Below are 72,089 nucleotides of genomic sequence, written 5' to 3' on the forward strand. Positions count from 1 at the left end.
GGATTGACCAATCACATTGATGACAGATCGATCATGCTCTCCACGTGACTGGTCGCATTGGTCCTGAACTCGAGATTTACTGCGCGCGACTTCAGGTTTCAGATCTGATTTCGCTCGATTAAGAGTTATAATGATGCAAAAACATGCCCAACAGTTGATAATACAAATCTAAACGATAATACCAAGATTAATGAAGCAAAATCAAGCCTTGTGAACACATATATACTTATAGATACAAACTTATATACATTTATATATGTATACATACACTTACTTATAGATTCAAAATCACCATTACATATACATAGGTTTAGATCTAAAATTATAGATGTACAATTATATCTATTGATCTGAAAACATAGATACACATATACACATATATAATCAAATTCCATACTTGTACATCTTTGTCTAATTATGTAATAATCTTCAATTATTAACCCTAAAGTTTTGCAAATGTGAAGAGTTTATATGTAACAACCCAAATCCGGTGGATCTGAATTACTAATCGAGTCCTTACCTGGACCAGAGGACATTCAAGGGTACTGTAGTCATTTCAGGTAATTATAATAATTCTAGGATCCAAAAAGGAATTTCGGTCATTTAGCATAGTTAAACCCAAAAAATTAGTCATTTACTAGGGCCATTTAATAATTAGGGTGTAGTTCAGGGGTAAACATGTAATTATACTAAAGTTTGTGGTCAATATGCGAATGCTAGCTCATCTAACTTGTTCCATGATTTCATCTAACCGATTAGATGGCTTAGTCTAAAAAACATGCACATCTGGGGACCCATCTAACCCCTACATTGCCCCTCCCAACTGACCAGTTACATAGGAGCATCTTACTGGTCAGATGTCCATCTAACCGGTTAGATTGCCCAATTGACCGATAGATAGCCCCATCTAACAAGTTAGATGATGCCCATAAATGGAATGATAGATTTGATCACTTTCCAAACCTGTTCAAATGCTAACTAAAGTGTATAACCATCAACTATAATTTCATAAACATCATCTAACTCAAAAACATTGCATGAAATCATCAAAAAAAGTCATTGATACATTATTTGAAAGTAGGAAACCTATACGAATCATTTACATACATACCCAAAAGAATTATTCTTGTCCAAAAGAATAAGTTTACAAAATAATAAGGCCTCCATGTCTATGATTACAAAGACTTCTCATGAAGCTAACAAAAGAATGGTGTTATATACATATGATCATTATTTACACAATTCTATAACAAAAGCTATCAAAATAGTCATTCAGACTACGCCTAAACTTGAGGGGATATGTTGTCTACAACCTCCTTGCCATGTCCCAAAAATGTTAGAGAAAGGGGTGAGCACAGCGGCTCAGTAGAAAATGCCTAAAGCATTGGATTTGGACTCCCTTAAGTCAACAAACATGAATAGGATAAGAAAAGTTGGGATCATAAAAAACTATATAGGCAACATAATCCTTTCAAAATGACATTTAATACAACTAATTTGTGTACATGAAAGAAACAATGACATGATATGCAATACCATGCCGACCTTAATCCCAATTCAACACAACTCGCACCGAAAAATCGCTAACCGACTTTACCAAGGCGAGATTGATTAGCTATCCCTGGCCTAAAATTCGACGACCATGTAAAGCCTAGTAATCAATGTTACACGTCCAAAACCGGCATACACTCCCTCTAAATCTAGTTAGCCCCAGACTCGCGATATCCAGTTTCTTTCACGAAAACCATTTTTCACAACCTTTCCCGAACCCAACACATATACCACAATTTAGCCTCAACTCTTGTACCCTGTCCATACCATGAATGAGTTCATGCATCATTAAAATCAACATTAACATGCTTTGCAATTTTATCAACTTAACCAAACTTGCCTATTATCATTATCAATCCATTTCATCAATGTATACATATATATTCTCATGAAAACAAATTATTCACATAAGTATGCTCTTTAACACAATTAGTACCCAAATGTACACATATGTAACCCACATCATCACAACAACATTTACACTTAAAGATTAACAACTAAGACATGTTTAACACCCCTACCTCAAGAGATGCAACCCAAGCTCCTAGATCCCAAACTCAAAATTCACCAATGGTAGCAAGAGCGGTGTCAAAACGTAGCCCTTGACTAGCTCCATAAGTGTAATGACCCGGTCATTTTCCTTCCTTTCCTTTTTCTCCATTTTTACGGATTAATTTTTTTCGTTGAAATTCTCCTTCACGTAACCTTAATTTTCATGCTCGGAGTTGGTTTTTGACTCCCCGTGCTTGTATTCTTATTGGTTTCCTTGAAAGGCACAACTTTACCTTTGGAGGAAAGTTCGTTGGTCGTTTCTTTTTCCCGCAGGGGTGTGGATGCACACTTTCTTTGGAAACTTATTGTTTTTGGGGTTTTAGTGTAATTACGTAAAGTAATTATTTTTCGTCTTAGGGATCATTTTAAAATTTAATTTGGAAGATATTTTCAAAAAGGACCTTTTTGTAATTTCTGAAAAGTATGACAAGTGTCATACTCTCATTGGTCCACTTGTTGACATTTGTGTGGGGATACTTTGTTGCCTTGGATCATGACATGTGGAGGGTGGAGATTGAACCACTTGTTGGCTTAGGATTGGTGCACTTGTTGGCTTAAATGGTTGACAAGTGTAGGCTTTAGATTAAGCCTAGGAAGGAGCCATTGAATAGTGACAAGTGTAGGCTCACAATTTAGTCTTGCAAATTACTTTTGGGCCACTTTGGGATTATGGTTTTAAAGAGGGGTTTTTGTGCAATTGACCATAGATGTGTGTGTTGACCATGGTGTAGGAACACATAGTGAGTGGATGATTTCTATTTCCTCCACTCACCCATTTTCACATTATGTCATTTTTTTTCTCAACAAAAACCCTAGCCTCCATGGATGGAGCTTGAAGCCTTAGGCCTGGACCTTAATTTTTGAGGGCTTTCCACTCACCTTAGACCATGAAGCTTGGAACACTATTTGTTCCCCTCATCCTCCTCTTCATAACCTTTGAAGGGTTTGTCAGTTTGTGTTAATTTGCCTTGAATTCTAGAGAGACTCTTCTCTAGTGAGGTAGGGGGTGTTATAATTTATATTTAAGTTGTATTAATTGTTTTATGAACTTATACAACTTGTATGCATGCTTTGTATAAATCCTAGAATTTAATTCTATTATTTTCTTGGATAGCATTTAATTCTAATGGATGTGTGCGGCTTAGAATTGAATTGTGGCATGCTAGGAAATTAAGTCTTGATATGTTGAGTAGCATATATTAAAATTGGAGCATTTGAATAAGAATGGTAAAACTTATTTAATATTTACCTTTTATGAAAGTTTAATTCACATAGTTGAAACAAGCATTAAATCAACTTGTAATGTGATATTAAAATGGGCCTTGGTATGTTCTCTAACCTATGTTAAATTGAGAGCATTTGGATAAGTTTAGAAATCTAGAGATTTTGAATTAAATGAATTAATTAAAATCTAATAAATGCTTTCATTAGTTTGATTAAGTTTTTAACTTGATAATGGTAGTGACTTGGGGTTGTTTTAGAAAATCTAGAGATTTAATTACCATATTTCAATTAAACTCTATTTTGTTATCTCATAATCCAATTTAGTTTTTGAGTTGGTTTGTGTAGTGACCATACCATGTTGTTTAACATATTTAAATTAGGGATTGTTTGGATGAGATTACATTTTTGATATTGAAATGAAATTGTTATAGTGTGTAACTAATCGCACACTGAAGATTCAACATTGTGAATGTCATTGTAGACTTGAACTCTAGGACATTGTTTGTGTGGATTCAACCTTGCATGTGCATGTAAATTGATTTCTAGATGTTGTTTGAGATGTATAAGTTTGGTTTAACTTATTGATTTTGGGGTATAAGTTTTGAAATTATTGATTTTGGAAAGCTTGTAAGGACATATTTCACGTGATGGCTAGGGTTTGGCTTTAGTACGGAGACAAGAGTCTTCTAAGTCATAAGTACGCACTAGGTGGTACCTTGTAGGTCGTAATTGCCCAGAATAACTTATGCATGTGTGCACTAGGTAGTGCCTTGTGGGTCATAATTACCCGGAAACACTTGCTTGGTCTAGTGATCGCATGTCCTAGTCTTTCCATGCTTGATTTCGCATTCCATTCCAAGTTGTTAATCATGGATTACTTGTAACTTGTGAATTGGTGCTTGCCTTGTGCATTTAGATCTTATTTAGTATACTTGAGACTGTTACTTACTTCATGTATTTTGATCTCATGTAGTATACTTGGAAATGTATATTTGTTTCGTGCATGTTGATCTTATGTAGTATACTTGGAACTGTATACTTGCTTTGTGTATTTTGACCTTATTTAGTATACTTGGACTAGTGTACTTGTTTGTGTATTCGAGCCTCTTTTAATGTACTTGAGCTAGTATACTTATTCCGTGTACGTAGGTTTCATTTAGTATACTTATGCTATGTATACTTGTTTTATGTACAACTCATCTTGTTTAGTATACTTGTGTATATATACTCGATTCACGAGCTTTCCATATTAATTGTATACTTGTGTAGGTGTGCTTAGATATTGTATGACTTATCTTAATATAGTTTAGTATACTTGGAGATGTATGCTTGATATTGCTTACCTTGTTTAGCATGACTTAGTGTACTTGTAATTGTATGCTGATATGTAGTATAACATGTTTTAACATTGTTTAGCATATTTGGAGATGTATGCTTATATGTTGTATAACATGTTTTAATTTTGCTTAGTATACTTGCGCATGTATACTTGTATGTCGTTCTTCATTTCAATTGCATGAGTAGCTTAGGATGCTCCCTGAGTCTCATCTTGACATAGACGTTAGGTGGCATGGCCCTTTTTGAATTGTTTCAAGTTAATGTAAAAATCTGAAAGAAATAGAGTCGATGCATGCTCATTCCCTACGAGTAAACTTGTTTACTCACCCCGAAGTTACTGGGGGTTTTGATCAGGTACATTGACTTGGCTCGTGATGTTCATCATTGCTTGGATGATTGTAGACTTGAAGGTTTTAATTCTTGTAAAGGTTGGCTTGAAATGCCACTTATAGCCCTTATGTCAAAATGTGTATATTTGATTCCATTTATGTAATGTGTACATAAGTACACCTTTTGTTTTATATTTGACATGTATAAGATGAGGCCGGAGACCAATGACATGTATATTGTATTCTATGTAACTTTTGACTTCAGGAAATATTATGAAAATATTGAAAAATGACAAGTTATTGTTTCACCATGTTTGCATCGGGTGTGAGAATTCCATTTTTATTCTTTCATAGGGTCTCATTAATCATGTATGAACTGTGGCCAAGGGCCAAATGGTAATTTCCAATCATTTGTTAATTTTGGTTTTCAAAATTTTCATTTCAAGTTCATTTTTTTGCCTTTTTGGCCGTTGGGGGGTCGAATTTTGCATCGGCGGTATTTTTAAGCCATGAATCATTGTAGCACATCCTAATAGGTAAGTTACGTCTGCGTGCATGGTCGTTTCTGGGAAAAACTCCTTCCTTGATGAAATGAGCCTCCTATGGGCTTATTTTGCATTTTCTTTTGCAAAAACTGTGCATAAAGGCATTTTGGGGTTTTCACTTGAAAAATAAAGTTTTCTTTTGGCATAATTGGCTAGAAAACATGATTTTAAAGGGGGTTTCTTCTTTGTGTTTTTTTCAAAAAGGCCCAGAAAGTCCTCAAAATTGCATTTTAAGTTAGCATTTCAGGTGTAGCCTACAGCAGAACGAGCGCTCCAAGGGGCGTACTAGCGCTCCAATTATGGACAGAAATCTCAGGGCTAATTATGAGTACTCCAAGGCCTTGGACGAGCACTCACAGTACTGTTCATGTATGTGTGTGTGTGTGTCTTGGTTCAGCACAGCACGTCCAACTTCAAGTTATTGTATCTCCTTTGTTTTAACTCCGAATTGGTCCGTTCTTGAGTCTAAATTGACCGCGTCGAAATAAGCTTTCCAGTGGTATGAATTTTAGCTTCAGATTATTCTTTTACCTCAAGGTATTCATGTTTTAGTGAAGTGGTGTCGGGATTTGGTTCGAACCGGGATAAGGTTCATTTAGGATTTCACTTCCTTTGGCCTTGGGACTTCATGTGAAGTTATGAAAGGATGTATTTGGATGTTTTTGATCTCATTTAACTTGTTGGAAGTCAAATTCCTTCCTCTTAGGGTAGAATGACCGTTTTACCCTTGGTCCTCCTTTTGGAAGGGTTTTGATACCCTTGCCTCGTTTTGCTTCCATTGAGCCTTGAAACTCCTCGAAGGGTCATTCTTGTGTCTTAGGGATGACGTACATCTCTAAGAACTTGTTTTGTTTTGCTTCCGCATTTTGGATCCGTTTCGGGTCATAACAGGACACACACTGGGTTGAAAAATCCAGGGTCGTCACAATAAGATTGCTTACTATGGTATGGGCCAAAACCTACCCAAACATGAGTGATCTTTGAGCGAATGAAGAAATCTAAAGGGAGAAAGAAGGATAAAGAAAGAGAGAGAGAATACCAAGAGACGGAGAGAAAGTGAATGGTATCGAATGAGTCAAGTCTTGGCTTCTAGCATCATCCTTGGTTAAAGTCAAGGTCTCCTCCTTTATCTTCACCAAATACCCAAAATAAACCCCAACCTCACTAAAACTACATCATGTCATACAATATCACTCCCTACTAAACCACACACACACACACACACACACACACACACACACACACACACACACATATATATATGAACACATCAATGATAAATTAAATAAATAAGGTAAAATCTATAGACCTACATGATGCACAAATCGAGGTATGAAAAATAAATAAAATTAAGATACCAAAAAATATGGGATATTATATTATAAATTCTAAGGGGATGAGTAGAGTAGTAACTTGCCTTAAGTTTTCGTAACAAAAATGATGTTGCAAGCCCTCTGATCTTCTTCTCCAACTCTGGTAGCTCTAGATTAGTTGTTTTATCTTCTCCCTATTTGCCTCTCAATTCTCTCTCTCTCTCTCTCTTGATTATACATATGATACTAACCCTAATAATAATGATCCTAAATAAATAAATATATATATAAGTATAATCATAAAATAAAATAAAATACATATAATATACTACGTGGGCTTTAATATACTATATGGGCTTTAATTCCAATACAACCCAACAAGGCCCTCCAAATAAGCTAAACCTAAATCGTATTGTCCAACGATACTAAAACCAAACCAATTGAAAAATTAACATAAATAAAATAGTAAATAAAATAAATAATTGCAACATAATAACAAGTAAATACACCTTAAGCACATAAGTCACATAATCAAACAAATAAACAAATAATTTGCACATAATTAAAATAAACAAGCCAATTAATCAACAATAATAATTAAATACAAATGAAACAAAGAAATTGTGTAGAATGTTGCTATATAGTTGTCTATTTATGTTATTTGTGATATTGTGAGCAAATTGGATATATTTATGCATATACGTTACTTCTATATGTTTCATAAAATGCATGCAGGAGGTCTTTAGGGTTATTATGACATTGGATGGCATTAAGTTCGGGTTATCATGTATGGGTCATGGTGTGAGTGCCACATGGCCATGGGTGCATTGTGGTGATCATTTATTTAGCATGAATGCATGAGTTGCGTAAGCATAACATCCATAGCATAATTGTTTGGATATCATTATTGATTCAAATAAGGGGGCTCGGTGCCCAAGGGTTGTTAACTTTTATGTACATTGGTCAATGGGTTGTGAAGGTGCACCATTTTATATTCATGTCTTGGAATTTGATTCCGACATGTGGCATTTGACATTTTGCATCATGACATTCATATGAGTGAGTTGTGTCATGATCGCATTCATGGAGTTGAGTTGAGTTCATGATTTTTGGAATTATATGAATTTCATTATTATTGTGATTATGTGGTAGCTATTATTTGATCATGTGCTAAACGTGCTACATGACTTGGTTATGTGCCTTATTTGAGTTGAGTCAGACTATCATGCAACGATAATTAGAGTTAGGGTGTATGACCACTCATTGTCATGAAACCTAGAATTAGGTAACATGGCATTTCATTCTTGCGATGCCGAGCATTCTTGCATGTCCTTGGGGATCCAATGGACTTAGTTTATTTTGTAGTATATCATCCTACTAGGCCTTAGTGCTTACCCTCGTTGATTATACATTTATCAAAAATAGATTAGCTAAGGAGGAGCATTAGCTTGAACGCTCAAATTAGCTCATTTTGTGGACTTGGAATCTACCTTTGTGCTATGCTTAGTATTTTGGACTTATGTTTAATTTGTGACTACCTTATATAGCTTACTTTGGATAAATGTAATGAGGCCTCATGACTATTATCTAAATGTAAGTTTGATATTCCGTGATCATGTTATTTCTATCGCGTTATATGTCTTCTTTTGGTGTTCTTTTACCATTCTTAATGTATGCCACATATTGGGGATGAATACTAGTATGATAGGTTGTAAGGGTGCTCTATCGGCATCATTTTTAGACTTAGGAATGCACAAGCTTAATTTTGGAGCATTTGTAACCCATATAATTGGTTTAGGTTAAGTCTATGGCTATAGCACCTTGAAGAGGACCATTTTTTAGCCCTCAGGGTGTTTCGGCCGGCTGGTGATATAAGCCGGTCGACTGACAGTGCATTTTTTAGCTTGGACAGAGACCGCCCCTATTTTCACCATCATTTCGACCGGCTAGCACATAGCTTCAGCCAACCAAAATGCCTCTTTCGGTTGGCCGACCCCGCAGGTCAGTCGATCGAACCTACCCATCGTCAGGTCCCTTGTGTTGGACTTCCTTGAGTCCATTTCATGACCACATTGGGTTAGTCTAGGCCCTATTGTCGTTGTTGACTCATAGACTTCATTAGTTGACCACTTTTCACTGGTTTCCGGTCAGATTTGGGTTTAACTCATTCATGCACTGGGTCCTTTAGATTCGGGGCAAGACAATATAACCAAAGATGTTCCATTTGGAACGGCCAATCACAACAAGAATCCCCAAGTACTTTTCTTGTATTCCCTCTTCTCTAATCCCCAAAATATCACATAACTTACACTTCAACTCATTAAATGCATTTTTTTGAAAGTAACATTGATGATTTAGTGAAATAATTTGTTGTCCTATAGCACACTCATATCTTTGAAAGACTATTTTAAGAAATTGATATTTATTATATGGATCTCTTATGCCACATAATTTTATGGTTCTATCAGCTTAGCTCAGAAGTGAGTCTAACTGAAGAGGTCACAACTAAGACTCTAGCCAGTGCCAATCAAGAATGTAATGGTTATGATCTTGAGATATGACTAAGAGGGGGGGGGGGGGGGGGTGAATAGGTTTGTTCCCACTTTTTGTTTATATTATGACTTCAATATAAATTCTATCAAACTTATTTAATCTCTTTTGAATGCGAATAGTATTATATCAAGGATATTTTAATTCAAATATAAGTTGATGAATTTGTTAGACTTTGTATTCAATTACTTTTTAAAGCACAAGACCCTTAAATAAATAAATTAGTACTAAACAAATAAACTATTTGTTAAAAAAATAAATAAATTTGATTTATTAAACAAATAAATAAATAATCAACCAGCCCCTAGTTGAATTTGGCCAACAAAACAGTGATGTGATAAATATGATTAATTTTTTTTATTCCTTAAGCACATGCATGTGATGATTTAATCAAGATAAACATTCAAGCACACACCATTCATATAGTAGTATATAAGCAATTAATAAGTGCAGTAAAGTAAATAAGAATAGAGACTTGCACACCAAATTTACGAGGAAAAACTTACCCAATGGTAAATAAAAAAGCCTCGGGACTTGGCATAGCCTAGAAAATCACTATAAAGAAATAGATTACAACTATTTCAGTTCAATCACTATGAACACTATTTAACCTCTAGACTCAGCAAAATACCAAACCATCAATGCTCATTCACCCTGTCATTAACTACTTCCACCTGTTTCGTCCGATACCGTACTACAACACTCTAAAAGATCTCAGTGCATCCTCTAGCCAATCCATCTAACTTCTACATGATCCCATTGATCCACATCAATCCCACTATACATAAATTCTTTACCTTAGACTCATTCTGTCAACCACTCTGTCCACTACTTGTTTTTTATTTGATTTGGCTTTATGAATTTGCACTTCTTGGCCTTGTGTTGATGTTGAACTTTCAGCTCATACCACAACAATATTATCAACACAATAAATACATCATAATCACCATATCTAATGTAGAGTATATGATATGTATGATTGAAGCAAAAACAAAATAACACAAGATATATGGTGTAGATTATATATCAAGTGTGGTGTCATCAACTCACATAAGAAATATCTCTCACACAGATTCTATTATGGATATGCACAAGTAGGACTCTCACACAAAGCACTTGTGATAAATAAAAGAATGTTTTTGGCAGTGTTAGGCAATCTAGGACTGTATGTCACTTGTAGCACACCAAGTCTAAATTTTAGACTTTGTATAATATAGAGAAACATTACTTGTTCCCCACTTAAATGTCTTGGTCTCCAAGTAGACTTGTTTTCCAAGTCGTTTACTAGATACTAAATACAAAATAAAATACTCCGGATAATGTTATATTGATGATTTGGGTTCTATCAGTTTAGCTCAAAAGTTAGTCTAACTGAAGAGGTCTCAACTAAGACTGTAACTCAACTAAGACTGTAACCAGTCATAATCAAGAACACAACGGGCACGATCTTGAGATATGACCTAAAAGGGCGTGAATAAGTCAGTTCCCACTTTCGCTTAAGTTTTGACTTAACTCATAAATCACACAACCTTATTTTCCCTTTTGAATGAGGAAGATAATATACCAGTGATATATTAATTCAAGTATAAGTTGGTGATCATAAATAACTTTTATATTCAATTACTTGTTAAGTGACAGACCCTTAAACAAATAAATCAGAAATAAACAAATTATTTATTTAACCAAATAAATAAATCTGATTTAATTAACCAAATAAATAAACCATTCAACCAGCCCTTAGTTGATTTATATTTTGCCAAGTAATCAATTAGTAATATGCTAAATCTGGTTTAATTACTTTTATCCTTTAAGCATACATATGTGATGATTTAATTATGATAAACATTCAAGCACATACCATTCATATAACAATAAGTAAACAATTAATAAGTGCTGTAAAGAAAATAAAGATAGAAACTTCCACACCAAATTTACGATGAAAAACCTACCCTAACGATAAATAAAAAAATCTCGAGACTTGGCACGGCTAAGAAAATCACTATGAAGTTACAACTAGTCCAGTTCACTCACTATAAACACCAGCTAACCTCCAAACTTAGCAATATACCAAACCTTTAATGCTCGTTCACCCTGCCATTAATTACTCCCACTTGTTTCATCCAATGCTATACTAAAGCACTCCAGAAAGTCTCCAAGATATCCTCCATCCAATCCATCTAACCGCTACATGATCCCTTTAATCCACATTAATCCCATCATGCTCAACTTCTTCACTTCGGACTCGTTCCATCAACCAATCTGTCCACCATTATTTTTGGTTTGATTTAGCTTTGTGAATTAGCACTTGTTGGCCTTATGTTGATATTGAACTTTCAACTCATACCAAAACAATATTTATCAACGCAATGAATACATCATAGTCACCATATCTAATGCAGGGTGTTTGATATGTATGATGATAAGCGCCAAATATTGCATATTCAAGCACCCTTATTTGCATTAGTTAAGTCCATTATTTGATTATTTTACATATATTATCTTCATTTGCATGTTTTTATATATTTTCAGGATTGTTTCCCAAAAAGGAATAAAAATGATGTTTTGATGAGTTCTTGAATATCAAAGTGTGCAATGCAGAAGTTTACAGCCTGGCAACAGTGGAGTACTACTTTGCTCATCAGTTTTGACCCAACAAACTTGAAAAACTGGACTTCCATTAAAACATGGTATACTTATAGCTTTGAATTAGCTTTCCAAATCATCAAATGGTTCTTCATTTAGAGTTTAGAGCAGAGAGTTATGGCCTTTTAACCAAAGGTGCGCAGAACAGCCTGGCAGCAGTGAAGTTCGACTTTGGTCTTCATTTTCGACCCAGCAAACTTGAGAACTGGACTTCCATTAAAACATGATGTACTTAGAGATTTGAGTTAGCTTTACAAATCATTAAACGTTTCATCATTTGGAGTTCAGAACAGGGAGTTATGGCCGTTTTACCAAAGGTACGTAGAGTTGAGGAACACCCGCGGGCGCCCGCCAAGAACCCACGGGCGCCCGCCAAAAGAGGTGGAATACTCGTCAAGCCGCGGGCGCCCGCCCTATGCCTGCAGGCACCCGCCGATCTACGGACAAGAAGGCATGGGCTTCACTTTTCTTCACCAAATGTTTTCCCCTTAATTAGGGGATTGCTCTACAATGGTCTAGGAACTTTAGGACCACAAATTTGGGATAGATAGGAGGCTAAGGTTGATATAATAGAGGGGGGATGGATGGTAAAAGATCATCTCTAATTTTTTGTAAGGTTCTAGAGAGAGAAAGGAGTGTTCTTGAGAGCTTGGCTTGTGGGTGGCTCTTAAGCACGAAAATAGAGGGTGTTTTCATCTCTTCTCCTTCTTCTCTTGCATCCATGAGCAACTAACTCTCTATCCTAGGGAGGTGATGAAGCCATTCTTTGTAAGCATGCTATAATCTTGTTTTGATTTGGGGAATGAAGTTTTTATGTAATCTTTTCATATTCTAAAGACTTGGGGAATGAAGTGTTTATGTAATCTTTTCATATTTTAGAGACTTACACATGTTGTAAATGTTCTTCAATTCAATAAATGAATGTGTTAAATGTATTATCTTGTCTTAGATTGTATGTTTTCATGATTATAGGACTTACATCTCCTTAGTGAGAATGGAGATGAGAATATGAAATGGTTTTAATGGCATGTTGTATGGAAGATTTGATAGTCCATACCTTAGTGTCTCCCTTTTGATGGATTATTCTTAGCTTTTGACTTCATGTGCACTTATCACACAAATTGAGGACTTTGATGGTTCATAGCTTAGGAAGGATATTTCATGCTATACCTTAGTTTAGATAGATGAATTATACCAACCTTTGATGGATTATACTTAATTCTTGAATGTGTGAAATTTTTGAAGATATTGTAGTTGTCTTGCATTCCTACATATTATGGTTACATGTATATTTTGTCCCCCCAAGTTATTTGCAAGCAAGCATGTTTACATAGTTGATGGTGAATTCACTTCCCTAGACCTCTCTTTCTAGATTTTTTTCCTTTTAAATTCCTTGCATTTATTGCTTTAAGCACATTTCAATTCTAGAGACTAAGTGACAAACCAACAAAACTCTATATCCCACTTTCATCAAACTAAAAGTGATTTTAAACACCTTAGTTGCCATAAGCCAGTAGTCCTAGTGGTTCGACCTACCCGACCAATAGCCCTATTTTACAATGATTTGTGCTATTGTAAAAAGGGTTGATTTATAATTGTAATCGATCCGTCGATCAATTTTTGGCGCCGTTGCCGGAGATTGCAAACGGTTTTGTGACCGAGGTCTTAAAGATTACCGATTGTTTGATTGTGAATATTTTGTTTTGTGTATAGTTTTTGTTTTTGTGTTTTTGTGTTTTGTGTGTTGTTGTGTGTTCCTAGGAACTGAAAACTCGCCAAGGAGAAGCTGAAAATAAAAAATCTGAAGGACTCCGGGTAAGTATTTGATGTTCTAGTTTTACATTCATTTTTGTGTTGTATATATTTTGTGCGAATTTACCTTAACGTATCTAAACAAGTGGTTGAATTAGTCCTAGATGGAGGATAATTATCTTCCAACTCAATTCTACACACCACATGAGTTTTGTGCATATTGCTCTAGTCATACATATCATACAAGAGATTGTCCTCCACCGGGACAATTCTCAGATTTTTATCTAGAGCAACCAACTGAAATTTTTTTTGAACCGGGTAATGATCCATACTTCAATGGTTATGACTCGGGTTGGGGAGATCATCAAAACTTCTTGTGGCATGACATGGGAAATTCAGCCCCACAATCTTATAGGCAACATTTTCAAGCCAATTTTCAACCCAATAATCATTATTTCCAAGCCTCTTCTTTTTTTCCACCATCTCAATTGGATGAGTTTATTGCTGCCAACAAACAAATGTTAGAGTCTATCAACAAGCAAATGATGGATTCCAACAAGCAAATGTTGGATGACACTGTTAACATGCAATCCACCACCTATTCTCATTTCCAATCTAGAGTTGAGTTAGATGACCAAATAGCCCAAATTCAACAAATGGTTAACGCTCTAAATCATAAAAAGGAAGAAGAATTTCCCATTGAACTTGTGGCCAATCCAAAAGAAAATTCTATGAATGATGAGATTACTCCTAGTAACTTTTATCATGAGAATGATCAAATGGTTACGACATGTGAAAATGAAGAAATGGTGGTTGAAGATCAAGTTATTGCCACATAAAAAATTGAAGAATTTGTGGTTCAAAATGAGGAAAATAATGATGAAGAGATTGTCTCCCCTAATCCAAAACAGCCCCTAAATAGTCCTTTGCTTGATACACCTCCTTTAATGGAGGATCCTCTAAAAGTTTGCTTAGCTCATTTCAATTGTGAGGGTTTTGATGTTGACAATTCTATTTGGGAGGTAAACTATTTGCTTGATATTCCTTCGCCCATTCACTCTCTTCCTTGGGCAACATCAAATGTATCTCTTTCTTGGGAGCTTGCATCTCCTCCCATTCCCTCACCTGAGTTATCTCAAACTGTTGAGCCCGAACCGCCGGATAAGTGTGAGGAGGATGTTGGAAGTTTGAAGGATAATTTTTTTAGCATTCCCGTGCTCAATATCACCTTTCACAAACCTTTTCTTGATGTGCTCTCACTTGATCCTCTTGTCCATAATCCAAAACAGCCCCTAAATAATCCAAAGTTCTTCATTGAGGAAGAAGAGTGGGTTGAGGTCTTTCTGTTACCTCTTTTCAAATTTGATCTTCAAGCTTTTTTTCCTCCACTTTTAAAAAAAAATTTCTTATTTGGGGAAGCATAACTCTCTAGAGAGACTTGGTGTAAGGTAAACCCTACTTTGAGATTCATCTAGTTATCGACGTTAAATTTAGCACTCCTAGGAAGCAATTCTTTCAATTCCAAAGCTTCCCTCTTCCAAAGTTGCCTTAGCCAAGACTTTTCCGGAAATTAGCTAAGTTTAGCCAAAATGTGACCTCTTCCGGAATTGTCTCGAACGGCATTCCATAAGTCATATTCAGTTTTCTTAGTCATTTTAAGGTCTCAGTACCATTTGCGGAATTCTTCAAGGTCATTCCGGCAACTTTCTCGTCTAATCCAAAAATCACGGGACATTCGGCCTCTACAATATCGTTTTTGCATTTGAGATCCGAATCCCGTTCCGCAGCTTCTACATGGTATCTAGGGTCCATCAGAGCTTAAATTTAATATTAGAGACACCTTCGATCCTAGCTCGGCTTTTGTAGGCCAAAAATTTACTGAAAAAGGCAACTTTTACATAGCCATTTTGGACAATGGCCCCTTGCGCATCCGCGGGCGCCCGCCGCCCGTCACACTTCCTTTAAAATGGGCTGGCAAGCCCATTTTAAACATTATAAACTCTCCCTCCCAACCTCATTTCGACCCCAACCTCTCCATTGCTTTTTTTCCCCCTCATTTTCCCTTTCCTACCTTATTTTCATTACCAACCCTTCTCTCCATCATCCTTACTTCTTCCATCTTCCATTTCATTCCATCATTCACTCATTTTGGACCAAGCAAGGGGTTTTTGGTTCCTCTATTGTTGGTAAGTTCTCTTCTTTCTCTTTCTCTAAATTTTTAATCAATGGAGGACGGGATTATATGTGTGGAAGATTTGTAATTGTTTGGGAGTTGTAAATTACATTTGCACGGCCAAAATTTTTGGGTTTTCTCATCTCTAATCAACCTTTGGCCCTCTTCCTTTTTGTCTTGCACACCAGGTGTTCGACGAATTGCCCAAGACAACTTCATCTTTCTAAATGGCACCACTTTTGGCATTAACTTGTGGCTGATTTTGTTGTGTGCGGATTTGTGTTTTATGTGGATTTTATCTTTCAATAAAATTCATCTTTGTGTTATTAATTCTGTTTTAGATTTTCTTAAGAGACCTATGTTTTTACATATATATATTAGTTGTGTTTTGACAGGTCTTCATGTCCAAGTTTGGGGGAAGATCATTTTGGCATTTCTTCATGGGATTGCATGTGGCTCCAATGCTAGAATTGCCTCACTCACTTGGTATTATTGTTCCTTTTACCCCTTATGCTCTTTATTTATACATCGTTGTCTTCACACTTTGAGGACAATGTGCCATTCAAGTTTGGGGGTATTGTGTATTGTAGAGTGTTTGCATTTGCTATTTTGTTCAAATAGATTGGTAGAAAACTGAAAATTTTTAAATAAAATGGAAGCAATGATTTTGTAGTCGTGGAACTTGTTGGAGATTGAAGCATGTATTGAATACTTTGTGTATAGAGGTAAATGATAGTAATGAAATGAGGAAAATCTGAAATGACCATGTGGATTCAAAATGGTTTGTATAAATGCTTCAATTATATTATTTTTGAGTATCACTCTCTTCTATGCTTCACACTTCACATATGCACACCGGAAACTTAATTGTGAGGCATGCAACCCGATGTACCTTGACCATAACTTAGTTGATTTGAATTGATGACCCTAATGAATGAATACCTTTGGCATGTTGAAATTTAAAAAAAAAAAAAAAAAAAATGAAGTTGAATAATGATAATGACTAGTTTAAGTTCGTAGCCTTGCGAACTCGAGTTATTAAGCCTTAGGAGTGTCTTTGCACTTAGCACCCTAAATTCATCTGGTTTGGGAGTTGCTGGCCTAACACTTGCTACATGGGTTAGTTAGAAAGCTTAAGGGACTTAGGCATTGCATGGTCATTCACGAAATAAAAATAAATAAATATGGTTCGTTGGAGTTCGTAGCCTTGCTGACTCGAGTTATTAAGCCCTAGGAGTGTCTTTACACTTAGCACCCTAAAGCCACCTGGTTTAGGAGTTGCTGGCCTAACACTTGCTACAGGGGTCGGTTAGAAAGCTTAAGGGACTTCGGCATTGCACGACCATAATATGTATTTAAAAAAAAAAAAAAAAAAAAGCAACAAAAGTTGTGTTTTGAATAAAATCATGCCTTAGAGACCTCATTTAAAAGGAAATTCAATGAATTGAAAACTTGTGTTCTTGAAATTGGAACAAGAGGGTAAAAGCTGCATATTGGGAATCCGGTTCACTTTAAATGAAGCTAAAGATGATTTCTATTATAGATATGACAATTGAAGTATTTATATAGACTATGATGTTAATATTTGAGAGTTGAAAGATGATTAGCCATTTTGTTCTATCAATGATTCATATACACAAGGTAGTCTTCATAATGATTCCATCTCTAATGTTCTCTATGTTACAAGTTTGCAAATGAGCTTTGTGCATCTTCATGCACCATGTTTGATATTTGTGGGTAACATTCCTGTTAAACCCTCACGAGACTTCACTTGTCCTCTAGGGACGCCTAGGGGTTTAAAAGGCTTGTTGCATATGCTAAATGCAACCATCGCTCTCACGAAAGAGGAGATTTGTTGTCATTTCATTAAGTGTTTTCATTCTAGTTTTGCTAAGGGACTAGCAAAATGTAAGTTTGGGGGTGTAATAAGCGCCGAATATTGCATATTCAAGTGCCCTTATTTGCATTAGTTAAGTCCATTATTTGATTATTTTATATAGATTATCTTCATTTGCATGTTTTTATATATTTTCAGGTTTGTTTCCCAAAAAGGAATAAAAATGATGTTTTAATGAGTTCTTGAATATCAAAGTGTGCAATGCTGAAGTTTACAGCCTGTCAGCAGTGGAGTTCTACTTTTCTCGTCATTTTTGACCCAACAACCTTGAAAACTGGACTTCCATTAAAATATGGAATACTTAAAGCTTTGAATTATCTTTCCAAATCATCAAACGGTTCTTCATTTGGAGTTCGGAGCAGAGAGTTAGGGCCTTTTAACCAAAGGTGCGTAGAACAGCCTGGCAACAGTGAAGTTCGACTTTGCTCTTCCTTTTAGACCCAGAAAACTTGAGAAATGGACTTCCATTAAAACATGACATAATTAGAAATTTGAGTCAGCTTTCCAAATCATCAAACGGTTTGTCATTTGGAGTTTGGAGTAGGGAGTTATGGCCATTTTAACAAAGGTGCGCAGAGCTGAGGAACACCCGCGGGCGCCCGCCAAAAGGGGCAAAATGCTCGTCAAGCCGCGGGCACCCGTCTTACTCCTGCAGGCGCCCGTCGATCTGTGGACAAGAAGGAATGGGCTTCACTTTTCTTCACCAAATGTTATCCCCTTAATTAGGGGATTGCTCTACAATGGTCTAGGGACTTTAGGACCACAAATTTGGGGTAGATAGGAGGCTAAGGTTGATATAATAGAGGGGGGATAGATGGTAAAAGATCATCTCTCATTTTTTGTAAGATTCTAGAAAGAGAAAGGAGTGTTCTTGAGAGCTTGGCTTGTGGGTGGCTCCTAAGCACGAAAATGGAGGGGGTTTTCATCTCTTCTCCTTCTTCTCTTGGATCCATGAGCAACTAACTCCCTATCCTAGGGAGGTGATGTAGCCATTCTTTGTAAGCATGCTATAATCTTGTTTTGATTTGGGGAATGAAGTTTTTATGTAATCTTTTCATATTCTAGAGACTTGGGGAATGAAGTGTTTATGTAATCTTTTCATATTTTAGAGACTTACACATGTTGTAAATGTTCTTCAATTCAATAAATGAATGTGTTAAATGTATTATCTTGTCTTAGATTGTATGTTTTCATGATTATAGGACTTACATCTCCTTAGTGAGAATGGAGATAAGAATATGAAATGATTTTAATGGCATGTTGTATGGAAGATTTGATAGTCCATAGCCTAGGGTCTCCCTTTTGATGGATTATTCTTAACTTTTGACTTCATGTGCACTTATCACACAAATTGAGGACTTTGATGGTTCATAGCTTAGAAAGGATATTTCATGCTATACCTTAGTTTAGATAGATGAATTATACTAACCTTTGATGGATTATACTTAATTCTTGAATGTGTAAACTTCTTGGAGATATTGTAGTTGTCTTGCATTCCTACATATTATGGTTACATGTATATTTTGTCCCCCCAAGTTATTTGCAAGCAAGTATGTTTATATAGTTGATGGTGAATTCATTTCCCTAGACCTCTCTTTCTAGATTTCTTCTTCTTAAATTCCTTGTATTTATTGCTTGAAGCACATTTCAGTTCTAGTGACTAAGTGACAAACCAACAAAACTCTATATCACACTTTCATCAAACAAAAAGTGATTTTAAACACCTTGGTTGCCATAAGCTAGCAGTCCCAGTGGTTCGACCTACCCGACCAATAGCCCTATTTTACAATGATTTGTGTTATTGCAAAAAAGGTTGATTTATAATTGTAATCGATCCGTCAATCATATGATTGATGCAAAAACAAAATATTACAAGATATATAAGGTGTGTGTATATATATAGAGTGTGGTGCCCTCAACTAACATAAGAAATATCTCTCACATAGACTTTCTTATAGATAGACACAAGTAGAACTCTCACACAAAACACTCATGGATAAATAAACAAAGAAAAGAATGATTTTCACAGTAGTAAGCACTCTGGGCTGTATAGTGCATACCAAATCTGAATTTCAGACACAGTATATCTAGATTATAATACCTTTTCCCCACTCAAATAATGTGGTCTCCAAGTAAGCTTGTTTTTCAAGTTGTAAATTAGATACCACTAAAAAGACAATATAAAATTATATTTATATTTATATAAGAAAAGATAATTCTAGAAGAATATATATCATGTAAAGTTTATATGTATCTTTTCTTCTGAAAACATTTTAAACTTGACCAACTTAAAATATTAAGCAATTAAAAATGATCAAGTAAACCCAATATAGAAATTAAGTTTTATACTTAAAATATTTTTGTCGATCAAACTATTTGAGCCTTCTATCGATCAAGATATGCTTAAGTACGGTCGATGTCATTGGCGTAATCTGTCGATCAAAATTGTGAAGGTGTCGATAGATCGAGAAGTGCTGAGTTCAATCGAGACAACAATTATTTGTTATTTTCGATTTCATTGACCAGTGGCCAACTTAAAATAATTATGACATGTATTAAGCAAAGAAAAACGAACAAGAAGGTTCTGAAACTTTATTTTCTTGATGCATACTCATATATAGTATCTAAGGAAACTTAAAACTATATCAAAATAGCGTATATGCAATCTTTCAGAAAATATTCATTTGATGCTTAAGTATGTACTAAAATATCAATATGGAAAGTATTAGTACTTTTAGCAAATTGGTCTTAAGCAATATTGACCTTCTATATATCTATGGGAAATATATATATATATAAAAATATATATCATGTATATATATTTAGTAGAAAGCTCTAGAAACTTAAACTAATGTAATATATATATATATATTTATCATGAAAATTATTTTTTCTAATATATACATATATATATATATATATATATATATATATATATATAAAATACCATAGGAATTACCATGCACCTAAAAGCATATGATCATAAATAATATGTATGCATGAACCTAAATGGTGATAGATGAAATCCAAGTGTGATTTTTACCTTTGAAGTTCATATGATAAGTGTTCAAATGTGATGCATTTTAGTACCTAAGTTTGGGTATTTTAGTCCATTCATCTATCTTACTTTCCCATTTTAGTTCTAATTTGTATTTTTGTCTACTTCAGGTTAATAAGGTTCAAACAGGCTAAAAAAAGCCTAATAGCTCCTTTTTGGAGTCAAGAAGAAAATTCAAAAAAAGTCAAAAAAACTGCACTGGACAGTCTTCGATCGATCGAAGGAAGTCCCGATCGATCGAAGAGATCTATAATCGATCGAAAAGAAGGCGGTGCCAGCTCAGTGGATAAGGTCGCCAGTTGTCAAAAATATCTTTACCACATCATCTTAGATCGATCGAAGCCCCTGCTAGCAGTGAGCTGTTTAATTCTCGAGCGTGCTCGAACTCCACCAACTTTTGTAGCTACGAGTTTGCACCAATCAAAGGCCTATTTTCTAATTTGTTGCCTACTCAAAAAGGCTTATATTTAAATGTAATTGAACCAATTGGTTAAGGTTCCAAGTTTTGTTACAATTTTTACAAAACTCTTGTTCAAGCTTTAGACATAGTTTTAGATATTTTCTCTCTATACATTAGGGTTTTTGGAGAGCAAAGCAAGAGGAAGAAGATGGTGCCTACAATGAAGAAAGCCCTTAAGAGTTGGATGACAACAACCATGAGTGGCTAGATCCTTCTCTTGGGGCTAGAGATAGCCCCTAGGCTTGCTTCCTAAACTTAGTATTTTGTAGTTTTTAGGGATTTATGTTATAAATAATGTTTTGACCATGATTATATATTGATCTTGAGTTCTTACATGATTTGTATGGATTAATTTTTCCAATTGATCTTTGATTTCTGTTCATATGTCTATGTATGTTAGAATGAATGGTCATGTGCTTACACTAGATTTTATGAGTTTAATGCATGTCTATGTGTGTTGGAATTATAAATTTAGTGATAGTCAAGGCATGGTGTTGAATTGATTACTCTTGTGGTTTATTTGATGGATTGTGGTACCTCCTTACCTTAGTTAGTTTAATTTCCTTCTCATTAGCATAGTTGTAGTGTAGTTGCTTTAAATTCCTGGATAGGTAGACAATCCATTCTTGTTGTTTGATGATCCATGCTTATGAGTGTAAGTAGTACATTTCTGTAAATTTTTGTGTGTGTATTAATTGTGGGTTTATTGAATGGTTAATGGCTTAATTTGATAGGTTGTGCTACTCACTAGATTGATTAGACAATTTATGTTTAATTTGCCATCCATGCTTAGTATTTCAATTAATGGCACACACACTTGTTTTGTAACATGAAATCCTCCTAAATTAACAAATGCTAAATGTTTAGTGAAGTGAAGCTTAGTGGTAAACTCTATGCCCCAAGACTCCTCTCTTATTCTCTATACCTTAATCTTTAGATTGTTCTTAATTTGCATGTTTATAATTGAATCATTAGCTTAATTCAACCAACCAAACCTCTCTTTGATCATTCGACCTACTAATCCAATTTTGATTCTGTAGTATCTTGCAAATCCCTTAGGACGATCCCTACTTACTCTTGCTACGTTAGTAGTAGTGGTTTCTATAAATTTAAATTTGACCGAAAAGGCTTTCTTTGTACCACTCTCACATTCACTACATTTTGGCAAAGCATAGCGACGGCTCGTGTCACCATACTTGAGAGAATTTACATCTTTACCCTTGTACTTGATCTTTGAACTATTCTGCCCCCTCATTGTAGAACTTTGGACAATTTTTCCCTTGCAATGGTTCTTGAACTAACTTATAGTAGAACTTTGGAATATTTTTCCCTTGCATTGGTTCTTGGATTATTTTTCCCTCTGAGGTAGAACTTTGGACCATCTTACCTTTGTAGTAGTTCTTAAACTTGTTTTGCCCTTTGAAGAAGAACTTTGATCGAATTGCCCTTTGTAGTAGTTCTTTGACTGATTTACCCTTTGTTAAAGATCTTAGACCTAATTGCCCTTTTGATATTACTTTTTTCAAGCAATCTTGTTTTCCCACTCAATTCATCCCCTGATTCTATTTCTATCTCATTCACTAATCATATAATCATTAAATTACAATAGTGGGTTATGTTCTACAAAATTTGCCAATAACAATATCAGAATTGCTAAATTTCTAACATATACTATATAAGAAAAGATAATTATAGAAGAATATATATATATATATATATATATATATATATATCATGTATACATATCTTTTCTTTTGAAAAACATTTTAGACTTGACCTATTAAATCATTAGAAAAAGATCAAACTACTTAAGCCTTCGATTGATCGAGGTATGCATTAGTTCGATCGATGTCATCGGCTTTCTCAGTCAATCGAAGTTGGGATGGTATTGATCGATCAAGAAGTGTTGGGTTTGATCGAGACAACTACAACTTTTCTCGACTTCCTCGTTAAGTGATCGAATTAAAATAATTATACATGTGTTATACTTAAAATATTTATGTCGATCTAACTATTTAAGCCTTCGATCAATCGAGATATGCTTAAGTTTGGTCAATGTCATTGGCATAGTTTGTCGATCGAAGTTGTAAAGGTGTTCGATCGATCGAGAAGTGTTGGGTTCAATCAAGACAGCAATAACTTGCTATTTTTGAATTCATTGACTAGTGACCGACTTAAAATAATTATGCACGTGTATTACGCATAAAAAAATGTGCAAGAAGGTTCTAAAAATATATTTTCTTGATGCATACTCGTATATAGTGTCTAAGGTAACTTAGAACTTAACAAAATAGTGTATATGCAATCTTTCAGAAAATATTTCCTTAATGCTGAAGAATATGCTAAAATATCAATATGGAAAGTATTAGCATTCTTAGCAAAACTAATCTTAAGCAATATTTACCTTCTATATATTTTAAGAAAAGTATATATGTAAATATATATCACGTATATATTTAATAAAAAGCTCTAGAAACTTAATCTAAATATAATATTTTTTTATCATGAAAATCATTTTTCTAATATATATATATATATATATATATATATATATAAATAAAAGACCATAGGAATTACTATGCACCTAATAGCATATGATCATGAATAATTTATATGCATGAACCTAAATGGCGATAGATGAAATTCAAGTGTGATTATTACCTTTGAAGCTAACACTTGGGTTACATCATTAACCCTTTGAAATTGATTTTCGGACTATTTTGTCCCTCGTAGTAGAACTCTGGACTATTTGACCCGTTTGATGGTTCTTGAACTATTTCACCATTTGAGGTAGAAATTTGACCATTTTGCCCTTTTAGTAATTCTTTGGACCATTTTGCCCTTGAAGAAGAACTTTAATTGAATTGTCCTTTGTAGTAGTTCTTTGATTGATTTGCCCTTTGTAGAAGATCTTGGACCTTGTTACCCTTTTGATGTAGTTTTCTTCAAGCAACTTGTCTTCACACTTAAATCATCTAAACTATTCTATTTCCATTTCACTCATTAATCATTATAATCATTAAATTACAAGAGTGAGTTTTGTAATACGAAATTTGCCAATTACAATATTAGAATTGCTAAATTCCTTACAATCTTCCCCTTTGGCATTTTTGTGACAAAACAAAAAGAAATAGAAAATATACATTAAAATACTATTCAATACGAAATTTGCCAATTACAATATTAGAATTGCTAAATTCCTTACAATCTTCCCCCTTAATGCAGTCTTCTCACTCTTTACTTATAAGGAATGTGACGAGAATAATATTGAACAAGAGAAATGTCAAATAAATTATATATACTAATTATATATATATAATATGGTATGAAATCTTATATCTAAAACATATATGAATTAAATCGGAGATCTAGTGAAAGTTTTCACTATGGGTCAAATCGAAGATTACAAATTTTCAGCCCCTCTCTCTGTTTCTGTACAAATTTCAGAGACTTTCTCTTACACCACTCCAAACCCTAAGCGCCATTATATATTGGGCTACAAGAGACTAATTAGGGTTCACGACCCATGAGCAAAAGATGGGGCAAAAATTGTTCATTGAGTCGTCGGGTTATAAGCAAGTCGCAACGCGACCCGGCACTAAATTCGGGCCACAATATCACACTAACCAATCCGAATTAAAAATCCAAGTAATATGAACATTTTAGGGTTCATTACAATATTATGAATATTTCAAAAAATAAACAAAAACATAAATAAAGAAAAAAATAAAGATAGCTAAGACTTATCACTCTCAGTATCACTTTCTTCATCAAGCACCGGTTGTCCTATGTCGGATTGATTTGATTCCAATTGAATTCGATAAATATTTCTTGTCCGTTATTGATATCAAGTGGTGGTCATATTATTATGATTTGTGATGCATTGGTTCATGGCATCAAAACAGTTACGCACATCACCAGCAAATTGGCGAAACAACTAATCAACCGAAATATCCTCAGCATACACATATCATTGTGGATGTGGTAGTGCTTGTGCTATTAGAGGAGGAATGACATCCTAAGCTTCTTCTATATGAGCTTATTACTCTTGTGGACGACGAATTCTGAATGTTCTCTTCTTAATTCCTCAGACATATGTTAAAGTACTTTAGAGATGGTTGCATTTCCAATTTTCTTGATTTAAGGAACTTCCTCCATATTTTTGTCAAAATCTGTAATACCCCTAATTTTAAAAGTATAGTCTCGGTATTTATTTATTTATTTTAATTACATTTTTAATTGTTTAATTGATTATTTAGCTAATTGCTTAGGTGTTTAATTGATGTAAGTGTTACTTGTTTAATTGCCTATTTGTCTATGTGTTATTTGAATTAATTATTAGAATGAATTGAATTGCTTGTATTTGTGTGATGTGATCTATGTGACTTAATTGTGTATTGGTTTGTAATTATGTGGTAATGAAATGTTTCAATTGGTTATGTTGTTTATTTAATTTTATTTAAATTAAAAGACGTAGATTTGGATAGTAGTAATGAACCAAATAAATGGGTCACATGGACTACTTGGATGGACCAAATGGGTAAGGATTATGACCCATGAGTATTAGTATATATATATATATATTTAGATCTGTATATATATATGGAGGTTATTATTATCATTACTATTATTTTATTAATAATAATAAGGAGGATTCAGTTATATATATATATATATATATATATATATAATTATATTTATATTTATAAATGGATATACGTATATGTAGATACATGATATTATATGGTAGTATTATTATTACTATATTAGTTATATTATTTAATTTCTTTTTCCTTAAGGTAGACTTAGGGTTAAATTATGATTAGGGTTATATGTTATGTATAAATACAATAGTATAGGTCTGTGGGAGGCTATATTTTATATTACGTGAAATTTAATATATAGAGAAGGAGAGGAAACAGAGAGAGACAGAAAGAAAGAGAACAGAGAGGGGAAAAGAGAGGTGCGGCCAAAGGAGGAAAGTCGGACCTGAGGAGGAAATAATAGAAGTTGTTTGTAGTTGTTATCCAGTTCAGCAGAGGATGACAGCAACCAGAGGCTGCTGGCGTTGAGGGATTTGCCGGAGAAGGAAAAGTTGGGTTTTAATTCAAAACCCTTAAAGCAAGTTTTACTTCTATCTCCTTCCCTTTGGTCTGTGTTCTATACATGCCTAGTTAATTCCAAGGGTTAATCAGATAATAAATTAACCATATATGCATGCTTAGACTGAATTAAAACGAAAAATATATGTTTATATGGGTTTGTACGTATTATTTGCTGATCTTGAAATTTATTGTATGAAACTTAGTTTTAATTCGTGTTTAGGATGTGTATGAACTTTATAAGTTTATTAGGATCATCTGGGACTTAGAACAGAAGGTTAGGAATCTTAAGGAAGATGATCAGAATGATTAGAGGACCCTAAAGATGAAGAAGATTGAGGGTAGAAGGAGTAGAGATGGCTCCAGTTAGAGTAGAAGTAGCTCCACTCCAAGTGGAGACGGCTCCATTGGAAGTGAAGGCGGCTCTATTGTGGGCAGAACATGCTCCATTGAAAAAGGAACATTCTCCCTTGCTGGGAATTTGTAGAAATGAGTTTTAAGGTTCTGTTTTGGTAAATTGGGATATTCCAGTGCTATGTAGGTCGATTTGGATGATTTAAATGACTACGATGGACATGTTAAATACCCGGAATGCATAAATTATACAAATATGCTAAAGTTAGAACAATATGAAATTTTAATTAAATTTGTATGTTGTTAATGATTAAGGAGGATTTAATTGCTTAGTATTATTTTAGCAATGTAAATGGATGTTATATAACTTTAATCATGTATCAGCAGCATAATATACTCAGTTAATTATTTGATTTTTATTATGTTTGTTTCTGGATTAATTGTGTCTTATTTTATTTATTTCATCAATTATTGGATTTTATGGATGATTTAATTTCTTAATATTATTTAGCAATTTAAATGGATGTATTTTTGTATTAAACTAGTTTAATCAATTAATTGGATTTGAATAGTTTAATTACGTCCTGGAGGTTAAAACAATCTATTTGAGATGCATGTTAATTTGTTATATTGAATGCATGCTACTTAGAGTTGTTATTTTACTTAAGTATTTGCAAGGATGATATATGTGATTTTTATCATATTATTTTGGATTAATTGATGCACTGTTTTATTTATTGCATCATGTGTTGGATTGTGTGGTTTAATGCACCGGTATGGGATGGTGGCATTCTAGGGATGGATTAACCAAAGAAGTTAAGTCTTACCTATTTTTGTATAAGGGAATGGATTAACTAAAATGTTATGTCCTCCTTATATTCAAGTCAAGTCAACTGAACAAGTTGAATGACTTATAGAGGATTACTTATAGAGGATTAATGTTAGAGGATTACTTTTTATTGGATAGGATAGTTACTGGATTATATATATATATATGATTATATTGTCATGATATGAGTTTGAGTATCAGGATCATGGTTAGGGTGCGTATATTGCCTAGGATGGATAACTAGATATAATAGACATCTGGGTGCCCTGGTAGGTTTAGGTATTTATGCCCACTTTATGTACGATTTGCATGTTGTCTTCTATTCAGGTTGAGACAAACCTATAGTCCAATGAACATCATATAGTGTGTATCTATATATATATATGAACTACTAGCTATTGTTGGATTTACTAAGATGTATACGTATATCGAATCTCTACTTAGACTGTAGTAGAGTAGAACTTGTTTGTGGGCCTAACCCACCATTATTTTTCGGGTATTCATCAGGAGTAGGGATTGTTCGTGCTGAACAGGGATCATCTACTTCATTCTTCCAGATTGTCTATATAGGAGTTTTCTGATGATTCAGTATCTAGTTGTAGATAGTTATTTACTATTGATTTTTGGTTTGAGATTTTCTAGGGGTCCACACAGTATGGATTCCTAAGTTGTATTATTGGAGGATTAATTGTATCAGAATAATTTATTATTTAATGAAATTTTATTCTGAGGTTTCAATTAATAGATTATCATTTTAGTTTTCTTTTAGAAATTTATTTATTTATTTTTTATCTATTTTGTACTCTGTGTTCGATTATTACCGATTTATTTTTCATATGCTCGGGTATTCGGGCGTGGGCCTAGCCAACCCGTATCCGGAAATCCAGAAGTATCACAAAATCCCTTTGAACAAAGCTTTGAATCAAGGCAATTATAATCCGTGGGAATGGTAACTTCCTTCATTTTCTTGGTTCCAACCCAACATTAACCATTTGTCTTACAATAGTGCTTGAAAAATTGATAAGAGTTCGTTTAAAGATGTAATACAACATATTAGCTCTTATTTTATCAAGCTCAACATGATCTTTAAGGATAAAATTGTATTCCAAGACTTTATATAAAATCTGGAAGTTTGGTAAGAGGTATTTAGCATTGATGAGTGCTCAAATGTGACGCATTTTAGCATTTAAGCGAGGGTATTTTAGTCCATTCATCTATCTTTATTTTTCCGTTTTAGTACTTATTTGTATTTTTCTCTATTTTAGGTCAATAAGGTTCAAACGGGCTAAAATTGGTTAATTATAACTTTTTTGGAGTCAAGCATTAAGCTGCGGGATTAGATATTTTAAGGGTTTATTTTCTGACTTGTTCACTACTCCAAGGACCCTGTATTTGAAGGAAATTGAACCATTTTGTAATCTATCTTTTGTCTTCAATTTATTTCATTGTAATTTTATTTTCTCTCTCTAGAAAAGTTAGAGATTAGGGTTAGAAGAAAAGAGAAGTGTGGAGGCACCAAGAACATATCTCAAGATTTATATACTCTCCCTAGAATTTAACAAATAAGAAGAGGAAGAAGATGGAGCCATGTTTGGGGATTGCCCTTCAGGGTTCCAAGATCACACCCACCTCCTCCATGATTGGCTAGACATCTCCTTGGGGCTTGGATGAGCCCCAAGTTTGTAATCTAAACCTCTATTTCTTTCATACATTTTGAGAAATTTATCTTGTGATTAATGTTTTAGCCTTGTGTATAAAATGAATCTTGGGTTCTCTTTTGATTTCTATTGATTAATTCTTTCTATTGATTCTGACGAGACCACTTGTATATGCCAAAATAATGTAGTGAATGTGCAGTTCAATAAAAGCCTTTTAGGTCAAGTTTAAATTTATAAAATCTACTACCACCACTACTACTAACGTAGCAGTAGTGAGTAGGGATCGTCCCAAGGGATTATACGTGTTGAAATTTAACTTCGACTCTAGTGGATCACAAGATTGCAAAGGAGAGATTGATTGTTTGATTAGACTAAAATTCAATTAATTAAAATGCAAATAAAATAAACTAAGTTGAGTTAGGGATTTAAGAGATGAGAAGTGGGGTCTTGGGGTGTATTGGAATCCCCACCAATCTCGTTCACAAAACCACACACTTTCAACTAATTTGGGGAAAACATTCTTGTGAACAAAATGCAACTACCAATTGCAATATTAAGAATGGACCATCAAATTAAAGAATGAATCGTCTACCTAACCGACAAATAAACTAAGTGTAGCACAACCCATCAATTCTAAGTATGACCCATCAAGCTAGTCACAATTATAGCACACATCAATCTAGAGAATCATAAAATTTGCAATAATAAGTCATGGAATATCAAATCAAGTAAAAATTGTCTATCTACCTACAAGCATGAATTAAATTATAGAACAGCCCATCAAGCATAAGAATAATCCATCAAATTAATTGACAAATCCATTCAATGAATACCATGCATAGCCATCACTAGATTCTTAATTAATCACACATAGACATGCAACCAACATAGAGAAACTAGTGTAGATATCAATTCCCAAATAATCACATAAGATAACATGTAATCACAAAGAGAATCAATAGGAAGAATTAAACCATATGAATCATGTAAGACATAATTCCTAATTTAATCACACATAGACATATAAATAAATTGGAGAATTAATAGGAAGAATTAAACCATAGAAATCATAGAAATATACCAAGATTCATTTTATTCACAAGGCTATAGCACTAATCACGAGATAAATTCCGTAAAAAGTCAAGAGAAAGGGTTTAATTTACAAGCTTGGGGGATCCAAACCCCAAGAGAAGTAGAAGCTCAGAGTGGCATGTGGCTCTTCAGATCCACCGCATGACGACGCGAAACAAGTCTCTTCCCAACTGATCATAAAGAAGCACTATCAATCTATGCAATATTAGCGATATTGTGCGATTAGGGCCTGCTGTTTCAAGGGACCGAGATACCATGGAGGAGGGCCAGTCCTCCTCCCCTTCATTGCCGGCAAGTCCTCTAGGCCGGAATCCATCCCCTACTAGACCTACTTACAATAGCTTTTTTTATGAAACTCATGCAACTTTTAAGAATCTAACATATCACAAAGAATACAGAGGGGTTAAAGTTTCTATTACTGAAGCGGATGTAGTTAAAGAAGTCACTTTTCAGAAATCCTCTGTGGTTGGCTACGTGATGGGTAAGAAGCCTTATTATCCATATTTCAAATCCTTTGTGGCCAAATATTGGTCGAAAGGCTTCACGTTGGTGTATTTAAAGGATGGGTTTTTCCTGGTTCTATTCAAGAATGATTCAGATGTCCCTAAGGTGCTGTCTAGGATCCATACGTTTGAGGGATGACCCATTATCATGAAAAGATGGAACAAAAATGTAAAATTGCAAAAAGAAATTCTAGAAACAGTTTCAATGTGGTTACGTATCTATGACTTACCGATGCATTGCCGGAACGAAGATTTTGTTCCAAAGGTTTACTCCTTCTTTGCAAAGCCAATCTACATGGATGATCCAAATTCACACAGAGATAAAGGTCAGTTCGTAAGGGTAATGGTGGAAGTTGAAGTCAAAGAAGTTCTTCCAGACTCCATGGTTATAGATGTTCATGGCATTAATTGTCACGTCGCATTTGAGTATGAATGAAAACCTGTAGTGCGTAAACTGTGTCAATGAGTTGATCACAGTGAAGAGAGATGTCCCCTTAAGGTCACACAACACAAGGCCAAACCAAAGAAAGTTGTGGATTGCTGGGTAATTAAGCATAAAGGGAAGATGATTGAAGATAAGGATGTTGACCAAGTGCTTGTTGATTTTCCTGTGAGAAGGGTTCAAAAAGAAGTCGCAGTGCCTACTTCAAATTCTTTTGCTCTTTTGGAGGATAATGAGGGTATTAATGTTGTGGAGACTCCAGTTGAGGTGGTGAACAAAGAAAAGTAGATAGAAGATGAGGTTACTGCTCTTCTGGAGGAGATTAAGACTCCTAATGATGTGGACACTCCAGTGGAGGTGGTGGAAAAAGGATATACAATTGAACCCGAGGAGGTTGTTATTTTGGAGGACAATGAAGATACTAATGGTGTGGAGGATTTAGTAGAGGTGATGGATGTGGTAAACCCTATGAATCTTGTAGGGCAAGTTAAAACTAATGTTACAGATGTTATTGGGACTGATAATGTGATAGATACAGTTATAATAGAAGATTTATCAATAGATGAGGATACGCAGGTTCCGGATGCTCCAAAATCTTAATTGGGTAAACACTCTGGTGAAGGGTACTCTAAGTCTATCCAAGTGAGTCCAAAGGAACAAGAGAGTTCTAGAGTGGGAAAGCAATCTAAACAAAGAAATAAGCCTGTGATACCCCCCTCAGACAGAATCACAAGAAAAATGCAAGCTGGTAGTGCCTCACTACCTAACTCTCAATGATGTTAGGAGCTTAGAATGTGAGAGGTCTAAATAGGCCTCCCATGAAGAAGGAAGTCAAATAGTGGATTTTAGATAATAAATTTATGTTTACTGTCCTTGTGGAAACAAGAGTAAAAGAGGGTAAAACACCCAACATACAGAATAAGAAATGCCCTCAATGGAGTTGGTTAGTTAACTACAAGTCTAGCTATTTGGTAAAGATTTGGATTGGTTGGAATAGAGCTTTATTTAATGTGGATCTGATTCAAGAAACTTCTCAAGCTATGTTTGTTAAAGTAAAACATATTATTTCTGGCAGAAGTATATATATTACTGGGGTCTATGCTGCTAATAGAGTTAAAGATAGAAGAGAATTATGGCAAACTCTCAAGCTTCATGTTGAAATTACTTCAGGTCCTTGGATTGCTTTAGGGGACTGGAATATCATCAAATGCAGTCATGAAAAGAAAGGAGGTCTTCAAGTCCCTCAATCTAGACTTGATGAATTCAATAGTTTGATTTATGATATTAGAATGGAAGATATTCCTATAAATAATGGTGAGTGGTCTTAGAGTAACAAACAAAATAAGAATTCAAGGATAAATGCTAAGTTGGACAGAGTGCTTGTGAATTCAGCTTGGTTGCAACAGTTCAATGATTCCAAGGTATCTCTTACCCCTGCTTCCTTGTCTGATCACTGTGGTATTGTAATTCAATAGTTTTTTGACTGCTCAAACAGTCCAAAACCTTTTAAATTTCTCAAGATTTGGTGTTTACAATAAAAAGTGGAGAATATTATTGGCAAAACATGGGAGATTCTAGTTACAGGTAGCCCTTTGCACATTCTTCAGAAAAAATTAAGAGCTGTGAAAGCTGCCGTAAAGGAATGGAATAAGGATAGAGGTACAGTTTCTGAAAGCATTCAAGTGGCAAGAGCAGAATTACATTCAGTTCAAATGGAGCTGTTACAAGGGCCTGAAACTCCAGACTGTATAGCTAGAGAGAGATTTTTAACTGGAAAATTGCAAAATGCTCTTGATCTTGAAGAAATCTACTGGGCTCAAAAGTCTCGGGTCAAATGGCTGCAAGAGGGGGATAAGTGCACTGCTTTTTTCCACAATGTGGTTAGACAACGGCAATGTTCAAATGCCATTACACAACTGTAAAATGTCACTGTTACAAGGGCCTGAAACTCCAGACTGTATAGCTAGAGAGAGATTTTTAACTGGAAAATTGCAAAATGCTCTTGATCTTGAAGAAATCTACTGGGCTCAAAAGTCTCGGGTCAAATGGCTGCAAGAGGGGGATAAGTGCACTGCTTTTTTCCACAATGTGGTTAGACAACGGCAATGTTCAAATGCCATTACACAACTGTAAAATGTCACTGGTGATACATCCTCTGATCCAAAAATTATCAAAGACTGGTTCGTTCAGTTTTATGAAGATTTGTATAAGAAGCATGGAGAAGTGGATGTCGAGCTGAGGGCCCCTAAAAAGGTTCTAAATGAAAAAGATAATCAAAGCTTGGATTGTGCTATTTCAAAAGAGGAAATAAAGAGGGTTGTCATGCATTTTCATCCAGACAAAGCTCCCGACCTTGATGGTTTTCCAGCAAGATTTTATCAACACTTTTGGAGAGTTATTGGTCAAGATGTTATAAATGCTGTCAGTCATTTCGTCACTAAGAGTACCCTTCCTCAAGGTATCAATTCAACATTTCTTACCCTTATTCCTAAGGCTAATCATGGTGATAATATTGCCAATTACAGACCAATTGCCCTATGTAACCTTGTTTATAAAATCATATCCAAGATTTTAGCAAATAGATTAAGCAGTGTCCTGCCTAATATCATTGGTCCTGAGCAAGTTGCTTTTATCAAAGGTAGGAAGCTGCATGATAATATACTCCTTGTTTCAGACTTAATCAAAGGGTTTGGTAAAAAACATGGTGATCTAACCATTGTTTTGAAGGTTGATTTGCAAAAAGCTTTTGATTCTGTTGATTGGGACTTTCTTCAGAGAGTGTTACGCTGGCATGGTTTTTCTGATAAATGGATCAAATGGATTTCTGTTTGTACCACTTCTCCAAAATTTTCAATTTTGTGTAATGGAGTTCCTGCCGGCTACTTTTCTGCTTCGAGAGGCATTAGACAAGGGTGCCCTTTATCCCCTTTGTTATTTTCTTTTGTCACAGAATTCTTTAGTAATTTGATAGAGAATGCTATTGCAGAGGGTAGAATTAAAGTTTCAAAAGCTGTATCACAGGGAAACTTAAAGATCTCTCATGCTTTCTACGCTGATGACTTATTAATGGTGGTTAAAACAGATATTCCAACTATTAAGGCTATTGATGTAGTGTTCAAACAATTTACCAAGGCTACTGATCTGCAAGTAAATAAGGAGAAAAACACTGTTATCTTCTCTAAGTCAGTGAGAGGTAGAAGAAATATTTCGAATATCTTGAAGTTTTAGACAGAAAATTTTCCTTTCAAGTATCTTGGGTTGCCTTTATCAAATAATAATTTAAGAGCAGGGGGTTTCAGCATGCTTTTAGATAAGATCAATGGGAGACTTAGTCACTGGAATACTATTAATCTTTCTATTGCAGGTAGAATTGAATTATTGAGATCTGTACTTTACTCTTACCTTTATCATTGGGTTTTTGGTTTTAAAATCGCTTGGGAGGTCAAGATTAGTTTAGAAAGGAAATTAAAAAACTTCTTGTGGAGTGGAAAACAAGATGTTAAAAAGATGTCTCAAGTTAAATGGAGCCAAGTGACTCTTCCAATCTCAGAAGGTGGTTTCAATCTTTGAAAAGTTTAAGATATTGATGTGGCTGCAAAAATGACCTTATGTTGGGACTTTGTTCAGAAGAAGGATAAACTTTGGATCAAATGGCTGAATGCAACGTACCTTCATAATGTTTTTTTTTTGGAATGTAGTTCCAAAATTACAGATTCTCCTATATGGAAACAATTGTTAGGGGTAAGACAACTGATTTTACAAAATATTGAGTTTAAGATTGATGATGGGATGAAATTTAAGTTACTTACTAACCCTTGGTGTGATACTCAAACTTTAATCCAATGTTTTGGGGCTACTGTGCTCAGACAGATTGACAGACAGACTTCATTGGCTGAGCTTATTGTTAATGGTAAATGGGAAAAGCCTGTATATTTTCCTGAGAGAGTTTTTAGTGTTATTCAAAGGTTAAAAATCATTCCTGGTTCAGACATTATTGGGTGGAAGGATGGTGGTTTCTCATTGAAAGCTGCTTAGGATAAGTGTAGACATTCAAATACTCAAGTGAGCTGGTCTGATTTATGTTGGAAGTACTACAGACCCCGAGTTACTGTGGTGGTTTGCATCATTTTACACAACAAGAATTTATCCTTGGTAAATTTGCAGAAAAGAGGTATTACCTTAGCTGCTATCTATCACAATTATATAAAGAATGTGGATTCAAATGACCACTTCTTCTGTTCTTGCCCCTGCGCTACTGAGGTCTGGCATGAGATTTTTCTCTGCTAATATTGTTTATCTAGGTTGTAATTCAGTGTTGCAATTTGTGGAGTGGTTCAGGTTGCAAAGTACCATGAATTCTACTAAATCTCAAGTGTTGAGTGCAATTTTTCAACTGCCATTTGGAAAATTTGGGCAATTAGAAATGAAGCTTTGCACAAAGGAAGTCAAGATCAAGCTTCACATGTTACACAAGTTATTGTATTGGAGGTTTTGTCATACCTCGAGCTGGGACTAGAAGACTTAATTCTAATTTTTAATTGCTGATGTTTGCTCTGGTCCAGATTATTGGTTACTGGAATTCACTGTAGTCATTTTGCTATGGTCTGGTTTTTCAGAATTTCTTTCTCAAGGATGGCTTTTGCTTTTATTTTCATTTTAAGAAAGCTTTGGTTTTCTTTCTGATTTTCCTAGTTAGGATTTCGATTTTATTTTTTGCTGTGGATGGACTTGTTGTCCATTCTTCTGTTTCTCTTAGAGGTTTATCCTCCCTTTTGTAATTGTACTATTGTACTTCTTTTTATAAATTTAAAAAATATCCCATTCAGGAAAGAAAAAAAAAATCCAAACCCCAAGGAGAAGCCTAGCCAATCATGGAAGAGGTGGGTGTGATCTTGGAACCCTCAAGGGCAATCCCCAAACATGGCTCTATCTTCTTCCTCTTCTTCTTTGTTGAATTCTAGAGAGAAAGAGTGTATAGATCTTGAGATGTGTTCTTGGTGCCTCCACTCTTCTCTTTTCTTCTAACCCTAATCTCTAACTTTTCTAGACAGAAAAATAAAATTACAATGAAAATAATATTGAAGACAAAAAGATATTAGATAGATTACAAAATGGTTCAATTCCCCCTTTATAAAAGGTCCTTTCTTAGTCACTAAGTCAGAAATACAGCCCCAAAAATATATAATCCCGCAACTATGTGGTAGGTGGAGTTCGGGCGCGCAGCAATAAAACAGCTCGCTGCCAGCACATTTTTGATCGATCGAAGAAATCTTCGATCTATCGAAACTTCGATCAATCCAAAATATCTTCGATCCATCCAAATTTTCAACATTTTTGACACCTTTTCAGATTTTTCTGAAATCTTCTAGGAACTTTCATTTGACTCCAAAAAGGTTGTAATAGACCATTTTTAGCCTGTTTGAACCTTATTAACCAGAAATAGACAAAAACACAAATAAGTACTAAAACGGAAAAATAAAGTAGATGAATGGACTAAAATACCCTGGCTTAGGTGCTAAAATGCATCACATTTGAGCACTCATCAGATTCTCTATTTTAATTACATGTTGTCTTATGTGTGATTATTTAGGAATTGATCTCTACACTAGATTCTCTATGTTGGTTACATGTCTATAGGTGATTAATTAAGGATTTAGTGATGGCTAACCATACTTGATTTGATATTCCATGGCTTATTATTGCAAATTTCATGATTCTCTAGATTAATGTGTGCTACAATTGTGACTAGTTTGATGGGTCATGCTTAGAATTGATGGGTTGTGCTACACTTAGTTTATTTATCGGTTAGGTAGACAATTCATACTTAAATTTAATGGTCCATGCTTAATATTGCAATTGGTAGTCGCATTTTATTCATAAGAAGGTTTTCCCCAAATTAGTTGAAAGTGTGTGGTTTGGTGAACAAGCTTAGTGGCAATTCCAATGGACCCCAAGACCTCACTTCTCATCTCTTAAATCCCTAACTCAACTTAGTTTATTTTAATTGCATTTTAATTTCCTTGCATCTTAGTTTAATCAACCAATCTCTCTTTGCAATCAATTGGTACATTAGAGTCGAAATTAAATTCCAACACGTATAATCCCTGCGGACGATCCCTACTCGCTAAGCTTTATTAGTTATAGTAGTGTTGGTTTTTATAAATGTAAATTTGACTTTTAAAGGTTTCCGAAACCACATTCATATTTTGACCTTGCAAAGCGACCTTTCACATTAAAAAGTCAGTTTTCTATTACATAGAAAGGGGCTCGTCAAATTTTAGCGCCGTTGCCGGGGATTAACGGTTTTGTTGGAATTAGACTAGATAATAGTGTTCATTTGATTGCTTCTATTTTCTATTGTACATTCATTTCTCATTCTTGATATTATTTGTTCAATTAGGTACTTGACTACAAGAAAGGCAAACTTTGGAACTTGAAGCAATCATTGAAGCTTAAAGCTAACATTAAAATTTGAAATTGCTTAAGGACCTTTGTAAGAAATTCTTGGAACTCTTGTATTTTAATTGTGCACTTCTTTGCATGCTTGTGATAACCCTTGTTGAGGATAATTTCATTGCATTAATTTATGTCCAAGCATCGGTCCGTGTGGAGGCCAATATTTTCTTGCATTTAGATTTTAATTGTGAGTGGAGGAATTGTTTGATCCAAGTTTAGGGGAAAATTACATTCCTTCACCTTATACTCCTCTATCATATTTTAATCCTTATGAAATTGAATCCAATTCATTTCATGCATCATCTTATTATGGACTTAATCACTCTTTTAATCCTTCTTATGACTATTACCCTCCCCCACCATTTTATGAAGAACCACCTCCATCACCTTATTCACCCGAGTTTTAAGAAAAAGTGTTAACTCTACTTGATAGGCCTAATTCACAAACTCAAGATATTAATTCTCATTCTCAAATCTTAGCCATGCTTGAAACTCAAGTTGAGCAAATTGCAAGTACTCTTTCTCGTCAAGAGGAGGAGGAAGAGGCAAATGAAAAAATGGTAAGAACTTCAATTTATATAGATGAGGATGATGAGAGTGAAGAGGAGGATGAAACAAGTGAGCTAATGCCTAGCACTCTATCTTGTATAGAGGAAGAAGTGGCAAGTAAGTCAATGGCTAATCCAATAAAGCACAACATGATTAATGAGGACTTTCTTGTTTTGATCATGATTTTATCTCGGCCTTTAATACTTTAGAAAGTGAGGAGATGTTAACCACTATAGAGGTAGGAGAGGAGGAGGAGGAACTTGTTGAAGAGGTCCTTCCTTCTATTATCTCCAAAGACCCTCTTGAGACATGCCTTTTTAAAATGTATAAAAATTGTAGTTTTGACCTTGAAAGCTCCAAAAATGAAGTGAACACTCTAATGGACTCCTTAGCTAACTTGGAAGGTGAGGAGATGGTGATTATTGAGAAAAAAAAAAGCGATGAAGAGAGTGCAATTCCTATTAATCCAGTTGAGTTTTTGAAAGACTTTGCTTTGCCAAGTGTAAGGCCGCTCATTATTGATTTTATTTTCAAGGCCGTGGATCAAAAGAAGTAAATTGCATCTTTCATAATTTCTTTTCAAGTCATTCTTTTGGAGGATGTGTATATTGTTGTAAGTGAGGCATTAAATGAGAAAATGAAAAAGAGGATCAATAAGGATGTTTCATATCCGGTTTTTGATTCGTTCGACTAGTGAGTCAACCCAACGTCTTGCTAGAGACGTTAAACACTAGCGTTCGTAGAGTTTTCAACTCTATACCTCTCCCATTTCTTTTTATTTTTCACTTCTTGCGGCGTCTAGATATGTTCCATTGCACTTCATTGTCAAAAATCAGGTTTTTAGACCATATTCATGCATAGCCTTAGAAAAATTTATGCCTTTGAAAAATTTTCAAAATTCTGCATTTTGTGCCCAGGCAGCGCCCAGTTCGATCGATCGAAGACTTTCTCGATTGATCAACACTTATTCCGATCGATCAAAAATGGTCTCAATCGATCAAAAATAATTTTGATCGATCGGAATTGCGTCAGAAATTTTTGTTCTCAGGGCATCATTCTACAAGCTTTTCGATCTATCGAACACCCCTTCGATCGAGCACTATTCATAAAAAATAATAATAATTTGCATCCTTTATTTTCTTGTATTTTCATTTCTTGCATGTTTATTTGTTTTATTTTTATGTGTGTGTACGTACTTGTTATGTCAAAAAATAAAAAATAAAATAAAGAGTTTTTATTTTCATTTTTCTTTATTTTGTTCTTGCATCCTTTCTTACTTTTTGTTTTTAATTTCTTGCATTGTACATATTCTTTCATTGTATTTTACCTTCTTTATTTTTCTTTTTGTATTTTGTTCATGCATTTTATTCTTTGATTTTCTTGCATTTTGTATATACTTGCTTTCATTAAATGAAAAATATAAAAAAATTCACCATTGTACCCTTATGTGTTGTCATGCTACTTTCATATTTTCTATTGGGCCTTATGTCACGGGCTTAGAGTTTCAACACCACTCTAGCTGCTCCCGTGCGGCACCAAGACGTTGCTTCTACTCTCGCAAGTACTTGGTCAGCCTAACTCCCGTGCACACCTTAGCCAACACACTCCCCTCGTGCGCTTACTAGTGTTGTAGTGGCCCTCGCCCTCTCCTCACTTAGCTTGCACACTCACACACACTAAGGCACTTAAGTTGGCAAGGAAAGAACACTTCTATTACTTCAAAGAATATTTTGTACAAGGCTAGCACTCAAACTCTCTACAAGGCTCTCAAGACTCACTCTAGGACTTGTTGTCTACAAAATGAAGTCCTACCTCTATTTATAGGCATCCCCATCCCCAATGGATGGCTAGGATGCATTTTAACCGATGGTGGAGATCGATTCTCTAGAATCTTCTCCCACCTTCTTCACACTTCCATACTTATCCATAAATATCTACAACATTCTAGAACCCTCCATACAACTCTACACAACTCTGGAGAACTCTAAAACCTTCCACACACTTCTACATATTTCTACACATATCTAGAATCTTTCACACAACTCTAGACTACTCCGGAAGACTCTAGGATCTCCACTTGCCATGCAGTTGCCATGCAGCGTCCTCCTCAGCGTCTGCGTGTCGCCTGCGTGGCATAACCTCCATAGGCGGGGCGTGACATTCTCCCCCACCCATTTCCGTGACGCCCTCGTCACGGTTTCTTCAATTGACCCAGCCTCTCGCAGGTCATCAGCACTTGTGCATATGTCCTTGGCCCAAACGTACGAGCGCCCTTCGGGAGATGTGAGGTCCTCACGAGCTCCATCGTGTTGACTGCCACCTCTGGACTCTCCTTCCTGCCCACTAGCGGCACCATGCATGCGGCCTTGCCTTCTTCACCTCCAAGTATCATTAACGCACCAAGGCATGGTAGTGGCGCGGCGTTGTTCCTGTCCATGAACTCCAGCCCCAGCACCATGTCATGGTCGTCCATCTCCGCAACCTGGAAGTCAGCCTTGCCCTTCCATCCTTGCATGCATAGCTCCACCTCCTTGCACACTCTACTCACGCGTGCCTCCTCGAAGTTGACGGCCTTGATCCATCCCTCCGTCTTGCGCATCTCCAAGCCAAGTCGTTGCGCCTCCTCTGGGGTAATAAAGTTATGTGTGGCGCCCGTGTCCACCAACGCTTGCACGGCTTTGCCACCAACCTGCGCATCCACATAGCGCACCCCAACTACTTTCTTTGCCTTGCCCTTCTTCTTGGTGTCATGCGCCATGCTACTCAGTACCTGCATAGCCCCCATGCACCTATCTTCATCGCTGCCCGCATCGTCCACCATGCCCTTGCCCTTATCCTTTACAAGGGCGCTCATGGTCTTCTTGTTGGGGCAGTGTCGCAATATGTGCTGCCCTTCGCACAAGTAGCACTTCGGCTCCCACTTACCCTTATCGCGGCGCTCCCATTTGCCACTAGCCTTGGACCTCTCTCCACGGTCCTTGCCCTTATCATGGCGTGGGCGTCTCTTCTCATCGCTGTGCTCATCATCACTTGACTTGGGCGAGCCCTTTTTCTTGAAGCGATGGTCTCCCCCACCTTTGCCGTGGTCCCTCCTGGGAGGCGTGGCCCTCTTGTCATCGCGCCTAAAGTCTTCAAGGTGCTCCGCTATAGCCATTGCGGATGCCAAGTCTCTAGGCTCCCTCCTTCTCAGCTCTGTGGCTACCCAAGACTGCAACCCATCAATGAACAAGCACACGCGTTGCCGCTCCGGCATCTCTGGGATCTCCAGCATCAAGTTGGAGTACTCCTTCACATACTCCCTTATGCTACCCTTCTGCTTCAGGCGCCTTCGGTTGATCATGGCGAGGTCCTCAACGCACTCAGGGTAGAACTGCCTCTTGAGCTGCCTTTTGAACTCCTCCCATGTATCAACTGCTCTTGCGCCCCTACCGGTGAAGCGCTGCCTCCACCATAGAGCGGCGGTGTCTGTGAGGTACATAGTGCCTGTCTGCACCTTCTCCTCATCATCCTCGATCTCCATGCACTCGAAGTACCGCTCCATGTGCCAGAAGAAGTTGTTAATCCGGCGCGCATTCCTTGCCCCATCGTACTCCTTGGGCTCCGGCGCCTTCTTCTTCCTTGGCTTCACCATGACCTCGCGCACCTGGGAGAACTCCTTCTTGCACTCGGCAATCTCCACGCGCAAGTCGTCTACCAGATCATGCAAGTCCCTTTCCTTCTCTTGTGCCTTGTTAGCGATGCCATCAATCAGCTCATAGAGCTCTGCCATCTTTCTCTCGAGCCTATTAAACTTGGTCTCCGTGTAGACCAAGTGTGTGGCAAGCTTTTCCTCCAAGCTCTCCTCCAAGACGTGGACTTGGTGGTCTCCTCCGCTAGCCATGTCTACTCCAACAAAGCTCCCTTGATGAACCTGGCTCTGATACCAACTGTCATGGGCTTAGAGTTTCAGCACCACTCTAGCTGCTCCCGTGCGGCACCAAGACGTTGCTTCTACTCTCGCAAGTACTTGGTCAGCCTAACTCCCGTGCACACCTTAGCCAACACACACCCCTCGTGTGCTTACTAGTATTGTAGTGGCCCTCGCCCTCTCCTCACTTGGCTTGCACACTTACACACACTAAGGCACTTAAGTTGGCAAGGAAAGAACACTTCTATTACTTCAAAGAATATTTTGTACAAGGCTAGCACTCAAACTCTCTACAAGGCTCTCAAGACTCACTCTAGGACTTGTTGTCTACAAAATGAAGTCCTACCTCTATTTATAGGCATCCCTATCCCCAATGGACGGCTAGGATGCATTTTAACCGATGGTGGAGATCGATTCTCTAGAATCTTCTCCCACCTTCTTCACACTTCCATACTTATCCATAAATATCTACAACATTCTAGAACTCTCCATACTACTCCACACAACTCTAGAGAACTCTAGAACCTTCCACACACTTCTACATATTTCTACACATATCTAGAATCTTCCACACAACTCTAGACTACTCCGGAAGACTCTAGGATCTCCACTTGCCATGCAGTTGCCATGCAGCGTCCTCCTCAGCGTCTGCGTGTCGCCTGCGTGGCACAACCTCCATAGGCGGGGCGTGACACTTATCTCATATATCTCTTTCATCTTATGCTATATTGCCTTAGAATGTTTGATTTACTTATCTTATCCCATTTGATATTTGATGTGAGTTTGCTATTTTGGTTATTCAAGTAGGTTGTTGATTTCAAGTTTGGGGGTACACTCTTTCCTAATGTATCACTACCGGGCTTCATGTTTTTGCCACCACGGTATATTCTTTCCATCTTTTCCATTGTTCTCATTGCACATTGAGGACAATGTGCGGTTTAAGTTTGGAGGTAAGGTGACTTTGTGGCATTCTACCTAAGTTTGAGGCTTAATTGTATGATTGAGATTTGGGATTCATTTGAGCCATGATTTTGATCTTTTGAGAACCATGATACTTAGAATTTAAAAATTGCTTAACTGAAGAGTCCAACACTCCTTATATGCTTTGTGGATGCCATTTAGGAGTAAATTTTTTTAAAATATTGATATTTTGCTTGCATTTGTGGTCCACATTATCATGATTTTGTGATTGTTTTGAGATCCACTCTATAATTCTATACTAGCACAGGCGCACACTAGCATTCATTTGTGGTGTACATACTTTGTTGACTATTGATTCGATTATATCCCAATTGAGTTAGTAGTGCATTGAAAGCTTTCATTCTTAACAAAGGTGGATAAAAAACCCTTTTCACCAAGTAGCCGGGATTCTAACCTCATCAAGCACTGAATTTCTCGTGCCGAAAGGTGGAGGGCCCAAATTCAAGGTTAATAATTGAAAAAAAATAATAATAAAATAAATAGTGAGGACTTCTCCCATACTATGAGAAGTGAGAAATGATTAGATGGAGGTTGTTTTGATTTGTAGCCTAGTTGATTTGAGCTTGTAAGTCCTTAGGGTTGTTTAAACACCTAATGCCCTAAAGCCGTCCGATTTGGGAGTTATTGACCTAACGCTCGACCTCATGGATCACTAGGGAGCTTAATAGATCCCTACATTGCACCATGCTTCCATCTTTGATCCTTTAGGTTAGTGAAAAAAAAATAATAAAAAAAGATATTCGAGTGAAAAGAATAAGCGCACCTAGTTGAATAAAGCTTTAATAAAAGGTCTATTCTTTGTCTTGATGAATGATACTAGATTTATGTGCTAATTTGAGGCCGGATGTGATCATTTCTTTAGCTGGCTTAAAATAGCAACATATTTGATGTTGGTTCACTTCAAAAGGATTCTAGAGTTGTTTTGATTTGCATGATCATTATCTTAATATGTGGAGGACCATACTTATTTGCTTGGTGTTGAGATTTTAGGAGATTACTTGGAAAGGGTTGAAAAATTGCATACTTGAGGTAGTTCTCTCCCGATGATTGTTTTGTATATTAGTTCCTCTTTAGTGAGAAAGAGCTCAATATTTATCCATATCATTTCTGAAAACCCTCACAAGACTTCACTCATCCACTAAGGGTAACCTAGGGGTTTAAAAGGCTTGTTGCATACGCTAAATGCAATCGTATTCCCTACGAAAGTGGCGTTATCCTTTTATTTCTTTCTTGTTCATAGTTACTTAGTTTTTATTTCTTTCTTTTCCTTGTAGTTCATTGCTAGGGACTATCAATATCTAAGTTTGGGGGTGTGATGAGTGCTCAAATGTGATACATTTTAGCACTTAAGTGAGGGTATTTTAGTCCATTCATCTATTTTTATTTTCCCGTTTTATTACTTATTTGTGTTTTTGTCTATTTCAGGTCAATAAGGTTCAAACAAGCTAACAATGGTTTATTACAACCTTTTTGGAGTCAAGCATAAAGTTTCAGAAAGTAAATAATAATAATAATAATAATAATAATAATAATAATAATTAATAAATAAATTTTGGATCGATCGAGAATTTTTCGATTGATCGAAGAAATCTTCAATCGATCGAAAATACGCTAGCAGTGAGCTGTTTTATTCCCACGCGCCCGAACTCTACCTACCACATAGCTGCAGGATTAGATATTTTAAGGGCTTATTTTCTAACTTGTTCACTACTCCAAGGACCTTGTATTTAAAGGGAATTGAACCATTTTGTAATCTATCTTTTGTCTTCAATTTATTTCATTGTAATTTTATTTTCTCTCTCTAGAAAAGTTGGAGATTAGGATTATAAGAAAAGAGAATAGTGGAGGCACCAAGAACACATTTCAAGATCTACACGCACTCTCTCTCTAGAATTCAACAAAGAAGAAAAGGAAGAAGATGGAGCTATGTTTGGGGATTGCCCTTGAGGGTTCCAAGATCACACCCACCTCCTCCATGATTGACTAGAATTCTCCTTGGGACTTGGATGAGCCCCAAGTTTGTAATCTAAACCTCTATTTCTTTCATACTTTTTGGAAAATTTATCTTGTGATTAATGTTTTAGCCTTGTGTATAAAATGAATCTTGGGTTCTCCTTTGATTTCTATGGATTAATTATTTCTATTGATTCTCTATTTTAATTACATGTTGTCTTATGTATGATTATTTGGGAATTGATCTCTACACTAGATTCTCTATGTTGGTTGCATGTCTATTTGTGATTAATTAAGGATTTAGTGATGGCTAAGCATGGCTTTCATTGAATGGGTTTGTAAATTAATTTGATGGATTATGCTTACACTTGATGGGTTGTTTTATAATTTAATTTATGTTTGTAGGTAGGTAGACAATCTATACTTGATTTAATATTCCATGGCTTATTATTGCAAACGGTTGCGTTCTTCTATGCGAACCGAAGACTTAGAAAGAACAAAGAAGTTTGGATTCGAAAAAGTATGCTTCGGCAGTTCCTTCGCTGAGCACAATAGAATGAAGAGGAATTTGTGTGGTACAATTGTGACTAGTTTGACGGGTCATACTTAGAATTGATGGGTTGTGCTACACTTAGTTTATTTGTTGGTTAGGTAGACAATTCATACTTGAATTTGATGGTCCATGCTTAATATTGCAATTGGTAGTCGCATTTTATTCACAAGAAGATTTTTCCCAAATTAGTTGAAAGTGTGTGGTTTGGTAAACAAGCTTGGTGGCAATTCCAATGGACCCCAAGATCTCACTTCTCATCTCTTAAATCCCTAACTCAACTTAGTTTATTTGAATTTCCTTGCATCTTAGTTTAATCAACCAATCTCTTTCTTTGCAATCAAATGGTACATTAGAGTCAAAATTAAATTCCAACACGTATAATCCCTGCAGATGATCCCTACTCACTATGTTTCATTAGTTGTAGTAGTGGTTTTTATAAATGTAAATTTGACTTTTAAAGGCTTCCGAAGCCACATTTATATTTTAACCTTGCGAAGCGACCTCTCGCATTAAAAAGTTTGTTTTCTATCACATAGAAAGGGGCTCATCAAGTATCAAACCTTTTGAGATCATTGACGTTGATTCTGCAAATAACTCGGTTCACCTCGTTAATCACAGGCTCATCTTCCTCACTTTTTGGTAAGATTACACCACCTTGGGGAATTGGAATTGGAATTGAAATAACTCAGAGATGATTTGCCCTACAAAAAATGATTGAATCATCTATAAAAATAAAATAAATGGAAAATTGACGAGGCACAACATCAAATCTTCACTCCTGAAATTACTTTATATTGATATGCCACTTTTAGAGAATTGGATAGCGCCTCAGCACACATTATAAAGGGGATCTCCTTGTCGAATACCTCGATTTGGCTTGAAAAAGCCAATTGGTCCACCATTAATCACAAGCAACAAAGAAGTTGCAGGCACACAATTCATAATTAGCCAAATCCAATGAGGGTGAACCACTATTTTCATCATTGCTTCTAAAAAAGGCCATTCAATTCTGTCATAATCTTTGCTCATGTCTTATTGCACCTTTACTTTTAAGTTTTAGATAGTGGAGAATTTCATGAGTAATGAGAATATTATCAATTATATGACGTCTTGCTACAAATGCACTTTGCTCATCATTGATTATGATTTCCATAATCAGTTTTATTTGATTCGCTAACAGCTTTGTAATAATTTTATAAAAAATATTACAAAGCGTAATAAGGTTATTATGTGTACCTTAGGTTGGGATAAAATATCTATTATTTGGATACCTTAAGCAACATAATGATATAGTTCTATCAGCTTAGCTCAGGAGTGAGTTTAACTGAAGATGTCTCAACTGAGACTGTAGCTAGTCACAATCAAGAACGCGACAGTTATGATCTTGAGATATAACCTAGAGGGGGGTGAACAGTATTGTTCCCACTTTTTGCTTATTTTATAACTTTGCTTTAAATTCAATCAACATTTTTTAATTTATTTTGAATGTGGAAGTTAATATATCAAGGATATATCAATTCAAGTGTAAGTTGATGAATTTAATAGAATTTGTATTCAATTACTTGTAAAACAGCACAAAACCCCTAAAAAAAAAAAAAAAATCAATATTGATGAAACAAGAGGGGGTGAATTAGTTCTTTTACAAGTCTTCTTTCAACACTTAGTCAATTTTAAGATTCAATATATGTGATGAAGGTCGGCTTCAACAATTGATAGAGGCTCACACATTAAACCACAGGTGCTCAGTGATTTTACAAGGAAACACTCTCACAATAAAGATCAAAAACCTTGATTCCTGGCCTTAGCCAGTGTAAATTCACTAGTTGTAATGCAAGAAGAAACGTACTCAACTGTCTCACTCTCTGCACACACCCTAGATTACATACAATGCACACAAGCACCCCCCTGACCTAAACAAACCTGCTTGGACCCTATTATCTCTCATAACTCACCAAATACATTATAAAATATGTATAACAACAATACTTTAGCTATTACAAAAGATAAGAATGATTGCACGGCTCAAAGTATCAAACAACAACTACAATTCTTCATTCTGCTGAATATGTGGTCTGAAGGGTAAAATTGGAATTTCATATCAACACAGACCAGATAATGGTTCTCATAGCCTTATATCTTCAATACACATGTGCTCAGATGATAATCACAATGATAGCAGCAAGGTATATTAATGAAAGTATACAAATAGGCATTATATTGAAGAAAACCCTAAAAGCTAAGGTTTCAAAGGTCAAAACCATAAATGGCCATTTCCCTATGTAAAACTCAACTTGAACAGCATTGATTCAACTATATAAACTTTCTCAGATGATAAGAGTGCAACTCACAACAAGATATCAAGTATATAAGATCATATTAGATAGTTAAACCAATAAAAACAAGTACAGATGAAGGTTTGAGACATCAAACACTGTTGCAACTAACAAATGTTTACAAGTATGGTTTCTACAGATGTAAAATGATAAAACACACTTGCCTCAACCTTTAAAAGTTTTAAGAAATTCCTTAAGCTTGGTTTGATCCTCTGAACCAGCTATCTGCACTAACAAACCATCACTACACAACATTGAAAATCATCTTCAAATGCATACTCACAGTATATGGATCTCTGAGTTGAATTTGCTCACAAATTGTTCTCAAAACTCATATATTGTTCATTGTTCTTGGTTTCTTGAGTTTATGTCACAATGTAGCTCACAAGGGTGCTCACTCAAGGTTTAGGAAGCTCATTACTATAACAATATATATATATATATATAGTACATTTAATAGTAGTCCTACCCTAATGCGGAAATACACATGGCACAATCCTCCAATCATTGGCTAGATAATATTCTGACATTCCTTGAGTAAAAGAACCATAATTCCCCTGCCACCTTTGAAAATTTTTCTTTTAATAAGCTATATAATTCAAACTTGGTCAATAAGAAATGCATAACAGACCTAATATTCTCACACTATGACCACAGGACACGTGTCAAACAAGTGTTCATCATTAGCAATGACCAAAATACCCCTTAAGTGGCCACTAGTCAACATTTACAGAAAATTGTTGTTGTAGCTGTATATACTCAAATAAAATGAATTTCTGAGCAATGCAATACAATGCAGTATATCCCAGGAAAGTGTAAAATGACCAAACAGATATGTGAAAAGACTCATTTTCCCCTGAGAGTCTCTGTAGCCAAATATCATATACATACCCAGAATAGAGCACATATTGGCTTGTAAATTGGACTGTAAGCACAATATACCTTCCCTACTTAACATTAATAGTGCTTTCCCCTTTTGCCCTTGAATGTCAAAAACCAAAAATTGTTTGAATATCAAAAAAGCAATCAAATTAGAAACAATGCTTCCTCCACTCCTCCCCTGGGTCTTTTATCAGTAGGACCTAAAGTATCAGGTGAACAACTAGAAGTTTACAATCTTATCTTGTTTATTTTTGTTGAAGAGGGAGAAGATGGGCTACCTTTGTTGAAGCGTTATTTATTTTATGTCATGCTACCCCACCTACTAAGCGGGAGGATTCTTTTTAGCCCATTATCTTTCATTAGACTAGTGACCATTGTGTTACAGGCTAATGAATTAGTTAAGCCCATAATTGGTGTAGGCCTATTAGAATCAGGCAGCCCAATTAGTGGATTATGGGTTACGATTTGGACTGAGGAATTTCTGAGCCCATTTTTAACATGGTATTAGCAATTGGGCCTGGAGCTGAGATTAGGAAATTAAGGCTCACAATGTTTTGACCCAACCCCCCTCGCTTGAAGCTTATACTGTAGCCTTAACACATAGCATGCCTTTCATGGTACATTTCTGGCATAGCAATCAGAAGGTCAAACGAAAAGATGGTGCCTGACAGTGCATGATAAGTGCTGAAATATGCACAATTTAGCCCTTACTCTTGCATTAGTTAGCACATTGACCTATCTTTACCTTTCCGTTTTAGTCTTGATTTGCTTTATTCTCCATTTTCAGGTACTTAAGATCCAATAGGGTTAATTACAGTGCTTTAAAGATCTAAAGATACCAAGCTTCGAGGAGGAATTGAAGAGAAAATGAAAAGTCAAAGTCAAGAAGACACAATCGATCGGATCACTGTTCGGATCATTGTTTGGAATCCAATTGATCGGATACTTAATCCGATCGATCGGATGCGTGCTAAAAAGTTGTGAATTTCATATTTAAAGCCTTCTTCAAGGGAGCTCAGGGTGCAATCAACCAGGAGTCCTTGTTTACAGAGTCTGGCCTCATTTACAGCCCAATAGTCACCTATAAAAGGAAATATCAAGCCATTTTACAAGGTTGAAATTGAATTTCACTTGGAAACCTCTCTCAAATTGAAGAAAAAGGCGATGCTGAGCTTCGAGATGGCAATTGAAACCTTGAAGATGACATCCATCCTCTCTATGGCCTACTAAATCTTCCCTTAGGGCTTAGATGAGCCCTAAGCTTGTGTAATTGTATCTCTTGACTTTAGTTTTTTTGGGATTTTTAAGTTGTATGTGTTTACTTGGTCTTATGGATTCATACTTGATTGTACCAAGCATTGTATTGCTGAATTCTTCCAATTAATCTTCAATTATCTATATGTTGTCTTATATGTAGTTGATTGTTGATGGATCTTTACATTGAGTACCTTATGTAATTGTGTTCAATGATGGTCATGTATTAGTTTACATTGGATATAATTGCTCTTAATTTGATGAATTATGCTTAGTCTTGATGGATTGTGCTACACCATTAGAGTAATTGTAATTAGGTAGACAATTCATACTTGAGTTAGTTCATGTTTATTTATTGCAATTGCAGTATTTGCTTGCTTATTTATGTGTTCTTGTAACCAATTCCTCATTATACAGCTTGTTTTCCCCATTAATTGAAGGCATTTGGTGCAATTGCATTGGCTTAGTGGTGAAATCTATGCCCTAAGTCCTCCTCACTCTTATTTTAATCCAATTTAATTTTTGTATAATCTCAAAATATTTCTAATTAATTTAATTTCAGAATTAGTTTAAACAAACCAATCATTATCTTTTATACACCTAGTGGTAGTGGTGTATAAAAATATAAGGTTATTTGCCTCAACTCTCTACTACATTGTTAACCAAGCTAAATCTAACTGAAATTGAATTTAGTGAAGAGAGTGATCAGTGCAGTTTCCCTATGCAACCTCGATTTTGGTGCACCATCTCTGGAGAATTGCACAATAAAGATAGTGATTTTTCTAGTGAGTGTTTTGGTTATAATTCCTCATTGTTCTTATATAGCCACCGCCTCAACTTCAGATCTTTGGAAGCATTTCCTGCAGAGCTTTTCCAGTATCCTTCCCAATATAGTGTTTTGTACCTAACCGTGGTCCATAAGCACTTTTAGGGCTAGTGACTATGGTATTTACATTTGGACATAAGCGTTGATGGTGACCAATGATCCCACAAGTAAAATAAGGGGCCAGAAGTTTCTCATTCCTGAACGGCGCCAAAATGGCCGATGACTACACCAGCGTAAGTGCACCCCTCATTGGAGAAGTTTAGAAATATCAATCTCCACCTGAATTCGTAACCCTCGACCTTCCTTAACCCTTTTATCTTTTAGTTCCACCTTCAAACATTGAACCATATTTGACGCAATATTATAACCCATTGTTTTTATAGATATTAAATTGGAATATTGTTAGCTTAGACCCAGAATAGGGATGATAAGAAATCCGAGTGTATAAACTCTAATCCCTTTTTCCACCCCCTTAATACCATGTACACACAAATTTTGTAAGTCTGCAATAGAAACAAAATATGGAGCAAATAGAATTTTATTAATTTATGAATGTGGAGTACAGTCCTTTGTAATATCTTTTAAAAAAAAAGAATGGTCCTCTGATTCGATCTCCTTATTTTTGATTGGTTGGATCCAAGGGCTACACGAGCTTATTCTTGAATCACTGTGGAATTTGATGAAGAACGGCACATTGTTGGATGTGCTTGATGTTCTTCGCTTTTGGGTTTCGATTCTGAATTTGTGTCTGAATTTTGAGTCTCTGGATTTCTGAGTCTCTGAACTTCTGAATTCTGAATTTGTGTCTGAATTTGTAGACTTCTGAATTCTGAATCCTCTCCCTTTTTTCTTCCTCCAAGCCTCTATTTATAGGCTTCTTGGATTAATAGGATGATGACACGTGTCATCTCCTGATAAGGATAAAACTATAACTGGGCCGGGCCGGTTATATTGTGATAATTATCCTTAAAGATAATTATTCAAAATATATTTTATTAGGAATAATTATCGTTTCATTTAATTATCTGGGCTGGGCTAATTAAATAATTTAAGTGGACCAAGCCTGGTAAATTAAATAATTTATTTAAACATTAGGCCTACATTTAATGGGTCCATTCGTTAAAACCAAAGCCCACTAAATTTTAGTGTCTACAAATTGCCCCCACTTCAAGTCCCAATTTTGACAAGACTTGTCTCTTTTTTCCAAGTGGGACTTGAAGTTTCCTTTTTTTTTCTTTTTTTTTTTTCATCTTAATTGTACTTTCCTATTTAAATTGAATTGTTCAAATCCCAATACAACTTGGAGGTATCTTGTTGCCTATATATACCCTCACTATTGTAGGGTTTGATATCAATTCCAAAAATCTCTGAAGACTTGTCAGATCACAAATAATTAGTACATGTGTTTCTTCTTCTTCTTCTTCTTCTTCTTTTTTTTTTTTTCTCTCTCTCTCCACGCATGTAGGAGACATTTTTTTTTTTTTTTTCTCCTCCACGTATGCAGGAGAACAAATTTTTTTTTTTTTTTTTTTAACTCCACGCACGCTGGATCAAAAATTTTTTTTTTTTTTTTTTCTCTTCTTTTTTTTTTTACCACTTTTTTCCTTTCCTTTTTTTTTTTTTTTCTTTCCTCCTTTTTTTTTTCACCGTTTTTTTTTTTTTTTTTCTCTTCTTTTTTTTTTTTTTTTTTACGACTTTTTTTTCCTTTCCTTTTTTTTTTTTTTTTTCCTTTTCTTTTCTTTCCTTTTTTTTCACGGTTTTTTTTTTTTTTTTTTTTTACGACTTTTTTTCCTTTCCTTTTTTTTCACGCTAGATTTCTTTTTTTTTTTTTTTTTTTCACACTTCACTATAGGATTTTTTTTTCACGCTTTCTAACTTCTTCTTCTTCTTTTTTTTCTTTTTTTTTTACGCTTTCTAACTTCTGTTTTTTTTTTACTATAGATTTTTTTTCACGCTTTTTAACTTCTTCTTCTTCTTCTTCTTTTTTTTTTTTTTTTTTTTTTGAAAGACTTGAGAAGGTATAGCAAATTGGTTTTGTCAACCATAACAGAAATTGAAATCCTCTTTCTAAACAACATCGATCGAGCTTTGGTATCCATCATGGTGGTGTTCATGTGTTTCGCAAAGCAAAAGCTGACTATCTTAGAGAGCGAAATAGTCAACGAGTCCAAGGAACGACATTAAGTGTATATGACTCACTTTTTGGTCGCAATGCTATTCAAGTGCCTGATTCTAACAATAAACATTGTTCATCTCATTGGACATGCACGGCCACATGCGAACTCACCGACTTTGGTCCTGATCAGATTAATGAAGAATCTATTGTCTCTAAAGCCTTGATACTAAATTCTTCACTTCATGAGAGAGTTGTTGAAGAAAATCAGTTTTCACTATTGGGTCTTAATGTTCAGGCAAAGGAACTATCATGGAGTATTCCCTATAAACTTCCTGCTGAATTGCTATACACCGAACTATATTGGGAGTGGTTAGAAGATGTCTTGGCGTGTTTCCATGACTTTCTATCAAAACAACAACTATATGGTGCTTTATTCGCCTCCCTATTTTCCTATGATCATCATGAAGATGTATTCAAAGCATTCCTTGAATGTTGGTGCCCAGCCACTAATACACTTCATTGTTCTATTGGCGAGCTATCAATTTCTCTTCGAGATCTATATATGCTAGGTGGTCTCCCTCAGCAAGGAACAATTTATGATGAACTTATTCCTTGTGCAGATGAACTATCAAGAGCTGGCAACAACAAAAATTATATCCCTTTGAGTTGTCAACACCTATTTTTGGCCTTCCACAGACTTTCCAAGAAGTATAAAGGAGATCAGAATGTGAAGATATCTGACTGGATTAATTTCTGGTTTAAAGGTGCATCAAGACATGCCAAACCTTCAAAGAAATCAACAATAAATAAAGTTCACCGCCCTATGAGGACTCAAAATCCGTCTGGTGTGATCCCTCCTGTCAGGTCGATGTCCACCAAAGAGAAAGAAGTATTTATCAACCTTGGTGTAGATGAAACATCGAGAGACACCACTTATCTAACTGCTTTTTTAGCCTGTTGGCTCTGCAAATTTGCCTTACCTGCACACCCTGGCAACATAATTCGTCCTGGGACTTTCAAGGTCGCAAGCATGTTAGCAGATGGCTGCAACATTTGTCTTTCCATCCCGGTTCTGGCCAGTATTTACAGAGGCTTGAACGAGATTGTTTCCTCACCAGATCCTGGAAGCTGCTCTGCGATATTTCCTATTCACTATGTATTCGTATGGTTGAGTGAATATTTCAGAACTAATTTCACCATTCCTAATACCAACTATTGGCCTAGAATGACATTATATGCAGGCGAAGGAGGAGCAAGATACTTTGACCATTTTGAAGCCCAAAATTTATTCAGATCATGTATAGGAATAAACTTAACTCGAATGGCTAAAAGATCTTCAAAAGAGCGACTTATTGTAGATAATGGTGAGATGAAAAAGGCTGACTTTGACACCCTAATCAATCTTCGATCATGTTATTTGACATTGCGCCAAAATGACCGTCTTATCATTGAGCCGTATAGTCCACACAGATTTAGCCGACAATTTGGGTACCATCAAGATATTCCTGGAAAATTAAAAAATGACTTTCGTACTTGCACCTTAGAGGAATTTTTAAAGCATTGGAACTCATCCGTTCATTATTCTTCTGGTTGTGGGCCACCAAAAATCCTCAGTTACCAGAGTATATGCCAAATGGTGGTCTAGCGTATATATTGATCCATTTACACAGAAAGAAACTACCTCAAAGTAATCTAAACACACGATTTCCCCACCAAAGAAACCAACTAAAATCAGGAAGGTTTTAATTAAGGGGCTGAAGTCAAATCTCCCATCTAAGCCAGTGCCAAAGTTAACCATCAAATCTCATAATGATTGTGACGTTGTTGGAGGATCTAGTAGCCATCACCAAACAGCAGAAGATGTCCCACCACTAATCAATAACCGTCGCCGTCGTCAGTTGTCAATGGAGTTAGAGGAGGATGTGAAAGCTTATGATGAGGATCGTAACTGGAAGCATGTCACCGACAAAGTGAGACTTGATTTAGTACAGGAATGTGTTGCCACTTCTCTTGATCAATTTTTTACTGGGGTACCTAGCAGTTCACAACCTATACAGGTAACTGGTATTTAAATTGAACTTTCCTATATATATATATATATATATATATATATATATATATATATTTTTTTTTTTTTTTTTTTTTTTTTTTGTACTGCAAATTACCATTATTTATTATTATTTTTTTAATAGATAAAAGACAGCAAGGGATTTCTTGGGGAAGATGTCGTCATTGTTGCTAACCCAACATATAGTGAAGAATCTATTTATGGACCGTCTGCCTTAGAGTTGGCCACTGCGATAGGAAAAGGTACAGAGATTTCACTACAAAGAAGCAGAGTTAGTCAACACTCGGATGTTTTGGGGGTTACTGAAGTGACTAGTCAAGCTATGGAGGCGGTTGAAAATATTGGTAAAGATCATGTAGTTATCCCTTCTTTGATTTTAAGAGAACAGGGTCCACCCTTGCATCGTGTTGCCCCTTCTGAAATGTCAATTTTCAATGCGGAAGAAATCGTTCTTGATGTTCATCGTCGTGCTGCTTTATTCTTTATTGATTTCATAAAGAATATCATACGCGATACTCCTACCGATAAAATACCGTCTCGAGCACCTAAACTTCAAACACTTTATGAAGGACTCGCAAAACTCCCTGAAGACCATTCAGCTTTGAAGAAGCGAATTGACTCATATACCAATAATGCGGCCAATTATATTGCTACATCTTCTTCATATGCCTGTATGATGACTTCAGACTCTCAATTCCAACGATTGGCCAGTATTGATGCACAGCTCACCAACGCTAGGTCTATAAAAGATGATGGTGCTAAGCGTATAGAATCACTTCAATCTAGTTTGAGTGAAGCTGAATTTAAAGAAGCTAGATTAGTGAAAGAATTGCAGGAAGCCAGGGAAGAGACTCAAAGGCTTAAAGTCCTCATATCGACAACGGATGCACAGTTATCTCAGAAGAAGGAAGCCATCACCAAACTTTGGGAAGATCGAAAATCAATAGAAGAAGCTAACGTCATCTCGAATCGCGATCTTGAAGTAGTGAAGCAACTGGAAGAGATATTATGGCAAGAACGTGACGAAATTATCGCTATGGAATTTTAGTATTGATCATCATTTTTTTTTCAAAAACAAAATTGTAACTTTGAATTTTAGCAATAAAACAAATGATTTAGTATCTCCATTTTATTTACAAAGATGTTATCATTATTTATTTGTTTCACCGTTCACAGTTTATACTCTTGCGGGCCAGGAGTTTATAAAGAATTTTTTTTTTTTTTTTTTTTTTTTTTTTTGCAATCACAGTTTTAACTCATGTAGGCCAGGAGCATAGTGCAGTTTAAGCTCGTACGATCAGGAGCATTGCCTTCATGGGTAGTAGCGCTTCAGGAATTTGCCATTAATGGGCCCTACTCTTACTCCATCTTCATCAATAATGAGATATGCGCCGTTAGTATAAACTTCGCGAACAACATACGGTCCATCCCATTTGGATACAAATTTATTTCCCTTGCAATTTATGACAATCGGTCTACAAACAGCTAATACTAAGTCTCGAACTTGAAATGACCGAGGTCGAACTCTCTTATTGAACGCTTTAGAAAATCGAGCTTGATAACACTCTAGCTGTTGTTGAGCTTCTAATCTTTTTCCATTCAATGCTTCCAGTTCTTGAAGACATAAGATGGCATTTTCTTCACTTGTAAGACCTTCTTGTATGGCTATCCTTAATGATGGGATTTGTTGTTCCAATGGAAGAACTGTTTCTACGCCATAAACCAGAGAATATGGAGTTGCTTGAGTAGGTGTCCGATGCGTAGTGCGGTATGCCCATAATGCTTCCTTCATTCGCTCATGCCAATCTCGCTTTGTTTGGTTGACTACTTTCTTCAATAGCTCACATAGAGTCTTATTGAATGCTTCTGCGAGACCATTTGTAGGGGCATTGTACATGGAGGATTTACGTTGTTTGAATCCAAATTTCTCACAAAGGTCAGTTACCCAACTGTTTTTAAAATTCGTCCCGTTATCAGTGATGATGTATCAAGGGACACCATATCGATAAATAATGTTGGACTTGATGAAGTCAACCACTGTTTCCTTTTTCACATGTTTATAGGGTGCAGCTTCCGCCCATTTTGAAAAATAATCAGTTGCAACCAAGATATACAAGTGGCCTTTTGAAGACTTTTCTAAAGGACCAACTACATCTAATCCCCATGCATCGAACGGCCATGACGTCATAGTAGGGTGTAATGGTTCCGGTGGTTGGTGTATGAAATTGGCATAGAATTGACAGGCTTGACACCTTTTTGCATACTCCAAGCAATCTTTGACCATAGTGGGCCAATAATAACCCATTCTTTTGACACGAAAGTGCAGCTTTGGACCAGATTAATGAGCTCCACAAATCCCAGAATGTGCCTCCTTTATTGCATGCGTTGCTTCATCATTTCCAAGGCAGCGAAGGAAAAGGCCCTTCCTAGGAACGCCTATACAATGTATCGTTGTAATAGATGAAACGAGGTGCTCGCCTTCGTATTTCAGTCTTATGGCGTAGGTCTTCGGGAAGCTTTCCATGTTCCAGATAATCAATGATAGGGATTCTCCAGTCTTCTTCCTCTTGTGTCCAACAAGAAACCACATTACTTTCTTCAAATTTATCCTCCAAGACTTGTGGCAAGACCCATCTTTGACATACAGGAACATCAACTAGGTCTTCATCAGTTAACGCCAATGTTGTAGCCAAATTTGCCAAAGCATCAGCTATCCGATTTTCTTTTCTTGGAATGTGCTCTAGTATGACGCCATCAAACCGTTCCAACAAATGAGAGGCGTAACGATGGTACGGTACTAAATCATCTTTCTTAACCTCATATTCTTTAAGAAGTTGGTTGATCACCAACTTAGAGTCTCCATATATTTCGAGGTCCGTGATGTTCATCTCATTCGCCATTTGAAGGCCGATAATCAAGGCTTGATACTCAGCTACATTATTTGAGCAGTTTTCAGCAAGTACAAAAGAGTATGGAATGACATGTCTCTTTGGAGAAACAAAAACTACACCTGCTCCAGCCCCATCTGATCGTGCTGCCCCATCGAAAAACATCATCCATGGAGGGAGGATGTCCACAAGGAAGATTTCTTCATCAGGAAAATCTTTAGAAATTTCCCAATCGGCTGGAATAGGATGGTCAGCTAAGAAATCAGCTAAGACTTGTCCTTTTACTGCTTTTCGTGGCACATAAATAATTTCAAATTCGTTGAACAAAATTGACCACCTCGCCAATCGTCCGGAAAGGACCGGCTTAGACATGACATATTTGAGAGGATCTGCCCTTGCAACAAGATGTATCGTATGAGCCAAAAAATAATGCCTCAATTTCTTAGAAGCAAAGACAAGTGCGAGGCATGTTTTTTCAATTGGAGGATAATTTCGCTCCGTCGGGGTGAGTCTGCGACTTAAATAATACAATGTCTTCTCTTTATGTTCTTCATTATTCTGAGCAAGTAAGGCACCCAGCGATTCTTCTTGCGCAGCAATGTAGAGTATGAGTGGCTTTCCAGGTACCGGTGCTCCCAATACCGGAGAATTGAGAAGATACTTTTTGATGCTATCAAAAGCATTTTGGCATGATTGGTTCCAATTAAATGGAACATCCTTTTTTAGGAGTCGGTTAAAAGGCTGACAACGACCCGCTAAATTTGAGATGAACCGACGAATGAACGCAAGTTGACCTTGTAAACTTCTAAGTTCACGTAAATTCTTTGGTGGCGGCATCTTTTGAATGGCCTCAATTTTATTAGGATCAATCTCAATACCACGATGACGTACGACGTATCCCAGGAATTTCCCTGAAGTCACACCAAATGCACATTTAAGGGGATTCATCTTAAGTTGATATTTTCGAAGGCGATTAAAGACAGTACGTAAATCCTGTAAATGATTTCTTCGTTCTTTTGTCTTAACCACCAAGTCATCAACATAACATTCAACGATCTTGTGGAGTATGTCGTCGAAGATCCTTTGCATAGCGCGCTGGTATGTTGCTCCCGCATTTTTTAGTCCAAAGGGCATAACTTTGTAACAATATATACCTTTAGGAGTGCGAAAGGCAGTTAACTCCTCGTCCCTCGGAGTCATTCTTATCTGATTGTACCCAGAGTAACAATCCATAAAAGAGAGAGCTTCATGTCCAGTGGTTGCATCTACAGTGAGCTCAGGGATGGGAAGAGGAAAATCATCTTTTGGGCATGCCCCATTCAAATCACGAAAGTCCACACAGATTCGAATCTGTCCATTTTTCTTCTCCACTGGAACAATGCTCGAAATCCATGTTGGATATTTGACCTCACGGACAAACCCTACTTCAATCAATTTGTTGAGTTCTTCCTCTATCCTTGGAACTAGCTCTGGACGGAAGAAACGTTGAGACTGCTTAATCGGACGTGTCCCACGTTTGACAGCGAGATTGTGCACTGCAATTTTAAGATCAAGACCGGGCATCTCTTTGTATGTCCAAGCAAAGACATCCTTGTACTCAGACAATAATTGAAAGTAATCATTTTCTTCTGAGGGGTTTAGGAATGCACTAACAAAAACTGGTTTGGGTTGATCGTCAGTTCCTAAGTTGATTTCTTTGAGTTGATCAACAGTAGCCTGCCCCCCGTCTTCTAGTGTTGGTGGAACTTTCTCGATATCATCTGGTTGTTCACAGTCAGGTTCCTTTTCAACAGTGATGTGGTATGAAGTAACACAAGACGATTCGCCAGTGCCTTCTATTCTATCCACTTCTGCTGATTGATTAGTAAATACAATGGTTCGCCTTCGAGCTTTCAATATAACATCATTGGTGACATCTATCTCTGTCTTACGTTTCATTCGCGAAGGCACTAGGCTCTGAACCTCACTATTATTCACCATGTCGATGTTAGCTTCTTCAGACTTCACAATCTTGCTGTTTTTTAGTGGTGCATCATGGATAGTACCAATTTGAGAAAATACTAACTTTCGAGATTGAGGTTGTGCAGATTTTCTTCCTTGGTTATGAAAGCTCATTCTGTTAAAAACAGAGTTACGAGGCAAATTGCTGATATGAGAACTTGAAACATTTTATTCTCGGCTTGACAACCTGTTGAATACAGATGTTCGATCGCATGGAGCTCTTATACGGTCAAAGACTGATTTTTGATGCCCAGTCTGCTGATCTTGTTCATCCTCAACTTCTTCAAACCCAATGTATGAGGTGCTTGACTTCTTATCCCTCTTTGTTATTTGAATTCGAAGTGGCTCAGAAGCTACGAAACTGAGACCAGACTTAGGTGAAATGATTTTATGCCCTTGATCTTTCAACTTCTTCTGTGTCTCATTGAGGCCGTGCACCTTCTCACCGGTGACCTCAGCATTAAGTTTTCCAAGGCTTGCAAGATTTGTAAAATCATACCCCGACTTAGCCAAGAGTTGGTATGCTTTAGGATCGAATCCTTCGTCGGTCCTTTGTTTTGGAAGTAATAAATGATCAACCATAGATTGAGAAGGCCGCATGAACCCTTTTAACGGAGATTTGGAAGGCGAAGAGTTAACTCTCCTTTAAGCTTTTGCATATCTTCTTTTTCCTTGGTTTGTGACATCTTTAATTTAAATTCCTTAGTTTCAATTATCTCGATAACAGGTGCCTGCCCTTTTTGTCGCTGAGATTTGGGAACATACTTTAAAATAGGTTTCGTCCGATGTGCTTTTATCGAGACCCCTCGCGTTTTAGCTACCTTTACAATGTCTGTCACTGACACGTCTAGTGGATCACTTAATGCTTCTTTTGCTTTTGTAGATTGAATCTCTTGTGTAGACGGAAGGCTTGGGATGGGCTCTTCCGAAGGTGTATCATGATCGATATAGAACTTGGCGTCGGCAAAATGAGATTCTGCCTCTGTAAATGGCTTATGATCCGCCACAACCGTCTGTACGCCATTTTTGTAGAATTTGAAGCACTGATGAAGAGTCGATGGAATGACGCCATTACTATGTATCTAAGGCCTTCCCAACAACAAATTGTAGGACGTCTTTGCATCAATCACATGGAATAAGGTTTCTGCTTGGAGCTCGCCAATAGTTAGCTTTGCCCGAATCATGCCGATAGCTCTCTGTCCTCCTTGGTTAAAACCTTGATTAATAAGACGGCTACGCGATAACTCGTCAATTGTGATGCCAAGATTTTTCATCGTAAATTTTGGCATTAGATTCACCGCCGAGCCACCATCAACAAGAATACGAGTAACTCTTCGTTCTTTTATGTAACCAGAGACGAAGAGAGGACAATTGTGCGGCTTCGAACCCAACTGAAGATCCTCGTCCGTGAAAACAATTGGTGCACAACATGACTCAAACGTACCTCTAACCACTTCATCATCATCAGATTTTTCAATGATAGCTGTATTATGGTTCTCTACAATCTGGACTTTATCTTGATCCTCGTTCTTCTCATCATTAAGGCTTGTTTTCTTAGTTGAAACCATGTAAGTTGTTTCAACTTTGTCATTTAGGTATCCTTTTGGAAAGAACTCTTGCAAAGTAATAGGCTTCTAACTCTTTTTGCTTATAGAGGTGTGTTTAGTTGGCTGTGTCTTCTTGACCCATTTTCTGTTATGGCCAGACTGTTTATGGTGATATTGGGGTTTCTTCTTCCTTTGCCCTCTGTCAGAATAATTAGTCTGAAAAATATCAGCTTGTTGCTTCCGTGGTTTCTTTCTTGTCACCAGAGTCCATCCTTCTTCATCATCCTGAGGAAAAACCCTTCCAAATGTTGAAATGTCACGTACACTCCCTTGGCCAATATAGATTGGGATTGGTTCCAATGAACCAAACTGGATAGTTGTGCAAGATACCTCCGAAGTTAAAGGTTGAAAACGAGCACTCCCCATGACAGAGGTTGTCAAAGTAGTAGTAGTATGATTTGAAGTTACAACTTCGTCTGTATCCAACAAGATTTTTCCTTGTTTTGCCAGATTCATCACCACCTCCTTGAAGATAAAACACTTCTCAATCGGATGACTGATAATGCGATGATATTTGCAGTATTTTGGATCGTTGATACGTCCCATCTCTGGAAGACGTTTGCATTCAGGGAGTTCTATAACTTTACTTTCAAGTAAACATTCTAAGATGCCAGGAACATCGGAATCGGGGAAGGGGTATTCTTTCTTCTCTAACTCCTTTAGCGTAGGACGCTGTCTCTCCCTCTCTTGAAACTGGCGAGGCTTTTTATCATCCTTCTTGTCATCTTTAACAGATATCTTAATTGGGGTGGTTGAGATAGCCATTGAATCTTTAGCCACATTTTTTGATGACTTGTCGCCCTTCTTCCAGTACTTCTTATCTTTGCGTGGTTCTATAGTCATGGGACTTTTGCTGTCATGGGATTTCATACTGATCTCCATGTTATGGGCACGCGTAGCCAATCCCTCAAATGTGCGAGGTTTTATACCTTGCAGAATGTAGAGCAGGCCCCAATGCATTCCCTGCATACACATCTCCACAGCAGATACTTCTGACAAACGGTCCTTGCAGTCAAGACTGAGGGCTCTCCACCGATTAATGTAGTCGATTACAGGCTCATCCTTCCATTACTTCGTGTTAGTCAACTCTATCATACTAACAGTACGACGAGTGCTATAGAACCTGTTCAAGAATTCTCGTTCCATCTGGTCCCAACTATCAATTGATTCTAACTTTAGGTCAGTGTACCACTCGAACGCGTTTCCTTTAAGGGACTGGACAAACTGTTTGACTAGTAAGTCCCCCTCTATTCCGGCATTGTTACAAGTCTCGACAAAATGGGCAATGTGTTGCTTGGGGTTACCTTTTCCGTCAAATTGCTGAATCTTCGGAGGTTGGTATCCTACATGCATTCCCATACTGTCGATTCTCCTTATATAGGGCTTTGAGTACACAAGAGTGCTCTGTGAGACACCACCATATTGAGCTCGAATTGTATTTGTTATCATATCTTGCAATTGTTCGACAGATAATGAAGAGACTGAAGAAGAGGTATGATTAGTTTGACCAGTCGCCTGTTCTATCCCCGGCGTCTGATTTTGACTGGTCGCTTGTTCTGTCACCGGCGTCTGTTTGGGATTCTCCCTGTGAGTACCTTGTGCTGTAGAATTAGGATTCTCCGTTAGTATTGCTGTGGAAGATGTAGGTTTCCCAGACGGTGGTGGTGTGAAAGTTGCACGATTCCCGGATGGCATTGGTGTTTCACCGAAGGTCTGAACTTCCAATTTATTCATTAGTGTAGCAATTTGCAAGTCCTTTTCTTCAATAGTCTTTGTGAGGTTCTCAATGGAATGAGCCATAGTTGCTAGTTGTTCCTCCACCGTAGCAGCTCCAGTCATCATAGCAGCAACCACATCTGAGTATGATAGGCCTTGAGAATCCACGTTCCTTGAAGTGATTGATTGCTCCGAAGTCTGACGTGGTGACTCTGGGGGTGAACCGACACTAGAGTGAGCATCATAGATAGAACGAAGTGAATCTGGTGGTGGAGCCTCCTCTGGAACAATGCCAAGGTTTTTGACATGTTGAGTTTTCACGTTCGCCGGTGTTGCAGGATTAGTTTTCACCACATCTTGCTGAAGTTTGAATGACGCCATCGCCTGGGACTTGCTACGTGTCACAGGGCCCGTCAAGGTACTTCCATCGCTTAATTTGGTCTTCGTGCCACTTTTCATGGTGGCTTTAGCGTCGACCTTTGCAATAGCGATGTTCTTTTGGGCTTTCTTGTCTGTCTGAATCTTAGGGGGAGCCATAGAATCTGATAGAGAAGAAACTTGATGGTAGGAGAAAGAGATGAGAGGCAAAGGTGGTCCCACCGGGCGTGCCACAAATTTGTACACACAAATTTTGTAAGTCTGCAATAGAAACAAAATATGGAGCAAATAGAATTTTATTAATTTATGAATGTGGAGTACAGTCCTTTGTAATATCTTTTAAAAAAAAAAAAGAATGGTCCTCTGATTCGATCTCCTTGTTTTTGGTTGGTTGGATCCAAGGGCTACACGAGCTTGTTCTTGAATCACTGTGGAATTTGATGAAGAACGGCATGTTGTTGGATGTGCTTGATGTTCTTCGCTTTTGGGTTTCGATTCTGAATTTGTATCTGAATTCTGAGTCTCTGAACTTCTGAATTCTGAATTTGTGTCTGAATTTGTAGACTTCTGAATTCTGAATCCTCTCCCTTTTTTCTTCCTCCAAGCCTCTATTTATAGGCTTCTTGGATTAATAGGATGATAGCACGTGTCATCTCCTGATAAGGATAAAACTATAACTGGGCCGGGCCGATTATATTGTGATAATTATCCTTAAAGATAATTATTCAAAATATATTTTATTAGGAATAATTATCGTTTCATTTAATTATCTGGGCTGGGCTAATTAAATAATTTAAGTGGACCAAGCCTAGTAAATTAAATAATTTATTTAAACATTAGGCCTATATTTAATGGGTCGATTCGTTAAAATCAAAGCCCACTAAATTTTAGTGTCTACGTACCAAAAGTTATTCATCAAACATGCAAGGACTTCCATTGAAGATATTTTTTCTAGTCTCCTCATTTATGATGATGATTTAGAAGATATAGGTTTCAACCCGATAGACTGCGAGAGGGTCTTCAGATTTCCACATCCTTCCAAGCATAAACTTTGCACTAGCAAGAGTGATGGATTTCTCCTTCTATATGAAATTTCAATTATACCCCCTTTTTACTCTCTAAAATAAAATGTATTTATACATAAATTTTGATAGGAATAGTATAATAGTTTATATCTCTCTGTATGTGTTCGATGAATATCTATATATATATATATATATATATATATATATATTCTTGTATTGCTTTTATTTTTATTTTTTTTAAAAAAATCGTTAACTATAAATCTATTTAGACTGACCAATTGTCATATTTAATAAAGATATGGACAATTTAGATAAATCGTAATATTTTTTATTAACTTTCATACCATCCAAAGTATGAAATGAGACTTTCTCACAATTGTCTAAAAATTTCATGCCAACCAAATGAAACCTAGAAAAAAATTTTTCTTTCACCCTTCACTTTCTTTCACGAAATAGCATTGATTTACATCTAACCAAATGTACCCTTAATTTTTTATTTGGAGAACCTAAGGATAACAATTCAAGTTATTAGTACAAAGACAAGTTTCATTTATTAATTTTTAAGAGGGTTGCTAGCGTCAGTTGATAGTCGTGTGACGTGTTGGTAGCCTATTGGCTACTGACTTTTATTATTTTTTATCTTTTAGTTTTTCGGGCCTGTTTTTTTTTTTTTTTTTTTGGCTATTCTTCTCTCTCTCACCCTGCTCTCTCTCCCTCTTTAAGTTTGCAGACCCAAAATTACTTCATCTTCCCCTTCTTCTTAACCCAAAAAAAATCTTCTCTCTCTACTCTCTGCCTCACCTTCAATGGTCACCCTCAGCTTTGCAAAACCAAGATCCAAACAAACACACAAAACCCAATCTCTGCAATACCCAAATTCATCACCTCAACCTTCGTCGTTAAATCAAACAACACAAGCAATTACCGTCGGCATCTTGGGTGAGCCCTCTCACCACACTCAGAGGAGCCAGATGGGTTAGTGACGAAATCAAATTAAAATGATTTGGGCGGAAATCAATTAAAACGATTGGGGCAAAAACCCCAAAATTCTAGGATTGAGATTTGTTGAGAGAGGACGATCATGATGTCGACGGAGACTCGGCCGATGGGTGCACAGATGGCGAAACCCAGGTCACCAAAGAAGTTGATCTTGGTGAATCCGTGGTGGGATTCAAGTCGCCGGCGGGTGTGGACCAGTAGCATCATGTAGTGGTAGGTGAGGAAGGCGACGGAGAAGAGCATGAGAAGAGTCAGAAGAACCATTACTCAACCGGATGAGGGATGAAGGAATTTTGGGATGAGAGATGTTGTTTGTCTCTACAAACTTAAAGAGAGAAGGAGAGAGAGAGAGAAAGAAAGAATAATAGCCAACACAAACAATTAAATAATAATAAAAAAGACAGGCCCGAAAAACAAAGAAAATAAAAAATAACAAAAGTACTGACACATCATGCGACTGTTAGCGTCGGTCGCCTTAGTCGACTGACACTAGCATCCCTCAATTTTTAATTATTACAAGCGAGGATTTTCTAATATTGTTGAATCCTGATTAATTTGACTTATTGAAAAATTCTTATTAGTGTGCACCACAAGGGAGAATAGGGATATTTGGAACCCACGCATACATTTTGAATTTATTTTATTGTTTTTATAAATTTTTACTTCAATATAGCTCTTCTCTTCAATTTGTTTGAAAAACATTGCTTAATAAAAAAATCATGGAAGACAATTGTCAACGTAATAAACGAAAATATTATTATCTAAAACTAAGTTCTTTATATTTATTATTTTGTTAAGAAAAATCCTTCAATTTTTGTTCACGTATTATTCATCCACGTCCTCATTTTCAACCATTTTCAACTGCAAAATGAATATTTCTCTTTTCTAATAAAATCTATACAATTAAAAAGAAAAAGAAAAAGAAAACAAAAACATGTTCTTTCAAATTAAATTCTTGACTCCCCCACTGTGTGGTGACCACGAGCTTTTTTTTCCTTCACTTTAAAATCTTATGTTTAGAAGTGAAAATGAGGTTTGAATGGCCAAGAATCTCCATCCCATCCCTCATTACTATTTATTCACACACAGACCAAAGTTCCCAAATATGCCTAAAGGTCCAAACACTGTATATAAAGAAAAAGAGATAGAGGTGTGTACGTGTGTGTACGCACACAGTCACAGTCATTTGTGTGTGTACGCACACAGTCACACAGTCGCACATTTATAGCACAAAAAATATTTAATTTGTGGAATACATTCTCCTAAGTGGGCGCCATCTTTGTACAGTGGTCAAATGAATGCATCTCATTCTCTTGTTTTTTTTTGTTTTTTTTTTATTTCTAAGAATTGTTCACTTTTTGTTATGGTCAAGTAAGTTTTACCATGAGTCCAGCCAAACGATCCAAAAACCCACGTTCAGCATTTCGGTGAGAACGCAACAAATACAGTATTATATACTATATATATGTGTGTGTATACATATATATATATAGATAGATAGAGAGAGAGAGAGAGAGACAGATGGGTTCTGAAAATGATGAGCGAGTCTGATCAAACTCATCCACTATCCACTACCCACTACCCAATTAGAAGGCCATTAATTTAACATTAGTTTAATTGAACTTAGCTTTGTAATCACGTGCAGCTAATTAATTTCTATGATTCCATGCGCAAAAGGGTTATGACATGCTGCTATGCTCAGATGCTATGATAGTATGATTGAATCTTGGAATGCATATCATCACATTGTGAAGCTTTCGTTCCAACTCTACTGTCACTGCTTCTTCATAAGCATAAGCCAGCCTAAAAATAATAATAATAATAATAATAACAACAAATAACAAATAATAAAAATAATAAATAAATAAATAAAATTATTAGCACCTCAAATTCAATCTAAAAATATACCCTTTAATTCATAAATTCTGAACTTCATCTTGACATAGAGGAAGCTATAAATCTTTTGCAAAGAATAAATATAACTTTGAATCAATAAAATTGAAGAAATTCGTTTAGAAATTTAATATATTATTGATAATTGAATTAGTAATTTTCTTTGCAATACATGCGCGCGCGTGTGTATATATATATATATATATATATATATATATATTCTTAAAAAATATATAAAAAACTAATAGCATAAGGAAGTTGCTCAAAATCAAACTTGCTTTAAAAATTCTGCATAAGAAACCTAATTGCTAAAAACTATTAAGTACCAAAAAAGAAAGTAATTCGAGATCGTTTAGACTTTTAACAAAAATTCTAAAATATTCAAAATTAAAAAAACTCAATTCACGAACCCTAAACGATTGAATTAGCCCAAAAAGTACCATACATCAACAACGAAATTGTTGAATTTTGCGAGTTAGGCCGTTTCTAATCATACTAGGATATTTTCAAATCAAAACAAACTTGTCGAAATTATACCAAAAAAATTGTGTGAGCCCGTCTGTTTGACCTTTTAGCTATCTAAACGGACTCCAAAATCATCAACAATATATTCTAGATCACATCTTAACTCAAAATTTTGTGTAAATGCATTGTCTACCTAAAGTTATAATTGGTGCTAGTTAATTCTACACTTGAAGAACCTTAATCCCAACTTAATTGATATAAATAAATTTGTGAAACAAAGGTAGATCATTTCTTATCCTTTCAACCCATTGGCTTTAGGGTTTTTTATTTTAAGATTGCATACACCACTAGGGACACAACACAAGTAGATATTTTATGGATTAGAGTTTTCTTTTAATCATTTTTGGTTAAATTTAATTCCCAAATAATTAATGTGATCTCATAAGAGGAAAAGTCGAGAAAGTAATTTATGTTTCATACTCTCTCACAAATACGATAGACTAATTCTGACCTTTTTAAGACCCAACAGTGAAAAAAATCTCGTTCACTGAGTTTGTCTTGTTTCAATCGACAAAGGTCGGACTAAATATAAATTTCAGAAACAAAAGAAGAAAGAAAAGGATGAGCTACAAGTGTGTGTGTGTGTGTGTTTATATATTTTTAAACAAAATTTCTAATGGTATTTCTGCTGGTACCAAAACATTCAAGAAAGCCAAGTACATTTGGTTTTTTAAAAAGACATATTTAATTAAGATGGCAGGTGAGATTGGGAATGGCTCGAATACATGCATCACTGTCCAGGACATCCCACTCGAGGGGAAGAAAGATTCCCGGAGAACCATGCGTGGGCTTAATTATTAAATATCATTATTTTCTTTCTTAATTCAACACTTTTTTTATTCTAAATCACGATTTCTCACTAATAAACAATCAACTTTATTTGCATTACAACTCAGCTCTCTATTAATTTAAGCGGTGTTTAATAACGTTTTTGTTTTCTGTTTTTACAGTCTTAAAAAAATAAAAACATGGTTTTGATTTATTGAGTGACAATAAAAAGTAAAAATGATGTTTATTAACACTTATTATTGTCATAATTTTAAAAGCAAAAATCAATAACAGTGTTTAATAATACATATTTGTTATAGATTTACATAATATTTTTTTTTATTTTTTTCATTAGTACCAAAAAGCCTTAAAAATGTATGCAATTCAATTATTTCACAAATATTAAAAATACCCAATACAAAATATAATATTCAATTTAAAATCACAAATCTTAATAATATCCTATACATAAGTACAAAAGAAAATATATTAGAATAAAAGCACTCTTACCTAAGTGCATGCATATAAGTATAGCATGTGAGTTACAATTCAACCTCAATAAGGCCTTGACAACATATACACAATGAAGAACTAGGGTTTTGGTAGGTCAAAACCACAAGTGAGCAAAGTTCTATTTAAAAACCAACTTCAACAGCCTTGATTCATCAATACAAACTTGCTATCATGTAGATTAGACATTTTATAGCAAGATATAAACAATCTATATATAAATCACAAGGCTAAACCAGAAAACTGCTTGAATCACAGATTTGAGATACAAAATCATTTGCATCATAATAAACCTAAAGAACAAGTGTTCTGCAAATGTAAATAGCCAAATTATACCTGTGTCAACCTTGACTTTTCACCACAGCAACCTCAAGCTCAAAGTGAACCTTCAAACCAGCCCTTGCACCAGCAAAACTTGATAGCAAATGAACTCTATGATGAACATAGCAATAATGATCAATTCAGTGACATTTTTATGAAGATTTCAAGTTCACATCATCATCAAGGACCTTAGAAATGTTAGTTCATATAAAGCTCTCGAGTATAGTTCAATGCATGTCACTATTAGGGTTTTTTTAAGAGGCTTAATTCAGTTAAATTGCTATAACAGCATATATGTACTCAAGCATACAATTTAAGTCCTACTACAAGAAGGATATACATGTAGCCAATCATTAGCCAGAGAATGTTTCAACATTCTTCATCTGAATAGACCATTATACCCTTGCCAACTCAACTGTTTTGTCCTCTAGTTTACCAGAAATTATAGCTCACAATATCAAGGCTGTAAGCATTCTTATTCAAACTTGGTGATTAAGAAATGAAATAAGGTATGTACACTCTCACTCTAGGACCAGAACAACTTGTCACATACCTGAGCTTTAAGTATAAAGACCAAAATACCCTTGTAACAGCCATTTGTCATTCTTAGCCTAAAGCTGTTACTGAGAGTATAATTCACAATGCATGCTAAATCACAGTTGTTCAATGTAATGCAGCTATATGAACATATGTATAAACATGTGAACTATATATTTTGGGAGATTGTGAAATATATATATATATATTGTATATTGGCTAATTTCGTTGTCAAAACAAGTCCGATCGAGTTGTAATATTTCGGTTCAGAATTTCAAGGTGGAAGATCGGATGCGGATTTGAAGAAGTTTAAGTGTTCATGGTTTACTTCAGTTCGGGATGATGAGAACAATACTTTAGAAAGGTATGTGAGTGAGTGAGAACACTTAGGGAGTTTAGAAGGCTGAAGAAAACTGAAATATTCAATTCTACACAGTTGGGAATCGGTAGCCAAAGTGTGTCGGAAAGGCTTCTGACCTTCTTGAACCGGTACTAAGTTTGGGAACCGGTACCAAGAGTCCTGACAGCATCAGAATTTCAGTTTCCTTATCCGTTTTGATTCCTTTTTGGACCAAACTTCCTTCTAAGTCCTATGCATGAAATTTTCTATATTTTCAGAGGAAGTAGGACATTCTAAACTCTATATAAACCTTGATAGTCACATAGGTTTATTCATGGCTTTTGCATAGAAAATTCAGATCCAATTTAGAGCCATCTTTGAGAGATATTTTTTATTCATTCAAAAAATCAATCTAATTTTTCTGATTTTGTTTTTAAGAGCACACATATAAATACAAGAGTGATTTAGGAGTGTTGTTCTCTATCTCATCAGAATTGAAGCATAATTGAATATTCAGAAATTCCGGAAAAGCATAATTCATTCGTTCTTCGTCAAATTCAAATCTAGAAGAAAATGGGTGAAACGATCACACTTTGAAGGGATCAGAGCATTCGTGGAGTGTTGTCTGATCTACTTATAACTCTTCTACAGAGATCGAGAGTAAGCCTGAGGTCGAGAGCTGTTGGACAGGGAAGTCGCAAAGCCAAGGATTGTCAGCAATTGGTTTTTGGTAGAATGATAGGGTGCGAGACTAAGTCAAAGTTCGGTATACTTTGTTTCAAACATAGTGGATTGTTTATCTCAGGACTGGAGAGTCCAATGAGGTTTTTCCTGTTACAATTGGTCTATTATACCAATTGGGGTTTCCTCGCTAACATCCTGGTGTCATCTCTCAAACTCTATTTACTTTACCTGCACTTTATTTTTGCTTTGTGGTTTGATTTTAGTTTTATTTCGGTAAAATTAAAATAAGTAAAAATTGGATAAAAAAGTAAGTTAAATATATGTACCATCCTCCAGGTTATCTATCCATATTATATTCCACAACCACTCTGCTGCGCACAAACTCTCAACAAAACATGTAATATAACTATAAAATGATCACAGTTCCCTTGAAAATCCTTGTAGCTAATTTTCATATGTTGAACCTCAGTTAACACAGAAAATAACATGAACAAGTTGAATAGCTGCAATGTACTATCTTAAACCATTGTGAAATTATGTCACAAGATGGTAAATAACTATACTACCCATGTGTGATGATATAAGTCATTGTGCACACAATGGTGATCATATAATCCCTTGACAGTTCTGTTACACCAAGTTTTAACATTAAAC

The 72,089-nt window shown here is 35.9% G+C and overlaps 1 protein-coding gene across 1 annotated transcript; it reads left to right on the top strand.

Annotated features, from left to right (window-relative positions):
- The first annotated feature begins 31,155 nt into the window (after positions 1 to 31,155).
- On the top strand, positions 31,156 to 35,400 carry LOC132309102 (uncharacterized). The gene is made up of 7 exons (XM_059807454.1): positions 31,156 to 31,349; positions 31,401 to 31,649; positions 32,441 to 32,679; positions 32,758 to 32,823; positions 32,908 to 33,245; positions 33,556 to 34,547; positions 35,232 to 35,400. The coding sequence occupies exons 1-7, from the start codon at positions 31,156 to 31,158 to the stop codon at positions 35,398 to 35,400; spliced, it is 2,247 nt and encodes a 748-aa protein (XP_059663437.1).
- Positions 35,401 to 72,089: the final 36,689 nt, after the last annotated feature.

This window comes from Cornus florida, unplaced genomic scaffold (assembly GCF_030987335.1).
Source record: "Cornus florida cultivar Cherokee Brave unplaced genomic scaffold, ASM3098733v1 CherokeeBrave_3.0.0_Hap2_Chr05, whole genome shotgun sequence".
In the NCBI taxonomy this organism is placed as follows: Eukaryota; Viridiplantae; Streptophyta; class Magnoliopsida; order Cornales; family Cornaceae; genus Cornus; species Cornus florida.

What these genes read in the sequence shown, in the direction of transcription:
- LOC132309102 (XM_059807454.1), top strand. Translation starts at nt 31,156, where the DNA reads ATGCATTGCCGGAACGAAGATTTTGTTCCAAAGGTTTACTCCTTCTTT. An exon ending in GAGGTGGTGAACAAAGAAAA is followed by an intron (nt 31,650 to 32,440) that starts GTAGATAGAAGA and finishes TATTTCTGGCAG; the next exon opens with AAGTATATATATTACTGGGG. An exon ending in AACACTGTTATCTTCTCTAA is followed by an intron (nt 34,548 to 35,231) that starts GTCAGTGAGAGG and finishes TACTGTGCTCAG; the next exon opens with ACAGATTGACAGACAGACTT.